Source organism: Phyllostomus hastatus, unplaced genomic scaffold (genome assembly GCF_019186645.2).
Source record: "Phyllostomus hastatus isolate PE091 unplaced genomic scaffold, TTU_PhHast_1.1 phas_contig_524, whole genome shotgun sequence".
Classification (NCBI taxonomy): Eukaryota; Metazoa; Chordata; class Mammalia; order Chiroptera; family Phyllostomidae; genus Phyllostomus; species Phyllostomus hastatus.
In genome coordinates, this window is record NW_025333900.1 from 3,162,186 (window position 1) to 3,234,274 (window position 72,089).

The 72,089-nt window shown below is 43.4% G+C and overlaps 1 protein-coding gene across 2 annotated transcripts; it reads left to right on the top strand.

Moving 5' to 3' along the window:
- The first annotated feature begins 24,906 nt into the window (after positions 1 to 24,906).
- On the top strand, positions 24,907 to 43,475 carry CD83 (CD83 molecule). Of its 2 annotated transcripts, none has more exons than XM_045847172.1 (5): positions 24,907 to 25,132; positions 25,223 to 25,338; positions 38,259 to 38,478; positions 40,933 to 41,039; positions 42,345 to 43,475. In XM_045847172.1, exons 1-5 carry the CDS (start codon positions 25,096 to 25,098, stop codon positions 42,465 to 42,467), a joined length of 603 nt encoding a protein of 200 aa, XP_045703128.1. In that variant the 5' UTR covers positions 24,907 to 25,095; the 3' UTR covers positions 42,468 to 43,475. The 2 variants fall into 2 exon arrangements, with proteins under 2 accessions (XP_045703128.1, XP_045703127.1); XM_045847171.1 differs by having other exon boundaries at positions 24,911 to 25,132; positions 42,342 to 43,475.
- The last annotated feature ends 28,614 nt before the right edge of the window (positions 43,476 to 72,089 follow it).

Sequence of the window (72,089 nt, forward strand, 5' to 3'; positions counted from 1 at the left end):
AATGCCCCAAACATCCTACAATGTAGAAAAAAATCAGATGATTTTTTTTCTTGTAAGAGTTCAGTACGTGTTTATATTGACATGGCTAGCCTCAGGCAGTGCTGCCTACTGCAGGTTGAGGCCCTTGTAAGAAGTTCCTCAGATGCTCCCAGCTAGGGAAGATGGTTTAAAAACCCTTACAAAGAAATGTTTATTGATAGGCAATATTATCTGGCTGTGGGCCCCACTGCAGATTGTAGTAGGTAGTTTTTGCAGGCCTCCCCTGTCCCCTTTGGTTTCCAGGTCCCCAGACACACCCTTGACCAAAATGGACCAGAACTTGCTCCAGGGCAAAGGCCGTGACTTATCCACTGTTCTGGGCTCCACAGTGTTAAGCATGATGAATTATAAGCTCTATGTACTCAGTTCATAAATGTTTGCTGAATAAATAAATACATCCAGAATCAACCTGTATCCTCAGTACATATCTACCTCCCACACCAGCTCAGGTGTCTCATTGATTTTTAGATAATGGGCATAAGATAGATGAATATACTTATAGTATGGGAGGTGTTCCATCTTATGAGAACTTCTTATCAGCTGAGTTTGAGAACCTGGACTTTGTGTTGAATGAGCTGTGTAATAAACAACAAGTGGCTGGCTCACCTGCCAGGGGACTCTGGTTGAAGTTTAATTAAGCTTTGGTAGATCTTTGACCAAATTTACTGGGAATTTCTATTTCCTCTGTTAAAGCATAAAACTAGATATAGGGGAACTTCTCCAGAAGTGTGTCTTTTGTGCGTTCCACATGAGAACCCAGTAGGATGCCACCCTTCTTTTATTTTTATTTTTGTCATTTTTAAATCATTTTTTATTTTTCAATTACAGTGACATACAACATTATATTAGTTTCAGGCATATACCCCAGAGATTAGACATTACATAACTTCAGTGGTCATCCTGATAAATCTAGTACCCATCTGACACCATACATAGTTACTAGAATATTATTGACTATATTCCCTGTGCTGTACTCTACATCCCCTTGACTGTTCTGTAACAACCAATTTGTATTTCTTAATTCTTTTTCTCCCATGATGCAAATGTTGGTATGCTTGAAGTTGTCCCAGAAGCTCCTTACACTATCTTCATTTCTTTAAAATTCATTGTTCTTTTTGCTTTTCTGATTGGGTGTTTTTTGTTTGTTTGTTTCCTTATATTCTAAATCATTGATTTGATTCTCAGCTTTATCTACTCTTATGATTCCCTGTAAATTATTCTCCATCTTAGTTAGTGTATCCTTTGTTTTCAACTGGTTCTTTTTTATGGTTTCCATGTCCTTTTTTTATGCTGTTGAAGTTCTCACTAAGTTCATGAAGCATCCTTATAACCAGTGTTCTGAACTCTGCCTCTAGCAGATTGCTAGTCTTCATTTTGTTTAGCTCTTTTTATGGAGTTTTGTTCTGCTTTTTCATGTGGGCCATGTTTATTTGTCTCCTCATTTTTGCAGCTTCCATGTATTAGGTAGAGCTGCTTGGTAGAGTGGCCTAATGTAGTAGGTGTTCTGTAGGGCCCAGTGGTGCAGCCTCCCCATCACCCGAGCTGTACATTCCAGGTTCATCCCCTCATGTGGGCTGTGTATACCTCATGTTGTAGTTGAGCCTTATTTTCTGTTGGCAGGTTAATGGGAGGGATTTACCCTCAGGCTGAACAGCTGAAAGGACTGGCTGCAACCACTGATCACTGACCTTCAACAACCCTGGAGGATCAGCTGCGTAGGCGCCTACCCCACAGAGCAGCATTTACTTCAGCAGGGCTCTGGTGCTTTCTGAGTCTGCCACTTGAGTGTGTTTCTTGTGGAGGAGGTTGGGAGGTGATGCTTTGATGTGGTCTGAAGCTGTCCACCTGTTGCACTGGCTCTGGGACTTGCCAGGAAGAGGAGGCCAAGGTCAGCTGCTGCCTGTGTTCTGCCTAGGGCCACCCCTCATGAACTTCAAAGTGATCTTGTCTATGGCTGTTACTTGTGCTGGTCTTGGAGGTGCCCAGGCAAGGCCACACTGCCCAAGGCTGTCTACTGCTCGTGTCAGAGCTCCAGCCACTTAGTAAGAGGTATAGGGCACACTGAGTCCAGATGCTACTTGTCTGAGAGATTTTAGCAAAGTCTGAAGCATGAGCCAGGACAGACCATTCATATAAAAATGCCACTGAAAACAGCTTGGGTGGCCTGCAAGCTGGTTTGGGTGAGGTCTCAGGGAATCACCAGGGTGGGGTGAACAGTGTGAGCTAGGTTGTTGGAGACTCAGATACGGTTCCTGCCTGCTGGCTCTGTGGGGATAGAAGTGTCTCAGAAAAGGAACAGTGACCTCTTACGTCTGGGAGCAGCACTTATGAGTGGGAGAAAGCTGCCCCCCAACTCTAGTCCTGATGCCAGACAGTTCAGTTTCTCCCTGTATGTCCCTGGTGCCTTTCAAGTTGCTTCCCCAGTGCTGCAGCTCGGAGGTGGTGAGTCAGAGTAAATCCATGCGAGGGACTTTAAGAGAAAGCTGCCTGAGACTTGAGAAGCCCTTTGTGTCCTCAGCCACAGTTCTCACTGGTTTTTACAGCTAGAAGTTATGGGGACTTCTCTTCCTGGCACTGGATCCCTGGGTTGGGGGGTCCTGGTGTGGGGCTGGGACCACTCACTCCTCAGGGGGGACCACTGTAGCCAAGATATCCATACCGATTTTTCTGTACCACATGTGGGTGTGAGACCAGCCCATTCTGTAATTCTGTTCCTCCCACCAGTCTCAATGGGGTTCCTTTTTATTATTTATTTACTTATTTCAATTTTCCACTTATTTTTAATTTTATTTTTAAATGTATTTTATTGATTATACTGTTACAGTTGTCACATTTTTTTCTCCCCTTTATTACCCTCTGCCCTGTACCCTGCCCCCCACCAGCATTCCCCCACCCCTTAGTTCATGTCCATGGGTTGTACATACAAGTTCTTTGGCTTCTCCATTTCCTATGCTATTCTTAACCTCCCCCTGTCTATCTTGTACCTACTATTTGTGCTTATTTCCTGTACCCTTTCCTCCATTCTCCCCTTCCCTCTCCCCGCTGATAACCCTCCATGTGATCTCCATTTCTCTGATTCTGTTCCTGTTCTAGTTGTTTCCTTAGTTTGTTTTTGTTTTTGTTTTTGTTTTTTTTAGGTTTGTTGTTGATAGTTGTGAGTTTGTAGTCATTTTACTGTTCATATTTTTTATCTTCTTTTTCTTAGATAAGCCCCTTTAACATTTCATATAATTAGGGCTTGGTGATGATGAATCCCTTTAACTTGATCTTATCTGGGAAGCACTTTATCTGCCCTTCCATTCTAGATGATAGCTTTGCTGGATAGAGTACTCTGGGATGTAAGTCCTTGCCTTTCATGACTTGGAATACTTCTTTCCAGCCCCTTCTTGCCTGCAAAGTTTCTTTTGAGAAATCACCTGATAATCTTATGGGAACTCCTTTGTAGGTAACTGTCTCCTTTTCTCTTGCTGCTTTTAAGATTCTCTTCTTACATTTAATCTTGGGTAACTTAATTATGATGCGCCTTGGTGTGTGCTTCCTTGGGTCCAATTTCTTTGGGACTCTGAGCTTCCTGGACTTCCTGGAAGCCTATTTCCTTTGCCAGATTAGAGAAGTTCTTCATCACGTTTTCCACTATGTTTTCAATTTCTTGCTCTTCCTCTTCTCCTTCTGGCACCCCTATGATTCAGATGTTGAAATATTTGAAGTTGTCCCAGAAGTTCTTAAGCCTTTTTTTTTTAATTCTTGTTTCTTCATTCTGTTCTGGTTGAATGTTTATTTCTTCCTTCTGATCCAAATCATTGATTTGAGTCCCAGTTTCCTTCTCTTCATTGTTGGTTCCCTGTATATATTTCACTTTTCATAGCTTTCATTTTTTCCATTTTGCAACCACAGTCAACCATTTCTGTGAGCATCCTGATTACCAGTGTTTTGAACTCCGCATCTGATAGGTTGGCTATCTCTTCATCACTTGTATTTTTTCTGGAGCTTTGATCTGTTCTTTCATTTGGGTCATATTTTTTGTCTCAGTGTACCTGTTGCATAGTAAGGGGCAGACCCTTAGGTATTTGACAGGGCAGGGCAACCCATGTGGCTGCATTGTGGTGCTGTATGTGGGGGAGGGGTCCAAGAGGGAACAATGCTGCTTGATCAGCTCTCAGCCAGCTTTTAGTCACTTCCTCTGCTACCCACAAGCAAATTGGGCCCTTCTGGTGCTGATTCCCTGGTGGGTGGGCTTCTGTACATTCTAGGATCCAGTGGGTCTCTCCAATTAACTCTTCTGTGAGGCTTCGAGTTTCTCCTGCCACCTCAACCCCCATAGGTTTTTTCAGCCAGGGGTTTTGAGGCCTTTCTGTGAGTTCTCTCTGCATCACCTGCCAGTCTCCACCCCTTCTACCGGTCTGGATGAATATTTCTTCTTTAACTCCTTAGTTGTTGGACTTCCATATGGTTTGATTTTCTGGTAGTTTTGGTTATTTTTTGTTTTTAAATTTGTCATTGTCTTTCTTTTGGTTGTGCAAGGAGACAAAGTGTATGCACCTATGCCTCCATGTTGCCCGGAAGTACCTCTTTTAAATCCTTAGTTGTAGAACTTCCATTGGGCCAGATTTCAGGTGGTTCTGAATGATGGCTGTTTTGTAATTCAGTTCCAATTTTGGTTGTAAGAAGTTGAGTGGTTGTGGGAGATGCAAGTACTGCATTTACCTATGCTGCCATCTTGACTGGGAGTAATCTCACCCAGCCTTTTAAAAGTTCTGTCTGGTTTTCTGTCCCTCTGCCAGGTGTGCCTGTTCACACTATCAGGAAACTGGGCCTTGACCTGGATTTAAGCCATCAGTGTTGCTACTTCTGCCAAGTACCCAGAGACTGGGTTTCTTGCCTCTGAACTCACTTCCCTCTGTCCTTTATCCTGCTCCTGCACTGACCTCCCAAGCTTACCACTAGTCTACCTCCTGATCACTTGCTTTCCCCCTATCTAGGTATTAGATATCCTAGATTTGGTATCTCAATCAACAGAACTTGAACTTGGGTCCTAATTCTCTTTTCCTCTCTTTAATCCATGAACTTTATGTAGCAATTTTCATTACAGTGGGCCTATAAACTCAGATGCCTCCCAGCAGGAAGCAGATCATGTCATGAGTGACACTGGTGGCATGGGAAGTGGGGGTGGAGAAACATGACCTCCCAGCTAACCTTTGCTTCCCCATATATATGCAGAGCCATAGATTTCTGCTATGAGATGAATAACAGTGTGAGATGCTAAGTAGCTACTGAAACTCACCCAAATGTTCAGTCGCAGTAGGTGGGTATGGGTAATGGGGAATTGGAAGGCCTGGACAAAAAGAGGCATATATGTTGCATTTTTTGGCCATTGTCCCCAAGTCTTATTTATTTATTTTCAAGAGAAAGCAAAATTGAGATTTTTATATGAAAAATCCTAATGTTTCAACACTAGTTAGCTTATTTATAAAATTCTACAAGGCCCAATTAAACAGCCTGTGCGCTGTGTTCAGGCCTCTGTGTACTGGTTGGAGGACTCTGGTTTAGGGCTGCCTCTCCTTAGTGCAAGTTATTTGTCTCCTTGGGAAGTTAGTATTATCTTTCTTTCCTTCCTTTTATATGCAGAAGCCCACACATCCACATGAGTGTGGAAAAGCCAGGATTGGAATCCACATTTTCCAGCTCCAAACCCATGGGTTTTGCTGCTACAGTGACTGATTTCCCAGTTGCTAAGTTTTCTCAGTACATATCCTGATGTGCTCACATGTGGGATAACAGACAATTCATTCTACTCTCATGAGCTATTAGACCCCCAAATTCCTTCAGGGCTAAGTGTTAGTGCTCTCCAGTGAGGCTCATTCCACAGCTGGAACCTTGAGTCGCTGAGCCACGGATGGTGGCTTCAGAACATCTGTCTCCACTTGAAGCTGTATGGTGGCCCCTGATTAAATCCACTGCCTATAAGCAGTTAGAGGCAGGTTGGCTTGTACTGTTTAAGGAGGTTCAGGGCACATTAGGCCCTGGAAGGAGGAAACTGAGCTTTCTTCCTCTTGCCTCCCCTTCTACCTTAGATGTAACCTCTTCCCCAGTTTCTCCTTCAGGTGAGCCTGGGGTGAAGTCCATCTACTGCACTGAGTCTGTATTTTTTCCTTTCTTCCTGATACAAAAGACAGCAGGCTCTATATGCTCTTTTGTACTTTGTTTTCTCACCTAACAGTACTTCCTGGAAATCATTCCATATCAAGTCATAGAGCTCTTCCTCCTATTTTTTTTATATCTCAATATGTCATTGTGTGTATGTACCACATTTTATGCAACCGGTCTTCTGTATGTAGGCATTTAAGTATTTCTAATACTTTGTAATGATAAGTATTGCTTCAGTGAATAACCTTGAGTATTTGTGTTTTATATTGTTAGAGGTATATATTTGGTGTAATTTCCTAGGAGTGGAATTGCTGGGTAGAAGGACAGATGCAAACGTAGTTTTGTTAGACGTTGCTGAGTTCCCCTTCACAGGGATGGTGCCATGTTATATCCCATCAGCAATGTACATGAGTCCTGTTTCTTTAGCCTCAACAACAGAGTATTGTTAAACTTTTGAATTTTGTTTTTTGCCAATCTGATGAGTAAACAAAATATAAAGCCATTCAATGTGGATTTAATTTGCATTTTTATTATGAGAAAAATTGATCATATTTTCATATGTTTAAAGACCAGTTTTATACCTCTTCTGATGATTTGTTTACATTATTGTCTATTTTTCAATTGGAGTTTGGTCTTTTTATTTTTAGAAGTTTAAAAAATATTAGATATTGATTCTTTATAATCTACACTGCAAATATTTTTCTGTCAGTTTTCTTTTGTGTTTTGATTATGCCAAAGCTTTTTTCAAAAATTACTTGTGTCAGATTACCAATCTCCTCATTGTAGCATCTGGATTTTAGTCATATTAAAAAACTGTGCCCTAGTTAGATTATGTAGACATTTATCCATGTTTTTTCTAGCTCTTGTGCAATTTCATTTTGCATCTGGGTCTCTAATTCATTTGGTAATTATTTTTTTCTATAGCGCAAGAAATAGATCTAATTTTATGTTTTAAAAATGGTTATCCAGTTATCCCAGTATCAGCCCCTGTGATTTTGAGATATCTTCTTTGTCATGATCTATATTTCTATAAGTAGTTGGGCTTATTTCCTGAATTTCTATTTTATTCCATTAGTCAGCTCGTCTTTTAGGTGTTGGCATTAGCCTGTTTTGATTATGGAGGCTTGATAGTGTGTATTATCAATAATATATTGTAGGATCACACCCTTTTCATGACGAGATGATGAGTCAGGAGAGAAAGGGGAAAATTGTGTTGTCCTTGAATAGGCAAACGAGAGAAGTCTACGAGGCGCCAGAGGACAGCGATTCAGGAAGTTGGTCGACTTGTTGGTTAAAAGAAGAATTCTCTTCTAATTTTGTTTTCAGTGAAATCAGCTGAGTTTGAGAAAAAGGGAAAAGCGATGGAGCCATTTTGCAGAGGATTGCAGAGAAAATGGGGAACGACTCAGACAACTGAGCTGAGGGCTCACTTGCAGTGTGTGGTCTTAAATACAAAGCAGGACTCATCAGCAGAGTTATGTGTTTTTCTCTAGTCTTATACAATGGGCTGGGTGAGCTGAGTGAGCAAGAAGTTGAGTTTAAACAGCATTGATATTTAGCCAAACAAAAAAGTTGAGTTTAAACAGAATTGATATTTAGCCAAACAGAATTGATATTTAAGTAGTAGAGGAAGAATGAATGCAAGGGAGCAGAATGATGGGCCAGGGATCTAAGTTGTGTAAGGATGGAAAATGAAGACAGTGGGTGTGAGGGATGGACGTAAGGAAGATGGTAGGGTAGTGCCAATGACTAGAGATCCTGGAAGGATCTAAGAAATGCTGGAAGAGGAAGTAATGATCCTGGGTGATGATTTAGGGTGTGATCTTGAGAGCGAGTAGATAAGGTGCGATAGAAGGAAAGATGTCAATTTGGATATGGAAAACTGAAAGGTCAGAATGTAGCATGGCTGGTCTTTGTGGTTGTGATGGTAGTGACAGAGAGACCATGAGCCAGATCCTAAAATCTGTATGAATTTGGGGCAGTGGCTGGGAGGTGGTAGATGACTGCAGTAGGAGGGGTTAGCAGGTGGCATCTCAATGACTCCTTTCCTGAGGTCTTGTATAATTCTACCACTAGGATGTGCCATTCTCCGTCACCTCTAGAAATCTCCTCACACCTCTCTACTTTGTTCTCCTGGTAATCTTCCAAAGTTGAATTTAGCTGTGAAGTCCAAGTCTAAGAGGCTTGCCTAAGAGATTTATCCTTAAGTTTTTTGGAGACTGACATTGTTTAAAACTCAGAGACAATCAGAAAGCCTTGAGACAGAGTATGGAGAGGCAAGTGGGACAGGTTCTTAAGGACTGGTGTGAGTTACACCATAGGAAATATCCTGGGATTCCTTTACAGTGTAGACCAGGTGACTGTAAAGGCTACTTGTGATACAGGGCCTCGGGGGTGAACTCAAACCCTCAAAATGTCAATTAGCCAAAATCCTATTAAAATCCCTGGGAGCTCTGCCTACTTGAGGAGGCACTGTACACCCTTAGGATAGCCTTCCCAGGCTCCAAAATCAAAGGCTTAGCTCTTCCTTCAAGGGCTCCCAAGTGCTGAAAAACACCCTCCTACTTCAAGCTTTCTTTTCCATCCAGACTTCCTGAGAATCCCCATCTGAAGTTAGATCCTGCAAAATGAGGTGTCCCAGTCAGGTGAACTGGACCTGGGCCACTCCTTTCAGGAGACCAGTGCTGTCACGAGCCCTGGCTGAACTAGTGATCCCAGCGTGTCTTTGGCCAGGCAGCTGAAGCTGATCATTCCTGAGGCCTGTCAACAGGAAGGGTCTCAGATCTCCATGAGGGGAGATCTTCACAGGGCCATTAACTTGAGGGAGCAGGAATAATTAACAGACTTATGATGGGGCCTGTATGTGAAGTGACAAATGGGACAAGTGAATGTAAAATCTCGGTCTTTGTTAAGAATTAAAGACCATGGTTTCTGACCAGTTGTCAGAAATAAAATTCAGATTAATTTTTTTTCAGTTGTAGCTGTATGGTAATTTTGAAGCTGGTGTGGAGGTAGAAGAAAAGTACATAGTGGACTTGGGGCCACTGACTCATATTCACATGGACTGGGGAGAACAGGTAAGAACACCCATCTCTGTTCCATGTAATGTCTGAGGAGTTCCTGGCAGGCTGGCCTCCTTGTACCGATGTACCTTCTGGACCCCTGTCCCCACACTGGACTCTTTGGAATAGCAGACAGTTGACTGCACTATCATGTTTAGATCTTTAGGATAAGGTCAATTCTATTACCTATGAGACATAATAAAGACAGTCTTTCATTTAGTGACATCACAGTATTTTGTTCTCATGTAAGCCACTGTTTATGTTTCCTTGAGGGGCTCCCTTTAGCTTGTTTGCTTTCTATTATGTCAGTGACTACAGACACATTTGAATTATCTCTATTCTTTGAGCTTGGTCCTTACTTGTGTTACCTAGAGGGCACATATAGAATAAATTTTTATTTTATTGTTGTTCCATTACAGTTGTCTCAATTTTTCCTGATCGCTCTCCCCTGTCCCCGACTCCCCACTCCCACGGTCAATCTCTACACAGTTGTCCATGGCTCATTTATACTTGTTATTTAACTGGACCCTTCCCCTTCTTTCCCCTCTTATGCCCCACACCCCTCCTCTCTGGTCCCTGTCAGTTTTTTCTGTGCTTCCATGCCTCTGGTTCTATTTTGCTCATTTGTTTGTTTTGTTGATTAGGTTCCTCTTATTGGTGAGATCATATGGTGTTTGTCTTTCACTGCCTGGCTTACTTCACTTAGTATAATACTCTCCAGTTCCATTCATGCTGTTGTGAATGGTTGGAGTTCCTTCCTTCTTTCTGCTGCATAGAATTCCATTGTGTAAGTGTACCACAGTTTTTGACTCACTCATTTACCAATGGGCACTTGGATTGTTTCTAGCACATGGTTATTATAAATTGTGCTGCTATGAACATTGGGGTGCCTAAGTTCTTTTGGATTGGTGTTTCAGGGTTCTTAGGATATAATCCCAGCAGTGGAATTGCTGGGTCAAAAAGCAGTTCCATTTTTAGTTTTCTGAGGGAATTCCATACTGTTTTCCACAGTGCCTGCACCAGTCTGCATTCCCACCAACACTGCACTAAGATTCCCTTTTCTCTTCATCTTCACCAGCACTTGTTTGTTGATTTGTTAATGATGGCCATTCTGACCAGTGTGAGGTGATATCGCATTGTAGTTTTAATTTGCATCCCTCTGATGGCTAGTACAGGATAACTTTTACAGGGCTCTAAAGAACAGCAGGGCTACAGGGCTCCTGTCTGGTCGAACAACAGAGTGAGCATGGATTCTGAAGTCCCAGCCAGGGAAGAAGGTTTAACTGTGGACTAGAGTGTTAAAACTCTGGAACGTTCTAGACATATAATTACTATATTTAACAGTGGCCATGTGGATTAGGTCTAGCTGGTCATCAGTTTTCTCTGGTATAAAAGTAGACATTCTAATACCACACACTGGAATTATCATAAGGATTGAACAGTGTGATGTGTGTGTGTGATGACTACCACTCAGTAGATGTTACTTTCTTTTCTTTTTCTTATCTTAGTGGAATGTGTTGATATATATCTTTGAAAATAAACCCCTTAAGAAACCTTAGATGCTTTTGTGCACGTTGCATTTAGAGATAATGCTCTGCTTTCTTGGCTCTTCCTCCAGCAGCTGCTCCCAGGTCTGCTGGGTGGGAGAGAACTTCCTGGCCTTCCTCAAAACCATCATTTGTGCAGCATCCCCAGGGCTATGAACAGCAAGGAAATTAGGGAAAGGAAGCAACATCTGGTGCTAAACAAATACCATCATCTTGCAAATGACTTGTCTCTGGGATAATGATACTTGCATATGTAGAGTGGAGGGAAGTCAACACCAGGACCCTATACTAGAGAATAAACACCTGAAAGGCTTCCTGACAGCTTCACTGTGTCTACAGCTACATTCCACTTTGGAGAAAAGAGCAGGTGATGATGTTCATAGCTTTCAGTCACACCACACAGAAAGCCCACCTCGGGTTCTCTGTTTTTCAGAGCGGAGTTCTGCAAGCAGATAAGAACAACAGTTCTCATGGTGGGTCAGTGTGGGGCAGAGCCTGGTGGAGGGTGAATTTGTGCAGGCCCTGGGAGTGTCTCCCACCTTGCTCCTGGCCAAGACTGCCCCTGTTGTGTGCTGCTGCTGGGGACTTGGGAATTCCTGAGATGTCCTCAGGCATCATATAATTACATATATAAGTGACTAATGAAGAGGCTTTATGCCTTGCCTGATTATTATGGGTATTATACCCCCAAAGAAGAAAAATGTTAATGAATCATTCTGTAACACTTAAGTGACTCCAATTAAGCTGTGATGGGAATGCTCTGAGCCAAATGGTGATGGAGAATTTGTCTTTGAAGTTCACTTGTCACATCTTCTCCTCTTAGCACGATTTCCTCCCTCAACTGGAATCAATCACCCAGCTCCATGTGAGGCATCTGGTCACCCCATGCTGATGCAGTTTATCAAGGATCATTTCTGTAAGGTCCCAGACAAGCCTGCTGCCACCAGATGTTGCATACCATGACATAAATGAGAGGTTGCACAGTGACAACCATAAACGTGTTTGGTTTGTCTTGCACCATGTTTTAAGCAAACAAAATCAATCACTTTCAGCATTTAGGAGATTTCATATAAATATTTAAATTCTCAGATTCTCTAAAAAAAAACCCTGAAAAATTTGGCAACACTGGGTAGACACTATCACATTAGCAATATTTGGCAGGAGCTGCTTCTTTTAGAAAAGCTGTTGTCCAGTTTGCCATCGTCCCCGCTACTCCCTATTGTCCCTTCCCACATAGGTCAAACTTATTTTCTGGCAATTGGCTCTTCGTATTCACTCATATTACCTTCCTGGCCCTGTAGGTACCTGTGTTCACAGTCTCTGCTTTAGACCTTCCAAGCTTCCTCCCTCCTCTCTGCTTCCATCCAAACCTTGTCACCTTGGGTCCATTTCCACAAGCAATCCTGTTTTTAATAACAACCAAAGGAGCTCTACTTGGATCAGCAAACGCACAGAAAAATATTGATGATTCTTAATAACTTGGTATTTTTATCAGTTAATTATGGCTATGACAATGCTGCTTAAAAGTGAATTCAAAACATCTTTGCAGGTATATAAAAGAAAGCATTTATTTACTTCAAGTAGTCTCCCATTTGATGAAGGTCAGCTGTTCCAGGCTGGGCTCAGCTGGAGGGGAAGTGGGGAATGGCTCTGCTCCACACATTTCTCATCCTCCTCCTGGGAATAGTGGGCTAGCCTGGTCACATTCTCATGGTGACGGAGAAGGAGCAAGAAAGTGGAATTAGCACTCCTTGATTCTGTCTAGTTCTCTTGGCCCACCAGTCACTTGACCAAACCCAGGTTGAGAGGTAGAGTACTATTCTGGCCCACAACTCAAGGGCATAGCAAAGTTTCAAGGCATGTGTATATTGAAGAGTTAATCTTACCCAAGGAGAGGTCTGGTCTTTGTCCTTGGCTACGAGGAAGCAATGGCTAAGCTCCTGGAATGTCTAGCCTGAGGAGTATCTTCATTTTCCTGGGGGCTGGCCACTGGACAGTCTAACAACATGATTTATTATGGAGGCTCTTGGTGGAGGCAGTGATATCAATTCTCCCTCTGGTATGACTGAAGACTAATGATCAGCCATGTGACTGTAGTATGTGATTGAGCCCTAAATGAATCTCTGGACACTAGGGCTTGAGTGACCTTCCCTGGGTGGCAATATTCATTTGTCACACAACATGGCAGGGAGGAGGTAACGTCGTCCCTAACTCCCGGGGAGGGGATGCCTGGAGGTTCACATTGGGACCCCTCCCGACTCTGCCCTATGCATCTCTTCCTTAGCTAATTGTAATCTGTATCCTTTCCCTGTAATAAAGCACAACTGTGAGTATAACAGTTGCCAGGGAGTTCTGTGAGTCCTTCTAATGAATTACTAAAATTGAAGTGGTTTTGCGACCCCCTGGACTTGAATCCCTGTCAGAGGTGAGTTGCAGCTGTCTTGTGTGGGCTGTTCCCTGATGCAGACACAAGCCGGTAGTGTCTGCAGTGTTATGGATGAGACAAGATACATTCATACAGACTACTGAGTCCTGTGGAGGAAAAGGGATGGCACGGCTACTCTCTCAAGGAGAGAGTGCCTCAGAGAGGCCTGGCTACTCTCTCAAGAGGAAAGTGAGCTGACCCTTGCCTTGACAGGTATTTATTGGCTTTCAATTTGCACAGGAATACAGGTAAAGCTCATTAATCATTGTCAGGTAGTAAGGATCAAACAATAGATACTATACAAAGAACTAGGAGGGCTTATTCTGAGTCAGGGTCTATTAGTGAAAGGGCTATAAAACTTTGGGAAACAAACTCATTTCCTGCTTGTACCCTTATCATTTAATTGAGAGCATTCTTAGCAAAGCAGGTTTCACAGGAGTTTGTGTATTCTTTCTTAGGCCTGATCACCAGGGGAACCCACCCTTTCCAGCACAAGGCTACACCACCCTCTATCATTGTTTCAGGCTTAAGTTAGGCAGTAGATGTAAGGCAGCCAAGAGATTAGGAGAATTCTCACAGAAAGAATGAGGATTCAGGCTATGTCAAAGCCTAGGGGTGAGGATCCCTCACCCCCTTTTGCTATAGCCCCCCAAGTCCTTCCCTGGGGCCTCCCCATGATCATGCCTGTCTTAGATTGTTCCCCCCTTGGGGAATCTTACCTGTCATTGGCTAAGTGACCAAGCATTGGGGGCCAGTTATGGATGAAGTAAAAGGAGCAGAAGCTGTGCCTCTGCCAGGGAGATAAGCTTTGTCTCCTTAGTGGCTTATGGTCTGAAGGTCATTCACTCAGCCTTAGCCATTGGGGCGGGGGGCGGGTTACAGCTTCTGAAACCAGGCAGGGTGGTTCCCAACATCTCCCTCTTTTTTGTTTGTAAAATCAATTGTAGTTGTTGAGGCTGCGAAACCTACTATTTGCTGTTTTTGAATGTGATCACGAGAAAACAACTTCCATATACATCATAAAGCACAAATAAGGATTCAGACAAGGATGAACCTGGGGGCTGCTATGACCCAAACTCGTAAATTCAGTCCATTGAAAAATGTTGCAAATGCAAGGGAATGATAAGAGTAACAGGTCTGGTTACACTTCAGTCCTTGGGAGAATTAGCCCAGACTTCAGGAAGTTACTTTAAAGATAATGCAGCAAGCACAAGTCACGAAGCAGCTTAGGTATAATGCAAGCCTGATTTCCCACGGGAGAACTTCTTCACAGGTGTGGTCTTGTGTGCTGCCACGCCCCCACCAGTTTTCCACATGGGTGCTGGGCCACATTTCCACCTCTCGTGAAGTGGTTCCCTACAGTTCCCTAACTTTGCAGTTGGCCTAAACTCGCACAGCACGGAAACAAAACGTGATGAAAATGGAAGCTAATAATACAAACTGCCAAAATATCCCTTTCAAGTACACCTGTATCTGTTTATTCATCTACTCAGCAAACATTTATTGAGCACCTACTATATGTCCAATGCTATTCTAGGGCCCGAGACTAAAAGAAGTAAATAAGACATAGCCTGAAATTCTAGAGGAGGACACAAAATATGAAAAAGCAAACAAATCTGTGAGATAGTGTCAGACTATGAGAAGTACTATGGAGAAAAATAAAGCAAGTCAAGTTGGTGGTAGAGGTTAGCTATTTCGTATGGGGTGGTTAAGAAAGACTCTTCCGGAAAAGTGACATTTGAATGGACTTGAATGAAGGAGAAAATTGGGGTATAATTCAGGGCAAAAAGATTCTAGAGGGATGAGCAAGATCAAAGACACAGGAGCAGCTGGTGCACAGGGCACTCCCGCATGGAGTAACCATAATACACAGAATTCATCCCCTGAAAGTTCCCTTCACATGGTCCTTGGGGACTGTGATGTGCCTATGAAGAATGCAGGCGAGGGCTTCTCTCCAACATGCCTCAAGGTGAGTCTGAGGCCAATTTCTCTGTTCTTTGTTTTTGTGCAGCTTGCTTAGGTTGTATCGTTTCTTTTTCACAGCCAACATGAGAATCATTTCACATACATTTTTCTCCCTCTCAGAGGATGATCCATTTCTCTAAATGCTTCTAGTTTCTCTTTGGGGTGGGGGGCAGTGAAGAGAAGTACAGGAACAAGAGTTATTTCTATTTATTTTATTCATCGAGAGAAGAAATGAGCACATAACTGGAAAGTACAGGGTGACTACTGAGTAGTCCGAAGGGAAAAACCTAATGGGGAAATTTTGTTGAAAAACAGAATTTACATAGCTATGCTCTGGGCTTCCCTCTCGGGCTTTCTGTGGTTCTCAAAGCCCCTGGGTGTGTGGGCGTGGATGCTGGGGGAAGCGGGAGTGGTGGAGGGCGCATGTGAAGATCCTACAGGGGTCTTTGAGGGGAGAGCTGTGGGGGTGGGAGACCAAGACTCTCGGCCAGCTAAGAGCTCTCCATGTCGGGCTGTTCTGGAGGCTGAGAATCAGAAGGTGCTTACCTCCAAGTTTGACTCTTGACCGGGGCTCAACAGTTCATTGCTGCTGTGGTAGATTTGTTGTCAGAAGTAGTTAAAGTGTATTCCTTTCTCTCAAAAACCCTTCTCTGAAAATAAATACATAAATAAATAAAATCTTTTAAAAAACCCCTTCTCTGGAGAGGAGGCCCAAAAGTCTCCTTTGGAGCAAAGGGGAGCCCCGCCTTCCCCTTTCGTAGGACTTCCTCATCTGTCAGGTCAGTCAACCCAAGAGAGTAGGGTAAAGAGCTGGGTGGGGGCACAGGGCAGTAAACAGGGGGTTTGCCTCCCATTGACCAGCAGCAGTCTCTAGTGAAGCTGTTCTCAGTCAAGCACAAGCATTTTTTGCCTAGCTGTGACATGCTCAGCATTTGATATGTGTCTAAAGACAGTGTCAAAATGTGTTCACTGGCCTTTCCTGTGTGACTTTTGCTTAAAGGGCATGCCTTACTCTCATTTCCCTTTTGTCTTATCCAATCTGCACCTTCCACCCCTATATGCCACTCCTGTCACCCCAGCCTCAGACCTTTAGGAGAGAAATGGTACAGAATCTAGAGACAAAGCAAGGTCCACTTCTTGAAATAATGTCTTCCCATGTACACTTCTTGAGAACAATCTTCCTATGCACAACTTACATGCTGCTTGGTGAATGCATAACATGCAGCGTGTCATCCATGCCCATGCCCCACATGCCCCTGTGCTGAGAGGGATAGGTGAGGAGAACTAATGTCATATCTGGTCATATTAGAAGAGCTTTCTCCTTCCCTGACTTCCAAACTCTGACCCGATTCTCAAATATCTGAGTTCCAAATGTTAGGACATGCTCTACTGGCATGCTCTCAGAAAGAACTAAAGAAACAAAGCCACAGTCCTGCCATAAATAATAACAAGAAGGCAGGGCCTGAGAGTCAGCAGAAGTGGTGCTGGTGCCAGCTAGCTTTGTTTCACACCCAAGGTTAATGAATGCCTGCCAATGGCAGTGAGAACGTATAACCACAGTGTTTTCTAATGAGTTAGGGATTTCCTTTTTTTAAATTAACAGTGCGGTACATGAAGGTGACAGCTAGTGGTTTCAGAAAGACAATAAGCACTTCATTTGTATCAATTTTTCCCTTTCCAAAGAAAATGAAGAGCCACCTCACTGTACACTATTCTCACTTGTGAAGAAAGAACCCAAGTTAGTGTTTGGGGCTGCTGCTTCTCCACACTACCACCACTTCAGATACATGCTGTGAGGTTTCTTCTCTTTATTCTTTTCTTTTCTTTTTATTTTTTAGATATCTTATTGATTATGCTATTACAGTTGTCCCATTTTCCCCCTTCACTCCCCTCCACCCTGCACACCCCCTCCCACACACATTCCCCTTCTTTAGTTCAAGTCCATATGTCATACTTATAAGTTCTTTGGCTTCTACATTTCCCACGCTATTCTTACCCTCCCCTGGTCTATTTTCTGCCTACCATCTATGCTATTCATTCTCTGTACCTTTTCCCCCTCTCTCCTCCTCCCACTCCCCTGTTGCTAACTCTCCATGTGATCTCCATTTCTGTGGTTCTGTTCCTGTTCTAGCTGTTTGTTTGGTTTGTTTTTGTTTTAGGTTTGGTTGTTAATAATTGTGAGTTTGCTGTCATTTTACTGTACCTGTTTTTATCTTCTTTTTCTTAGGTAAGCCCCTTTAATATTTCATATAATAAGGGCTTGGTGATGATGAACTATTTTAACTTGGCCTTATCTGAGAAGCACTTTATCTGCCCTTCCATTCTAAATGAGAGCTTTGCTGGATAGAGCAATCTGGGATGTAGGTCCTTGTCTTTCATGACTTGGAATATTTCTTTCCAGCCCCTTCTTGCCTGCAAGGTCTCTTTTGAGAAATCAGCTGACAGTCTTATGGGAACTCCTTTGTAGGTAACCCTCTCCTTTTGATTTGCTGCTTTTAAGATTCTCTCTTTATCTTTAATCTTGAGTAATGTAATCGTGATGTGCCTTGGTTTGTTCCTCCTCGGGTCCAACTTCTTTGGGACTCTCTGGGCTTCCTGGACTTCCTAGAAGTCTATTTCCTTTGCAAGATTAGGGAAGTTCTACTTTATTATTTGTTCAAATAACTTTTCCACTTGTTGCTCTTCCTCTTCTCCTTCTGGTACCTCTATAATTCGGATGTTGGAATGTTTAAAGATGTCCTGGAGGTTCCTAAGCCTCTCCTCATTTTTTTGAATTCTTGTTTCTTCATTCTTTTCTGGTCCACTCTGTTGATTTGAGTCCCAATTTCCTTCCCATCACTATTGATTCCCTGTACATTTTCCTTTATTTCACTTAGTGTAGCCTTCATTTTCTTCATCTAATTTGTGACCAAATTCAACCAATTCTGTGATCATCCTGATCACCAGTGTTTTGAACTGTTCATTTGATAGGTTGGCTACCTCTTTGTTGTGTAGTTGTATTCTTTTCTGGAGCTTTGATCTGTTCTTTCATTTGGGCCATTTTTTTTTGTCTCGATGTACTTGTTACACAGTAAGGGGCAGAGCCTTAGGTATTCACCCAGGGAGGGTAACCCAGTCACTGGGTTGTGACTCTGTATGTGGGGAAGGGGTCTGAGAGGGAACAATGGCGCTTGCTCTGCTCTCTGCCAGATTTCAGTTACTTCCCCCGTGTCCCATAGCTAAATTGGGCCCTTCTGGTGCTGATTCCTGTGTGTGTGTGGCGGGGGGGGGGGGGGTTGTGTACATTCTAGGACCCTGTGGGTCTCTCCAGTGAACTCTCCTGTGAGGCTGGGAGTTTCTCCTGGCACCGCAACCCCCACAGGTGTTTTTAATCAGTGATTTGAGGCTTTATTTCCCCGTGCTGGGACCCTAGGTTGCATGGTCTGTCTTGCTCCCCAGTTTCGCCCGGTCTGTGCACGAATGTGGGACTGCCCTGTCCTCCAGCTGCCTTGCATGCCAGGCCCTGCTCCACAATCTGCAGCCTTGCTGGGTCCTCCAGCCACTGCCTTGTGCGCCTGGGGTCTGCCAGCTGCAGCTTTGACACAAGCACTCTCAGCCCTGGCTGCCTATCTCCACCCCTCCTACCAGTGTGGGTGAATGTTTCTTCTTTAACTCCTTGGTTGTCAGACTTCCATACAGTTCTATTTTCTGTCAATTCTGGTTGTTTTTTGTTTTCAAATAGTTGTTGTTCTTATTTTGGTTCTGTCAGGAGGCACAGTGTGTCTACCTATGCCTCCATCTTGGCCTTCAGTCTCTCTTCTCTTCTTTCTTTTCTTTTCTTTCTTTTCTATTGTAATGTGGCCAGTGAGAATGTTTGTAAGGAATGGCCTTTTAAAAATATGTTTGTCCCTCAGTTTGAGGGACTGTATAGAAGATGATGAAGAGTATGGTGTGAAAACATACTTGGATATTTCAGTAGGTTAAGAGGGAGCTGCTGTGCCCTGGCTGGTGTGGCTCAGTAGGTTGGGTGTCATACTACTAAGTAAAAGGTTGCCAGTTTGATTCCCAGCCAGGGCACATGCCTGGGTTGAGGGCCTGGGTCTCCTCCTGGGAGGTATGTGAGAGGCAGCTGATCGATATTTGTCTCCATTTCCTTTCTTTTCCATTCCCTTCCCTCTAAATAAAATAAATAAAATCTTTTTTTTAAAGAGGGAGTTGCTGTGATGTCACATTTTAAGGTAATTAAATAATAGACTGGATGCTTTTATTTTCAATATGGTTTTCTGTGTAATACAAAAAATACTTTTTGCAAATTCCTAGAAATAATTAATAAAGCCTAACTAATATCTACCTGTACCTATAGGAGAGTAAGGGCAATCTGGAAGGTCAAATAAAAAAGAGCTATGACCCTGCATTAGCTGACCCTCAGGCTGCTGGGAGAGGCGGTGGGGAGGAGGGACTGGGGAGGAGCAGCTGTGTAGGCTTGGAAATCCCCTAAAGAATGAAGGAGCCACACCTGGTTGGTGTGGCTCGATGGATTGAGCTTGGGCCCATGAATCAAAAGGTTGCCAGTTCAATTACCAGTCAGGGCACATGCCTGGGTTGCAGGCCAAGTCCCCAGTAAGGGGCGTATGAGAGGCAACCACACATTGATGTTTCTCTCCCTCTCTTTCTCCCTTCCCCTCTGTCTCAAAATAAATGAATAAAATCTTTAAAAAAAGGTTTAAAGAAATAAAAATAAAAAAGAATGAAGGAGCTTATTAGGTTCTAATGACCAGCAACCTAGGAAAATGGAAAGTTGGAACTGAGGCCTTGTACCCCAGTGTAAGGACAAACCAAAAACAATTGCTTGCTCACACAGTGAGATGACAAAGAAGCCTGTTTGTCCTTAAAAAAAAAGCTTTTCCTTAAAACTCATAGAGGTGCCCTCACATGGATATGATTAAATTTATATAACTAGAGTGGTCTAGGACCCAACCTGCCAAGAAATTAATACAAAATACTGTCACATACTGGCAATACCGTTGGGGTACCTTGTTAAAACAAACATAAAAACTCTCTGGGAGGCCACCCCCCCTAGGATTCCCCTATGTGAAGTCCCAACTAAAGATTAACTTACAATAAAAAATTAGAAAACACAGAAAACAATCCACAGAAAGCAAGAGCCAGCAAACAAAACAAAAAATCAATATTAAAACCCCAAGAATTTTAGGTAATATACTTATCAGGTAGATTATAAAATAAATATTTTAAAGTTATAAAAGCCATAAAAGAATAAAAGACACAATGAAAGAATAAGACACCATCAAAAAAAAAAAAGAGAGACCAGGCTGAGTTAGATAAGAAATCAAAAATAACTTCAGAGCTTAATAAAAATTACAATAGAAAAATTAAACTTCAGTGTTAAACTGAAGATGGCATATCATTGAATAAATGACTAGTGACTGGAAAGAGAGGTCTGAGGACCATGCAGAGACCTGCACAGAGAAATGGAGAGAGACGGCATGGGGAGGGGGGCTGAAGGACAGGGGTGTGGAATCAGAGGGTCCAACACACACCTATCAGGTGTACCAGAAGGAAACAGAAAAATGGAGGTGAGGCCGTATGTCAAGATAATCAATGAGAATTTTCCAGAAGTAATAAAAGATACAAACCTTAGCATGTTAGTAATACTGAATTCTGTACTAGACACAACACAGTGTAGCTGAAACAACACCAAATAGAAAGGCAAGCGCCTAGAAGCACTGCTATGTTGGAGACCTGCTGCCTGCAGAGGAATGAGCATCAGATTGCCTAGAATCTTGCAAAGGCAACAACAGAAGCCAGGAGATAGTGGGGTGATATATTAAAAGTCCTAAGAAAAAATAACCATCAACTCCCATTCTAATTGAACCAGCATTTAAGAATATGGACAAAACAAACATCCCCAGGAAAATGAAAATGAAGCGTGTTTACCACTTACAGATCTTTGCTGAAAGAATTAATCAAGAATGTACTTCAGAAGCATTTGACCCTAAGAAGCAGTGAGATGTATGATATTAGATAGAGTTAAACAAATATTTTAATACATAAAAAGCCTAATTGGGGAGTTGAAAAAACAAGATGGAATGAAGGTACTGGTCACAGTAGTTTGTAAGTGGGTGGGAGGTTAGCAAAGGTCCAGCATTCAGGCATTTTGGGGAGAAAGGTGACAATGTTGCTTAACTTTAGACTATTAAATCAGTTATGTTTATTAAAAGATATGTAAAGGTAATCACTTAAGATGAGAAACTGTATGTATAATTTTTAAGCCAGTAGAGAGGACATCACTGTTTATAAAAAATTTGGTCAATAGTAACTAAATGCAAGAAAGGAAAAAAGAATCAGAAAAAATCAGGTTAAATATAAAGCATGAAACAAGTGACTGAAAGATTCCAATATAGCAGGACTCAGAACAATAGTAAAATAAACTCTCAACTGGAAATATTGTCAGTTGTATTGGAATTAAAAATGCAACTATAGCTTTAAAAAAGACAGAGTTAGAACTTAAGGACAAAAAAAAACTATTGAATAGAAAAGTGTAGAAAATACAAGCAAAATACTAGCCCCATTAAAGTGATGTGATTATAATTAGAGTAGACAAGGTTGTCCCTGAAGAAATAAAAAAGTCACTAAATAAAGACAAAAACAATTTACTCAGAAGAGATTATATAACTCGAAGGCAGCTAAAACATAGCATCAAGTGAAATGAGGCAAAAAGTTGATAAAATTTCAAAGATGAATGGACAATTGCATAGTCATAGGAAGATTCCGATGCCTCTCTTTCAGTAACTGATAGTTTAGAAAGACTGAAGTTAGTGAAGATGTAGAACTGAACGATGCAACCAGCCAGCCGGGTCAAAGCGACACGTGGAGAATGCTCATTCTTTCCAGGAACACATGACACATCCACCCAGAGATCTCATTAGGCCACAAAGCAGTTCGTGTGAAATAGCAGCGAATCATAGAGACCACATTCTTGAGAATACTCAATTGCTACACAACAAAAACAACAATGAAAACCACACCATATATTTGGATTTTTTGGTGGGGGGAACCCTCTATATAATTTATGACTATAAAAGTGTCTTAACGGAGGGCCTAAGAGCAAATTATTGACACTAATAAGAGAGGCCAGTGAGATCGCTGGCTGTATAGATTTTTATTTACTGGCAATGAGCAAGTAGAAAAATATAGTTTGGATAATATATAATATCTATGAAAAGAGCAATAAAAATGTAAAGGAACTAGGAATAAATTTACTAAAAGATGTAGAAAACATTTTTGTGTAAAATTTGAAAGATTCTTGAAGATCTAAATAAATGAAAAGATACCCTATATTGATGGATTTGTAGAATCAATTTCTAAAATGCTACATTTCTGCCATTTATAAGTTGAATGTGTTCCTATTAAAATTTAAATGTGTTTTTTGAGATTCACAAGTTGATTCAAATATGTAGAAGGTAGAGAAAAGAACAAAGAATGCCAGGACAGTTTTGAAGAGGAAGATCAACCTCTGAGGGCTCACTCACTCTGCCACTGTAGCAAGACTCAACCACAGTTTAGGTAATAATAAAATGTGGTATTAGCTTAGAGTGAGACAGAATAGAGTTTAGAAAGAGGCCCACATACATATGGAAATTTGTATATAGCAGAGATGCTATTTCAAATCAGTGGGGAAATCAGAACTTTTAGCAAACTGTGTTGGAAAAATTGCTTATCCATAAGGAAAAAATAAGTTAGATTTCCTACATCAAACTATATTTAAATGGATTAAAGACTTAATATGTGACAAAGTATGACTTAAAAAGTTTTGGAAGAAAATTAACAGAATGTTTTTGTGATCCCAGGGTAGGAAAAGATTTCTTAAACACCACACCACAAGCACAAACCAGAAATAAATAAATAAATAACTGTTAATAAACATGACATTACAATAGTTTAAGAAAACCCTTTGGACATTATAGATACTACAAACCATGTCTAAGGTTTGTGAAAAACCTGTGTTTTTCACAAACCTTAGACATGGAGAAGACATTTGACATGCACACAGCCAAGAAAGGATTTGGCTCAGAATTTATAAACAGCTTCAATGTAAAAGGCCAAATGACAAGAATGTGGAATCCTCAAAAGGACACCAACAGCCTCAAAACATAAAAGAAAACATGTTCCTCCCTCCTGGTAATTGACCAGTTCTTCTTTGTTTCATTTACATGAATGAAATGAAACAAAGAGGAACTGGTATTTCATAGTCATTACACTGGTAAAAGTGAAAAAAAAATCTGACAAAGGGTAAAAGAACACTCCTTTGAAGGGCCAGAGGCAACATCTAGTAACACGCCCAGATCTCAGGGCCAGAGGGTTTGAGCACCACCCCCCTCACTTCACACAGCAGTGTTTATGACAATGAAAAGTTGGAAGAAAGCTTAAACGCCCAGGTATGGGATCTAGCAAGGAACAGCTGTTTTATTAAACACATTGTATGCAGATGTGTTTGCTTCTTTTATTTTCTATAGTGATTTTTGTCTGCCTAAAAATTAGCCCTGTGAGGGTTACGGAGAAAAAGCACTTGCACAGAGCCAGTGTGACTGTCTATCTGTGTAACTACTTTCAAGGCTAAGAGATAATTTGACTGTAGCGTCATTCTTTTCAATTGCTTGAATGGACTAAGGTGGAAGTTTGGTTAACAATTATATTGACAAAAGTGCTGGGAAACAGACACTCTCACACACTGCAGGTGTGAATATAGTGGGAGCACACCTCAGTGTGCTTTATTATTAATTTCGGCATTAACAAAATTGTAAAATCCCTCTGGCCTAGCACAATTTTCCTCTAGGTACTTATTCTGAGAAAAATGATAACCCCTATGAAACCAAAGGTTTCTTTACATAAAAGTTCATCTTAATAACCGCAGCATTGTTGGTAATACTAATAATTAAACAGACAACTTAACACTAACACTATCTACACTAGTAACACTAGATTAATAATGTCTAATACTAATCAATTCTAACTTATGATACAACTGTAGGATGGACTATTATGCAGCCACCAAAATGATGCTGTTGAAACTCTTTAATGATGTAGAAACACTTGCAAAATATTAAGCTAAAATCAAGTAGGTTACAAAATAGTTTGTAAAACAGACCATTAAAAATAGCTGTCTTTTATTCATTGAGGCAAAGAAACAAAATGTTACCAATAGTTACTTCTGGATAGATTATACGTGATTTCTATTTTCGTCTAGATTTTTTTCTTGTCTTTCCCCCAAATTGTCTATGTGCAATTCTTATTTTAATAGGAGTCTCCTTTGTTGAAATATTGTAATTTAAACAGGCTGAATGATACCGACTAATAACCATGCCGCAAGGCTGGGAGCCAAGAACAACAGATTTGCCTGGTTCCTTGGCAAGTCTAGTGAGTTTCTGAATATTACAGAATCTACAAAGACTGAGGACCTGGGTTCGTCGGTGACGTCACCACGGACAAGCTGGGCGACTGGGGAAGCCGCTTGACCTCTCTGAATCTGGTTTCACCTCCATAAAAAGGACACAGAGCCTCGGCTGGCCTCGCTCCTGGCTTCGTTATGCGGGTCAGCGGCACGGTGTCACGCGTTGGAGCGCGGTTTGCAAAGCCCCAAGCGCCGGGCGTTACGCGGGGATTGCTGTAGCTGCTGCCGGCCGCAGGAGCAGCGACGCCAGTTGGGGGCGCGCGGGGGCGGGAACGCGCGCAGATCGCGGGCGCTGGGGCGGGCGTGGGGGCGCCCTGGCGGTTGCTGGCTGAGGAAAGGCACGCCTGCCGCTTCCGCCACTCGCTGGGGATTCCCCCTGAGCGGGCGCCGGGGGAAGTCCCTGTGGGCGCCGGTAAAAGGGCGCCGCGCGGCACCAGCGCGCCACAGACCCTCAATCTCCCAGCCATGTCGCGCGGCCTCCAGCTCCTGCTCCTGGGCTGTGGTAGGTCCCGGGACCGCCTGTCTCCCCCGTCCTCCCCTCGGCACCCCCTTTCCTCGCTTGCTCACGCCACTGTCTCTCTCTTTCTTGCAGCCTGCAGCCTGGCGGCAGCAGCGCAGGAACTAAAGGTGGCATGTTCCGAGAATGTGGACTTGCCTTGCACCGCCCCGCGGAACCCGTGGGTCCCCTACACGGTGTCCTGGACTAAGGTAAGAGCCGAGAGGCCCGCGGGCTGGGGTTAGGTCGGCTCCACTGGAGGCAGCGGAACGACCTCCCTAAGGTTGGCGACCTTCTGAGGCTGGGGATGGGGGCATCTCCCAAAGATATCTCCAATCTTTGACACGCCTCCCTGTCCTCGTCCCAACGCTTTTGGGCATCCAGGAACGCGGCATTCTTAGATTTTGTTCCTGAGGACCTGAATCCTTTCCTGCCCCTAAAAATGGCCCGAGATGAATGACCCACATAAGGCGTTTGGGGAGGGCAGATAACTGGTTGGATCAATTCTGAAAGGCCGCCTCGGTTGGGTCGGTAGGTCAGGGAGAAAACAGCGAGGGTAGACTTGGACATTGCACGGGAAGATTTCTGATTTCTGGTGTTTTGTGATGGTGATGCCCATCAGTTTGGGGGCACAGGGTGGACGATTGGACTAGAAGGCCTGAGAGAGAGACCAATTTAGGTTTGTTTCATAGGTGGTAGTTTTCTGTCAGTCATTCCTTTTCTGGAATACCCTTGGCCGCCTCTTTTATCCCTTGCTTCTCCATTCTCTGGCAGTTCTGAGAGGAGCATCGAGGAGGGCGTCTGTGAGGGTGGATGAGTGCTGTCCACGCGTGGAAGAACAAGCGTCATTGTCCCTTTTGTGAGAGGATTGAGTCGCACTGAGCCTTTTTTTTTTTTAAAGGTTTCCTTTGAATTGGATCATTTTCAGGTTCTAAGAGTGCGGTTCTGGTGGCATTGCAAAACCAAGCTGCCACTGTTTTCTGTCACTGGCTCTTTGCTCACCTCTTTTAATGAGGTTACTGCCACAACAGCACCTCCAGTTTAAGCCAAATGACTATGATATCCCAACCTTATTCTGCAGCTGTCACTCATAGGCAGTCTTACCTTGGAGCAAGTCCCTGTGCGTTTGTACCTCACTGCCAGAGCAGGATTCTCTGCTGCTGTGCGTAAAAGATGCTATAAGAACCTGAATGTGTGTGTCTGGCTATTTGACAAGGCTGCATAGGACATGTATATTGTGTGTGTGTCCTTGGAGACAGTGCCATGCAACTGCCTTTGTGCATTGTGGATGGCACTCAGAGTTTGCTCTGTTGGTTGGGAAGGTGGGTGCTGAGTGAGTTCAGACTGGCACCCAGTGAGTTGTGCACAGTGGAAATGGTGCTGCTATCTTGGCCTTGGGGCACTGTGTTGTGTGTGAAAGTAGGTTTGTTATTCCTACTTCATTTCCACCCCATTCTCTGTGGGATCAGAGAATAGGGATCACAGCTAATGGTAGGTAGAGATAGCCCAGGTCCTGTTAACCCAACTTTACTTTCCTTGTCTCTGGGTGTCTTTCTCTGGGATCCAACAGTGGGTCCTCCTCTCATCCCTTTCTATATTGTACATTTCCAAATTGTTCTCATTGTAAAAAAAATACTATTTCAACAAAAGTAGTTGAAAACCAGTATTATTTGAGTATTCATCATCTGCTAAGCTCTGAGGTAACTATTTAAATATTAGCTATTTCATTCCTTCCAAAAGATCTTCCAAGAGATCAGTCCTTTTTCTTTTTTTTCCTTAGAGATGAGGAAACAGCCTTAGGGAGTGAAGTAACCTTAGCACTGTTACGTGACTGGCTAATTGATGGAGTTGGGATCTGAACCAAGCAGGCTGACTCCACAGTCTGAGTTCTTAAAGGTCTATCTTGATGTTTGTTTTCTCCCTTAATTACTTAAGGTGGTGATTTTTAATTGGTGTGCTGCAAGAACTTTTAACACATGTAATAGCTCACTATTTAGTCAGGGGCACTGACCTCTTTTCCCTTACACTGTCAGAGGAAAGAATGACAACAGCCAACACAACAATAGTCATCCACTGTGAATGAATCAAAATTATACCTACTTTTTGTCAGATCAGCAAAAAATATATTTTTGGTGTGTCGCAGAACTTTAGTAATTAGTTTATGTGTGCCATGAGATGAAAAAGTTGAAAATTGCTGACTTATGGTAAAGAAAGTGAAAATGTTCCTGGGCTAGCCAGGCAGGGTTTTCATTATCTTAAAAAAGGGGGGAAACATGAAATCGCTATTCCTTCCAGAGAGTAATTAAAAAAAGAAAACAATGTTAATATCCCCAGGAGAGTAGTGAAAAACTACTCATGAAACAAGCAGATGAAATTTCAGAGTGTAAAGTTCAAACAGTTGTCAAGTTAAATTTTCTTGCATGAGGTCACTTGGAATATACAGTAAACCATAGCAATTAACCTTGGGCTTCCCCTTGGATGTCAGCTGATGATGTAACTCTGAAATGTATGTGCTTGTTTATTGAACATGGTTCTTGCATGATTTACCCTGAAGGTGTCTCAAAACTGTGTTTTAAAAAACAACAAAACAAAAGTCTCTTGGCACTCTCTTTCTCCTATTGGTCCATGGAATAGAATCATTGAAAAACCATACCATAGTTTTTTGTTTTTGTTTTCTTTTTAGAAGTAAACTGTGATTGAGTACTGGTGGATAGGAAAGCCATGCTCTGCCAATAATAAACTAAATCAGACACCTCAAAAATAATATGCGTTTTTCCTTCAAGAACTTTTTAACAGGTCTCAGAATATTCTGTAGATAGTTGTTCTTTTCCAACCCAGTAATTATACGTTTGCATTGATTGTTCTTGTACAACAAAAGCAGATAGTGTTCTGGAAATAAGGCTAGTGGTAAAATGTGCAAATACTTAATTTTATGGAGGATTAAGTATCTTGTCATTCTACCCCACTGCCCCCTCCCAACTTTCTTATAAAACATTTCAGTCAAGCAGAGATAGCTGTAAAGTGAGGACTTTAAACCTGGTGGCTCTGGCCAGCCTAGCTCCTGCCACCTCCTTGCACTAAGCTCCCTTAGAGCGTGGGGTTTCCACTGTCCACCAGACTGAATCACATTCTTGCAGGCCTTCTGCATATCACAATTATGGTTATAATGACTCACAATTAGAAAGTCCATGTACCACTGCTGGTTCTCCAGCAGTAGAGAGCATCCTGCCACTGTCCAGTTGGCACTGATCACTTGTGATTAACAGAAGACCTCTGTAAACCATGTTCTCTTCATGTGCCTTTTACCGACTCAAAGCAGACGGTTTCTGGGTGGTGCCTGTAACATTAGGGTGAATGGGGAAGGAACAGTGGCTACTTTATTCTCTCTGTTACAAAGGAACAGTGAAAGGGGGCCAGAAGGGGCTTAATATAGACATGCACAGGGAGGTCAAAGGTGGAGCCATTGGTAGGTAGAGATAGCCCAGGTCTTGTTGACCCAACTTTACTTTCCTTGTCTCTGGGTGTATTCCTCTCTGGGATCCAACAATGGGTCCTCCTCTCATCCCTTCCTATATTGTACCTTTTAAGGCCGCATGTGTGATTGAGAAGAAATACAAAAGTGAATACAGTACCTCCATTAAATTTAGCTTTGAAAGCTAATGTGAGTAGATTGTGGTTGTTTGGAGAGGTATTTTGAGAAAATCTGTGAATCAACTTTGGTCCAGCACTCTTCCTCCACTGGCTGAGACCCTGGGTTGGACTGTAGCAGAAGAGGGCACAGCACAGTCCTCTGTCTGCCAGGAGTAAGAACACCCCTTCAGGGGCTACATCTGTGCTCCGTACTGAGCGTCATTTGTCCATGCTCTCTTTAATAAAGCTGCATGGGTTTGGAAGGAGAGGATGAGGTTGGGTGGAGTGTTTGGGCTTGGTTGATGTTTGCTGCTACTACCGAGGAGTGCTTCTTAGTCAGGAACGTGCAGTACCGTCTTTTCTCATGCCAGGAGCTCTGACAGCCTATGTTGATGCATAACGAAAGAGGATATATAGTTCATTTCTGGGTGACATTGTGGGGGACAGACATGCGTCACAAGACAAGTGCTCTTTTTAGATGATTTCCAAAGGAAGGGAGAAAGGGGAAGTAAGACTCTGGTTTCAGACAATCAACCCAACTTGAAGTTTATAATATTTAGAAGAACCTTAGCTGTGGAAGATCCTGGGATGTCCTGTGGACTACAGGATCTGTGGGAGAGTGAGTTAATGGCTTGCATAAGGCTACTTCACCACACGGATGTTTCTTATTCTTCATTATGAAGCTGTCTGCCATGGACATTGCTAACCTCCTCTTCAGTGGAGTTATGTTTTTTGTCTCCACCATCTTGTGTAATAATGAGCCACACAGCAGGAGGCACTGAGGAGAGCATAGTGTTTTGGGAAGGGCTGAAGTGGATGAATGGCCCAGGCAGATGTAATTGGTGCAGCCAAGGACCCCAAAGGACCCATGAAGGAGCCAATGCATGCCACTCACTGTACTGCCTTGATTTTAGAATGCCATCTGCTGTAAGAGAGATTTAAGAACAAGTCTTTAGGAGAAAAAGGAAACACTTGTACATTAAATATAGTGGCACTAAAACATTGAAAGGTGAAAACAATGTGTGTATTGCCTTCAAAGAAAAATCATACTTTCCCCATTGGCACCTGTACTGCTTGATCTGTTTGAACCACTTTTATGCGTTCCACATGAGTTCAGATTATGAAAGACATAAAGTTGGTTTTCAGGTGTCTGTCATATTTATACTTCCATTATTTAGTAAATACTTCTAAGTCCCAAATATGCGCTAAGTCCTGGGCCTGGAAATGGCCATCTGAAGATCAACACAGACCTTTTGCCAGAGGACCATCTGGAGCAAAGGCATGGACATAGGAATCCGCAAGCATTTTGGGGAATCGATAGACAACCTGTGGTTCAGAGTGGGGGGATTATACAGAAGAGGCTGAGAGATAATGTTAAAAAGTAGGCTGGAAACAGATTGTAAAGAACCTTGAACGCCAAACTTTAAGGCCTTGAACTTTATCCTTTCAACAGCAAGGAGCCATTTGAAGTTTTTAAGGAAAGAGGATGACATAGTGAAAAATGCCATATTTCTTGTGAAGGACAGAATATGATTCATCCTGAAAGATGAATCTTAGAGGATGGCTTTACTCTTTCACTATGGTAACACTTCCAGTAGGTTAACTCGGTAAGATTGAACACACGCATGGGATATCTTTCCTTCCCTCTTGGTCACCAGTTCTGTCCACGTGGTTCCGTGGAAGAGTGGGCAAGGCAGAATGTGGCTGCCTCGGGGGGGTGGGCAATAGAAGAAGTCTACACCAGACCAAGAATGGTGGATTCACTGAGAATTTTGGACACTGATGAGTCGGAATGGAGCAAAGTTGTTGAAGTCTTTTAGCTTGAAGAGGGTGGAGAGGAAGAAAGCAGCTGAGACTTAAATAGAAAAAACAAACCTAAGCACTTGTTTTCCATGAATAAAAGGGGGAACCTGAATCACATGAGGACTGGATTCTCTTTGTTCTGTACTTGGTTTTGTCACTACACAAAGAAGAAGTGAAAAGAAAGTCTCCGTGATGTAAGGGAAGGTTTGATGTAGGGAAGAACCAAGAAGAGATTTGCTTACCTAAAAATAAGCATTGCTCCACTTAAAACTGTTTCCAGGATCCCTCTTGGTTACTCCTGCTGTGACGCCACATTTTCTACCAGCGGTCCTTAGCTCAAACCAGACCTAGACTAAAGTACTCCCCTAAGACCCTTTTACACCCGTAAGCATATTTTTGATTTCTGTTTTTGCACTGGAGATACTTGGTTAAAATTCCTGTGTGTCACGTGGTGCTGATACAGGCATAAGAGCATAAGGCTTGTTAGTATCACTTGTAGTTTTCTGGGTATCAACTAGCCTACTCTTGTTCTTGTACCAATTCTGCAGGAGAGGATCGATTCCAGAAGAGCTGGTGGCTGTCTGGGATTATGGGTCCAGCTGGGAAAATTTATGGGAAAATAAGGATGCTAGTTGTCATAAATAATTTATATTTACCTTGGACCAGACTCACTGGGACAGTTCTGGAGAGCAGAGGTCCCAAATCAAACCAGGCCCTGGTGTCCCATTCCCTGAGGAGTGGGAGACATGTGAGTCCGAGGCAAAAAGCAGGATGGGCCTGGAGGCTGGAGCCCTGTGGGATAGCCCCCATGTGCCACATTTATTTATGCCATGGTGCAAGGTGTCCCTATCAGTTAGGATGCTTTCATTTGTGAAGGATTACAATTCGATCAAAACTAGCTTAAAGAAAAGGGAATATATTGGTTTCTAGAATTGAAATAAAAGAAATTTAAAAATCAAAGTTTTGGTTTACGTTTCAGTTATAGGTGGTGTTGTGGACTGAATGGTGTCCCACAAAAAGATATGTCTCCGTCCTAATCTCTGGTGTGTGTGAATGGGACCTTATTTGGAAGTAGGGTTTTTTCCAGATGTAATCAAGTTAAAGTGAGGTCATACTCGATTAGACTGGGTCCTAGTCCAGTGACTGGTGCTTTTAAAAGAAGAGCAAACAGAGACAGAGACACAGACACACAGGGAAAATACTATGCAAGACGGAGGCAGAGACTGGAGTGATTTGTCCACAAACCGAGGAATGCCCAGAATTTCCAGCAAACCAGAAGCCAGGAGTGAGGCACGCCACAGATTCTCGCCGAGAGCCGTCAGACACAGCAGGGCCCTGCCAACACCTTGATTTTTGACTTTTGGCCTCTGAAACGGCAAGAGAATTAACTTCTGGTGTTTTAAGCCATTCAGTGTGTGGTGCTTGGTGATAGCAACCCTAGGAAACAAACACAGCCCTATTCAGAGGTTTGTGAGTGTCCTCAGGGCTTCATGTCTTTCAGACTCTCCACTCCTCCTTCCTTCATGTTGGCTTTATTCTCAGCTTCCACATGACAGTTAGACAGGAGCTGATAACCTCAGACTTGTATATCCTCCCAGGATCAAGTGCAAAGCAAAAGATTTTGCTTTTCTTTTAATATTTCAGTGAATGTCTCATTATACTTAAGTGGCTTTCATTGGGTCATGCGTCCTTCACAACCGGTTTATCTGGTCACAGGTGTCAGGCTTGAGGGAGGTGTGCCTCCTCTAGAGCCAGACGTAGTGCACTGTGAAGGGCATGACCTGGGCTGGCAATGGTGTGCCTCCCAGGCCCAGCAGGACCCACAAGATGGAAGAAGGATGGTTGGCATGAACAATGAGTGGTCTGACGTTACCTTCAAAGGGTTTTTGACACATTATGATGGTGCTTTAGAAAATTCAGAGGGTTTTGCATATTTTAGAAACATTGTGAGTAGGAAAGTAATTTCTTCCTAGAGCAGAGATTGAGCCTTTCAGGAAACTTTGCCAGAGAGGAGACTGGAAGTATCAACAATAAGGAGTCAGTGAATGAAGTGGATGGAGTGGAGAGCTACCAGAGATAATTCCTATTAGCAACATTATCAATTATAAAGCACTTTTATGTGCTTTCCGGCTTAATTCTTAAAATAACCCCATGAGGTAAGGAAGGTAGTTCCAGATGAGGAAATGAGACTCAGAGGAGAAGGGATTTACCAAAGTTGACTGGAAAAGCTGGGGCATGACGTCAGGCCTTCTGACTCCAAGGCCAGTGCATTTGTATTGATAACTTTCTCATTGTATTGAAACTTCACTCATTTATTTAGCAAATACCTTTTGAGTATTTCCTATGTGCCAGGACATGTTTCGAATGCTGAGTGAAACTTTGGCTATGAAAAGAAAAGAGAGTAGTAACATTTTTAGGACTTTCTGTGTGGCTGACACCATGCTACATGTCCACCTCCATCAGCACAAGTATCTTGACCACAACAAGGTGAGACAGACTTACTGCTGAACCCCCATCTCTGTGGAGCAGACGAGTCCCGAGAGCTGTTCGGTCAGTTGGCAGTCAGCTGGCGAGAGCAGAACTCGCCACGCTGGGGTGGGGGTTTGGTTCCAGGTCCAGCGTCTGTGTTCGTAATGATGTTGCCTCTGCCACGTTCATGGCTCTGTGAACAGCCATAAATCCAACCCTGTCTGTTGGATCCAGTAAATTTCAAAGTGGAAAATCATTTCTCCAATAAAACTACACTTAGAAAAAAATGATGTTAACGTGCATACATTCTACCCTCATTAGGACATCAGCCTCCAAGCCAAACTGTTTTGCACGTTATAAAGAGCTGTTTTTATGATGGATGGTGATTATATTGGCACTTTAATTGAGTTAGAAACCAAGGTACGTGAATGCTGGTGCTTGAGAAATGCAATTAAAAAAAAGCTGTTCAATGTTATTGGAATGTATCAGAACTCAATATCACCTTTAAATACTACAAGAATATATATTTAAAAAGTTTAATCAAATTTTTGAATTAAATATTTATGTGCATATGTATGTATACACACATTGCCCCTCAAAAAAATCTTTTCTAGTAGTTAGTTTCCTATCACATTCTTAACAGATCTCATTTATACTGTAATTGATCTAGATTTCAGGTTTATGATCAAAATTCTTTCTTTGTCATAGAACTGGAAGTATAGCCTTCTTATAGTCAAATATAGTATTACAGGAGATTAGCATGTAGTTGGATAAAATGATGTAAACTTAGAAAAACACTTTATACAGTAGAGTTTTTGACTAAAATATTCATTCATTTTCAGCCATATTTAACTATTTATTTGATTTCTTTTATTCTAGTTCAAATTTGTCCATCATTTAAAAAAATCTTAATCCATGTGCCTTTAAACTTATTGCTTGCATTTCATTGGTTTAGCATTCAGAAAATTAAAGAGAATTTATTTTATTTAGGGCTGTGATTTCCTTAAGGTCAAACTGCAATTTTAGAGAAAGAATATAGTGTTTAAATTATTCAGTCAAACTCATTGCCTTGAGATGAGCCAGAAGTCCATAGATTTTCTGAAAATGAGATGTCCTATATGTTATTTTTTTCCAGTCCAATCAAAAAAGTAGAATGGTCAGCATGAGAGTTAATGCAGGGAGTGTGGATTTTTAAGACATAATTGGGATGAGTGTTTTGAGGAGTTAATTTGCCCAAATCATGTTGTGGTTTAGCATACGACAACATCAGCACTATGAAGCGTGCACGAACCATTCCTGTCAATTATACTGGGCTGTGAATGGATCCGAGGGTTCCTTTGTTATAAATTACTATTTCCTATAATGCTTTTGCAGAGAGGCAGTGAAACGCTTTTAGATTTTGAATGTTAAAGAGCTGTTCTTGCCAGTTAATTTTGAGCCAGCTCAAATGTTTATAAGAACTCATAAAAACAGAGCAAAATTGAGGATGGCCCATTTACTGTTACTCTGCCTTCCTCCCACTGAACTTCCCCTTCGGTTCTCAGACGCTGCTGCCACCGCCATGGGGAACTTTTCCACGCAGTCTCATGGTGCTGCTAGTGCCCACTCTCATTTTCAGCATGAGCCATTAACATAAAAACTACCACTATTTTTGTGACTAGGCAGATCCCAGATTCCCCAGGTGGTCACATGAGAAGGTGTTGATGCAAGAAATGTCCAAAGCTGTAGAGAATTTTTATGAGGTTGTTTGAGCCAAACTGACAATTGCTAAGGAGTAAGATCTCAATAGGTTGAGAAAGTGCTCTGGAGAATGGCAGTTTTGCAGCTTATTTTATATATTATAATCAAAGGAGGAGACGTAAGAAGGGTTATATAAAATCAATTGGTGGTATATTAGGGGGGTGAGAGAAAGCAGAGTGGGGGAGTATATGGGATTGGATAAAAGGACAATATGGAAAAATACATACTTCTTTGGCTCGCATCCCGAGCTCAATCCACTGAGCTACGCCAGTCAGGGCTCGAAAATACATACTTCGTTTACATTGCTGGGCACAGGAGAGTTAACAATGAACACTTACAGCACATTGAGATGGTATGAAGGGAACAAGATAGCAAGAGAATGAGGGATTCTGTTGTCTCCTGCTCTGGTGCAGCGGGTTGTGCCCTGAGGGCCTGACAAAGAAGATTGCTCTGACATTTCAAAGGCCTGTTATCTTAGATGCAAAAAGGCAATAATAGATGGGCTCACTTAAGGTAAAGACTGACTTTTGTCAAGGAAGCTACTGGCCTAGGATGTGAGTACCCACCATGACCCGCTTTTTGCTGGCTTTTCGTTAGGAATTTTTTTGTTCAGACCATCCTGTGTGGTTGCTTTTGAGTTTGTGAGGCCGCTGTGCAGGCCTCCCCCGAGCTTGTCAGGTTTAGTACTTGTCCCCTTTTTTAGCTACAAAAGTTGATCTTAACAAAGAGAAGGAGAATAGGCATTGTCTGTCCTCACAGCTTGAAGCTAGAGGGAGGGTTATGAAATATTTCCAGGCACATTGTGTGGATGTACAGGTTCCTTTTGCTGGAGTGAGTTATCAGGCAAAGAGAGTTGTTTGTTACTGGCTGGAGTGCTAGGGGAAGCCTGTAGTTTGCCTTGTTCTCTGGGTCCTTCAGGAAGACCCTGGAAGGGACCATTGGAAGATGGCCCCATGAGAGTGAGATACTTTGCTGTGATCCCCCTGATGGCTGGAGTGACTCAGGACATCAAAATTCTGCAGGTTGCCTTGGGGTCTTGTGTTCTGTCTTTCCCTGGCTTCTTTCTGTTCTCATCACCTCACCCCGCCTTTGTTTTACTATTTCAAAATAACTTAGAGGCCTGCTGGAAGTTTTGCTGGAGGCTCATGGAAATCTGACCTTTTTTTTTGTTGTTACTGCTGGTGTTCAAAATGAATCCTTTTCTGCATATAGGCAGAAGGCCATTGCCAGCCAGTTCCGCGATCAGTTGGGTGTACTTGGGAGGCTCCCAGCAGCCAGCATAATAATACGGCCCTCTTAATGTAAATAACTGCAGCAGTTTTTGTTTCCACCAGCTCTAGAGGGGTTGGAAGGTTTGATCTTGACTTTCAGATGGGTCTTTCTGAGCTGAGGGAGGGAGGCACTGGATGGGAGAGGAGACCCCCAGGAGAAAACCAGAGGCATATCAATATAAAGCGATTGTTGCAGCGAGTTTCCATCTCTTCAGATGCAGAGATTTCTAGCAAAACAGAGTTCCAGTGAGGTCTGTTAGAAAGAGATCTGAGTTGAATGCATCTGGAGGTTTAAGTTTGAAGAGACATCACCATGGAGATTGGAGAGACTAGGCTGAGTTGATTAGTTCAAACTGCAAGTGGGGAGTGGGGAGTCTCGGAACAGGTGGCCCTGGATGGTCCCGGGCACCTGGCCCATCTGAAGCTCTGGTAGGAGGAAGCACCTCTGCAGGCAGCGAGGTGGGGACAGGTGTGAGCACACGATGAGGCTTTAGTTTGTGGTTTAATTAGTCTTGAAAAGCGAAAAATTGAGTTATATTGTATGTGTTCTAGAATCTGTTGGATGCCTTAGTTTTTTCTAAGGTTCCTTTGCCACACCTCCTTCTTTTCCCCTTTAATTTTGAACACCTAAAGGCCTCAGTCTGTAGATCCTTGATTATTTAGGAAGGAACCTTCCAACACAAGGAGAACTGTCAAGAAATGGGATTTATGTTCATAGACTCAGCCTGAGAAAAGTCATTAGTCTTAGCAGCCCCTTGCTAGGAGTGAATGGAGCAGGGCTCTTTGCAGGAGCGATAAATCTGCCACCAGATGTCTCTGTAGCCCACTCCACAGGAATGCTAACTGTACCTGAAGACTGGAAGCTGGAATCTGAGCTTTCTGGTGATCTCCTAGCGTTCCCTTACTTAATAAATTAGTCAGAAGCCAACCACTGAGGGTGTGTGTGTGTGTATGTGTGTGTTTGTGATTTTCTCTCCTGAGCTCTTGCTGCTTCACTGGGTGTTTCCTTGACCCCTTGTGATTTATTTCCCTGATCCCCTTTTGAGAAGGAGAGGAATTGCAAGTGCCCCCAGAATAGGAGATGAGATGTTGGCAGGTGCTGGCACAGACTGTGGCAGTGAAGCCTGCTCATGCTGTCTTACCCTAAGGTGGCTCTCTGGTGCTGTTACAATGCCAGGGACAGGGAAGAACTGCCACTGGACCCCAGGTTCCCTGCTGCTGCTCATGGGCTAGGGGCTGCCCATGAGCACCAAAACAGTGATTGACTTTACTGTTTGTTTAAATCCACTTTAGAAGCTTTACAACATTTCATTGGAAGATGGATGGGCAAATTAATTAAGCAAATTAAAGACATATGTGGGGGGAAAGAGAGTTGATGGTGAGTGCAGTATGTGCCTAATCTTTGAAGTAGAAGATGATGAAAAGACCCCAGCAATTAATTGCAAAGACAGTTCAGGGAAATAAAACCAGTCAGATTAGTTTGGCTAAATTTGGCATCTACCTCAGTCAAGCCTAGGTCTGTCCTGGGCCTTGTGATTTAAGCTGTAACTGCCCTGGGTATGGCCACCAAACGATCTGGCACGAAGTCCCTGCATGGCACTGCTGTCCCGTGTTCCTAATTTAGGAGAGGAGTAAGTGTGCTTCCTCCTGCAACATCATGGAAGACCACACAGCTACACAGCCTGTGGAGGACGAGGTGGCTTCTCACGGGAGGCACTGCCCTTCTGCATCTCTGCTTTCCGTTGAGTTGTCTGGCAATGATCTTAACAGATTTAGAAATGTTTCCAAATAAAAGGCTAGGATACGGAAATAAGAATCAGTCAATGAGTGAGTTGGTATCTGAAGAAAACAAGAGAACATTCAATGCAGAACAGCCAGCAACAACATTTGATTCAGAGTGACTCACCCACTTTATCAGATCACCTCCAAGACATCACTGGTGTCAGCGGCAACACCCTCTTTTGTGTTGGGTAGGAGATGGGAAAGGAAGGATCATAAAATGCAGTCCCTATCTAATCCCAAAACAGATAGAGCCTTAAAGAATTGCCAGAGATTCTCTCCTCCTCCCTCCAAGGTCACACATCCACATGATATCTTGTTTTGAAAAACAAGGTGGGGATGGGTTTTGTGAAAATACGAGGTGGCACCTTTGCGTGGAGGCTCAGTGCTTGCAGGCCTGTCAGTGGAGCACAATTCAATAGAATTCTTCTTTTTAACAGCTTACGGAGGGCGGGGAAGAGACGATAGAGGTGCCCCAGGAAGACCTGCAGACCTATCACCAGACGGAGCAGAAGGGCCCCCTTGAGGCCCCCAGCCAAGGGCCGTATTCCCTGAAGATCCGAAATGCCACCAGCTGCAGCTCGGGGACATACAGATGCACTCTAGAGGGGCCAGGAGGGCAGAGAAACCAAAGTGGCACAGTGACCTTGAGAGTGACAGGTGAGGTGACCTTTGCTTGCTTCTTGCAGAATGCGTGTGCACTTTCTGTACATCCTAAAATTGCCCCTCGGTCAGAGCCTAAGTTGGAAGCTTTGGATCATGTCTGTGGCTCACAGCTAAATTCTACTGCAGGAATGTCCTGACATTTTTTGCTTTAAATAAGCACACATCTACCCAGCCTGACTGGGGTAGGTGACAGATGTGGTCAGACCATTCATCTGGCTGTTGTTTAGTCCTGTAAGAAGAGTCCTTTGAAGCAAATAGAAAGTGTGTAAGTCTAATTTTTGGAAGATGGGGAAATTTTGTGGTCCCCTACACCAGGTAACTAATAATCTTCTCCTTTGGGGCCTTATAACCTGGCCTAAGGTAGCTGCTTCATATTTCCACCTTGATAACATGAGAACAGCACTTCGCTCCCACTTGATGGTGGTGGACTTGCCCATTACCTCAGCTCGGGCCAAAGAAAGAGTACAGCAAAGGAAGGATGTTCAGTGACAGCATACCATTTAGCTCCAGGGATTGATTGTCAAGGCAAGGGTTGTCTCTTTGGATTTTTTTCATAACTTATTTATGTAGTTTAAAAATGCCTTGCATTCAAGTTTTGCCCAATTCTTATTAGTGGCTAAGGCTTGAAATGATAAACATGTTATCATAAAGCCCCAGATTTTTAATTTTTAAAATTTTATTTAGGTGTGTGTGTGTGTGTGTGTGTGTGTGTGTGTGTTTAGAGAGAGGGAAGGGAGAGAGAGAGATAGAAAGGGAGAGAAACACTAATCACTTGCCTTCTGTACATGCCCCAGTCTGGGACTGAACCTGCAACCTAGGCATGTGCCCCTACCGTGAATCGAACCAGTAACCTTTCGGTTTGCAGGGAAACAAGATGATGCTCAAACAGCTGAGCTGCACTGGCTGAGGCCCTTGATGTTTTAGAATAGCTGTTTTTCCTGTTGGGTACTTGAAGGGAGTCTGATTTAAGATCATACTCTGATGCTCCCAAGGATACGATCACTGTTCATTGGTCGGAGTTTGGATTTGGTTCACTGTTGCACACACATGCACGTGCACCCCCCCACTCCCATAATGCTTCAGTTTTGTTTGCCTCTGTAGAACTTGACTGTGTCAGGTCACGCTGCATTCTCTGCTTTGTCTTCTGCCGTGTCCTGGTGCACAGTGGGCTGCCACGAATATTATTACATGAATGAGAAATGAGAGTGACTTGGCAGGAAGAGCAGAGATGAAAGAGAAACCTGAGTTCCTTTCCTTTCCTCTTCAAAGGCCTGCAAGTTGCCTGGCTCAGTGGCCAGACTCTAGAGTCTCGTAGACCTGGTGCAGATATTAGCTGTGTTGTTCTTTAGCATGTGATCTCGGGCAAATCTCTGTTCAATTCTAAGCCTCAGTTCACTCATCTCTAAAATGGGGATGATAACTTCTACAGCATAGGCTCGTAACAAAGGTTAAATGAGACTTTGTACTACAGTGCCTGGGGTAGACTGAGTGCTCAGTATATGTCAGGAACCATTAGGACAATGGCTCTCAACCTTGAAGTCTCAGATTCCTGTGAGTCTCCATCCCTAGACTATTGCACTAAGTTTTAAATCCAGTCTCAGGGGCCGACAGTTTTCTTGAGGCCCATCCGTGGTCCCTGGGGAGAACCCTGACCATCTGCACTCCGCTTGCTCCTGCCTGGCCTTTAGGTCGGCTCCGCAGGCAACCTTGCATCTCCAAACAGCGCGTCGGGTGTCGTGCCTGAGTGGGGAGACCGGTCTCTACCACGTCCCCTCCTGGGCTGAACACCTCACCCGCCCTCCCGGAGCGCTGCCACCACAGCCTGTAACAGCCCCTTGGGGAGCTGCTCCGTAGGCCGCCCTTGCCATCGGCCTTGGCAGAGGAGCTGTAATGATCCTGCAAAAGCGATAGCTGGGCGGCTCCCCTGCCTCGTTTCCCAGCCCTGAACTCCTCCCGATGTCAGGACACCTGGCAGTCTGCACAAGGCCAGTGAATTCAGATTATGTTCAGATCAGCAAACGGTGGTTTCTCTGCCATTTAGTCTAAATAAAAGCCAGGAAACACTGCACGTTTGAAATGGAGGCAGATGGGCAGCAGGACAAGTCTGGGCCAGACTCCTGCTCCTCCCACCTGCCTTCATCCCTCAGTCTGTCTGAGCCTCAGCTCCTTCCTCTGTGAAATAGGGAACCTCAGACCTCCTCAGGGGGCTCAGTGAGATGCTGTACCTCGGTCCCCTTGCACTCAGCTGGAGGCAGAGTGGGAGTGTACACTGGCTTCTGCCACCACTGTCACTGCTGTTGTTGCTGCTGTTCTTCCTACGGCGCAGATGTGAGGGCAGGGATGGCCAACAGGGACTTAAAAAGCAGGAACAAAGCATCTTTGCTTTTTAGTCTGGTAGAACAGAAAAGTCCTGTTAAATGGCTTCATGTTTCACTTATTTCTTTTAAGGATGCCATAAGGAGCGCAAAGAAGAGACTTTTAAGAAGTACAGAGCTGAGATTGTACTGCTGTTGGCTTTGGTGGTTTTTTACATAACACTCATCGTTTTCACTTGTGTAAGTATTTTCTTAAAAGACTGGTTATTATTACAAGATCACGTGGGGAACCAATTCGAATGTTTTGTAGATAGTGTGAATCATTTAACAGCAGGGAGAGAGTGTCTCTGTGCCCTGGGCTTATTGAGGCCCCAGACTGTGAGACTCTTTACAGCAAGTGCCCTGCTCATTTCTTGTCCCGTGGCTCTGCACAGAGCGCCGAGATGGCACACAAAGTAAGATACGTGACGGCAGTTTGAGAAACGCCAGAGGATCCCGCCGAGGCACCGGAGGGCCTGGTTGTTACAGTGGCAGAGAGTGAAACACCACCTACCTGCCCTCGGGACAGAGCCAGGGTTCTTGTGGGCAAGTGAGCAGCAGTGCCAGACCAGTGTCCTTCACCTGCCCTCGAGCTGCCTCCTCTTTCGGGTTCTCTCCTTGTATTTTGTTACTTCCACCCACTTCTTGAGAAGTAACCCCGAGAAGCCAGAGCAGTGGGGCGCACAGAGAGCGTCCTGTGCTAGAGGGTGGCTGGCCAGTGTGTAGGCGTCGTCGACATGGCTTTGAGCTATCGGCAGCAGCCTCCAGCTTAAAGACCCTGAGCCCCTGTCCGCCTAGCTGCTCACCTGTGTTGCCGGAGTTGTAGGGGCGCAGGGTCAGCTCTGGGCCTGAACCACCAGGAAGAGATCTTTCCCATATGTCTCGATACCAGCAGGAAGGGCTGGCTGCTTACGGATGGGGACAGATCTCACCCCAGAGCCGTGCCAGGGCTTCTTTCTTTTTTTATCCCTGGTTGAGTCCCTTTATTCACTTACTACCTGCCTCCCTGGCCATGTGCTCATCACTCTGGTTGCTATTATAGCCATTAGTTACTTAAAAGACTCCTGTGAGCACCTACTGTGTACAAGGCACTAAACTAGGCACTGCAGGGGATATAAAGAGGTGTAGGATATAGTTCTTCCTCTCAAGGAGCTTGTAATTTGGTCCTTAGAGTTATTTTCACATATGATAATTAGACTTACTGGACAGCAAATTTAAAGAGTAAAAGACTTTAGTTTCTTGCTGCAAATGCCTGTTTCTATGGGCACTGATTTTTCCATGCAGATGATTAACAGCTGGGGCTTCAAATGACCCCCATCCGTGATCGGTGAGTGTCCTGGCCGGAGTTTACAGGTAGCAGTGAAATAGTCCGAGTCCACTGTGGAGTGAGTGAGGTGGCCATTAGAGGCCATAGTGGGGCTCCCAGAATGGAGTTTAAATTGAGGTGACAACTGATGTCTTTTTCCAGTTGTTCAGTTCTCATTTATCTCTTTTATTTTTCAGAAGTTTGCACGACAGACTGTTTTTCCAGAGTTTTCTAAACCTGGCATGGAACGAGTTTTTCTCCCAGTCGTCTCCCCAAGCAAGCCTGTGGAGCTGGTGACTCTTCCCAAGACAGAGCTGGTGTGAGCAGGATTTCTGCAGGTCGTTTTCCCTACAGTCGAAGGCTCAGTGGTGTGCCTTCACGTCACACAGGACACAGGAAGCGTGTGCCCTTACCAAAGATGGCAGCCTTCCTGTGAAGTCCCCCACCTGACTGAAACATCTGAAGGGGATCCCACTGTACTCTTTGTGACCAGGGTGTGGAAAACCATCACGTGGCCGCACAGCGTGGGGCCGCCGTGCGGGGTGCTCTCCAGTGCTGCTCCTTCACCGCCACCTGCTCAGCGTTCTGCTCAGCTGTCTGGTCAACCTCTTTGACATTTTTTTCAGTTATATGAAAGCTATGGTGAGATGCAGTTGGAAAAGGGTCTTGGGAAGTATGAATCTCCAGAGCTGGCCCTGTGACAGACTCCTCAGGACAGCTGCACATCTGGGAAATGTCTCTTTGAATTTTCTGTGTTTTCTTGGACTAGCCCAGATGCTTTATGTCTGGGAGAAATGGACAGGCCATGCTGAGAGACAGTGGGAAATATTTGGCAAATAATTTTCTGCTGTGAAGGCTCTGCTATTACTAAGGAGTATTATGTGTGCGTAGCAATAACAGGTCAGTGACCTGTTCCTCAACAGGGCCTTTTCATCTGGGAAAGGCATCTACAAAGAAGCAATAAAGAAGAACGATACTTTTATTTTTATATCTCCATATATGCTTTTCAAAGAAGGACATGTGTTTTTTCTCCTTTGGAAACTGTATCCGCAGTCAGATACTGTTGCTGACTGATGAGAAGCGCGACCGTGGCGAGTGAGAGGCACCAGGGAGGTGACCGTGGGACGGGATCTGCTTCCTGCCCCGGGGAAGTCGGGGGCAGCCATGCCGTGGGGCGCAAGCCCCAGCAGCCCCACTGCCTGTATGACCGTGGGCCAGGTCCTGTGGTTTCTGCTCTCTCGGTTGTAAGCCAGAAGGCTGTTGTATGAGTTGACTGAAATAATGTGTGTGAAGATGCCCTGAAAAAGTATAAAGCACTATACAAATTGGAAGCTTTGTTGAGTCATTATCCTTACTATCGCAGTACTGTTCTGGGCAGGGGAGAATGACTGTCACTTTTTATGTTTCGCATTGTTCCAAACAAAAAGTCTGCAAAGGAGACTTTCCTTTGGGGACCTGAGGGGCCGGTCCAGTGGCCCGTTTCCGAAGCACCAGCCAAAAGCACTCCACGAGCCACTGTAACTGGGGAGAAGGGAATTCACTGAAGTTACATTGCTATTTTGGCAGCTGTGTTTTTCTTATCAGATTTGGCCTCTTCCCTCCATGTTTTCCAAAGAGATTGTGTCCCTTCAGTAGTGTGTGCATTGCCCACACTATTATAGAGTAAAAGGGGTGCCGAGTTGATTTAGGGTTTTTGCCTCTGTGTCTCAGCTTTCGTGTTATTAAATATATCCATGTGACTAGGGAACATTTTTCTTTTTATATTTAAAACTATTTCTAAGGCTTTGGCATGTGTGCTAGGAAGTCTGTAAACTGGTCAGAGAACCCAAAGCCCAGGTGTAATTCTAGAAATGAAAGGTTGGCTGAGTCCTTCCTCTGAGGGGGAGGACAGTCATGCCAGGCAGACCGTTGTTACGCGGCATCCTCTTCCTCCCAGAGGTGCCCTGAATCCAGCCTGGCGTTGCATTGCCCCCAGGTAGTACATGATCAATTTGACCACGTGCATGATGCAGGTAGGAGGAATGGAGAGAAGGAGGGGGTCTACTTCAGAAGGGTATGCCAGTCCAGGGCTCTGTACCTGGGATTCAAGGGGTTTAAGTCAAGAGTCTCAGACAGGTCCACTACCCCCAATGGTCAGAACAACTAGTGTGAGTGATTATAGTAGTTATAAAAGCATCATAGGTGAGTCCACTTTGGGAAATGGCTCTTTATAAAGATGAATGTCCATAGAATGTTTGTAAAAGTTACAGACTCCCTTTCATTGGAATCTGTTCACCGAAAGTGCTGGAAGGCTTGCAGAGGGCATCATACTGCCTTCAGAGGACTCATCGAAATGCTTTGCAGCCATTAGAATCATGCACCTGAAAAGCTAGGGAGGGGGAAGCCCTTCAGCCGTTCAGACTGACTGAGGCTGGAAACTTGATGGGAATTTGAGATTGGGTGGACTCAGCATTTTATTCCTAATATTTGGTATAAAAATATCTATGTGCTTGCATGTGTACGTGAGAGAGAGAGGGGAGAGAGATGAGGAGAGCCGGCTTTATCAAGGAGAGAATGTTTTCCACTTCAATTAAGGCCTGTGAGGTATTTCATAGGAAGGTAAATGAAACCATATTTAATTTTTTGTCTCCACTGGCAGAGAAATCTTTGTCCTTAGAACTACAGTTATAATAACTTAACCTTGTCATGTTTTAAAACATAAATACACGAATGTCAGCTGCACATTCTTCCAAAAGAAGGCCTGTGGTTTGTTTTCATAGTAACCCTGAACTGGGTCCACCGTAGAAAACACGGAGCTGCACTCACATAACCCAGCAGGGCCCGATTATGTGCTGGTTCGCAGATGAGATGTGACAGCAGCCTGTGGACGCAGAGAAAGCGCATGAGGCTTGTGTGTGACCCCCGGCACAGCCGAGCTGGGAACCTCAGGGTAATTCTGTCTGACTCCCCAGCTCCTTCCTCATCAGCAACTTAATTTGGCTGCATTACCTCACTATTGTTCAGTTCTCCATCTTTCCCATGTGAAAATAGCCCAAGGCCCACAAATCTTAGGATAGAATCTGTTTGCTTAGTTCAACAACAGTTATTCCTCATAATTTTGTCACTGTTCATTTGCAGAGCCAGGTTTTATCTAAGTGGTTGGTAAGATACAATCAATCAGTTCTTTGGTCAGAGTCTATTGTTACTATTTATTGTCTTCTTGAGACTAGATATGTTTGTTCTCGAATTTTCACCTTTGAAATTCTACCACCTGCCTTTTTGTAGCACATGTGTTAAGTGGGTAAAATGAAACATAAGTATATTTGCTGAACATATACTCAGAAGGGAATACTGTTGCAGGCACTTTACGTAGCACTCAAAACATACACAGACACACACACACACACACACACACACCATCATTCCTGTCAAGGAGCTGACAATCTAGTGGAAAGACAAAGAGGACCAGAGCCATCTGTCCAGCTACTTGTTTTACTTAGCATTAGGGAAGTACACAAGGAATGGACCAAACACACAAAAAGCCACTGTGGGTCCAAATTCACGTGGGAGCACTTAGAAGGCTTTAAAGAACTGGATCCCTGGATCCATTTGAACTTGGACTTGAAAGATCAGCAGGATTTTGAATGGTAGTAACAGCAAAGGGCCGTGGGAATGGCTGGGGCCGTCTCTGAGGCAAAAAGGTAGCGAGCATGTGCGAACAGAGAATTACATGAGAATTTTGTAGGCACAGGGCACCCACAGTCCAGGCCAAGTAGGAAGGAGGCAATAAGGGAAGGCAGACAAGTTTTAGAGAATTTGCACAGTGGGGCAGTGTTGAAGGGTTCTGGGTTAAGGAGCCATATAATTAGATTCATTTCTAGGACAATAACCAGAAAAACAAAGTGTAAGATGAAACGAAAAGGCCGCAGGAAATGGGAAGCAGGGGACCGTCTAGGAAGCAGATGGACGCCTGGGGCAGCACATCGACGGCGGAGAAGGGGAGACTGGAAACGACCTGGCTCCTGCACGATGTCTTTCCAACCCTTAGTTCTCAGTTTCCTTATGATCTGAGCTGCTGTATATACGTCTTATTTTTTACTTAGGTCTCTTTTCCTTTTTAAAAAATAACAGGACAGAAAGAAAAACTATTCCTTCTGTCTTGACCTCTACATAATAGGCAGGACTTAATCATCCAAGACCGCAGAAGTCCCCGGTGTCACAGCCACAGAGAAGACACACGGCTCCTCAGTCACAGGTGGCCCCGGGTGAGAGCCGGTTTCACCATCTGTTTCCACTCCTGCCTCAACTGTCCTGTCCGTCCGGGCAGAATACTCCTGGGTTTCGCTCTGTGATTTGATACCTGATCACCGATTGGTTGATTTGGGAAACATGGAATGCATCACCCTCGCTCTTTAGGTTTGTTTTTCTGTGTTTACAGCCATATAGCTAACATTTGCTTCTTTTGTTGGTTCTGTGCCTATGTACTTTTGTTCAAATGATTACATGCTACATAATTGCTCCTTAGCAATTTTTAAAAATGAAATCTTCCAGCAGTTGGCTGACAAACAGACCCTGCTAACAAAACATTAAGATAAATCGAAAGATACTTTCAAGGGGGCCTAATGGGTTGTGTGCGGGTAACATGAGATGGGTATGAATCTGTTGCAGAGAAAAGAAAAATGGTGCCATCTAACGTTAGTTGCCCCAGCGACAGAAGTTAGGCATGTGCCCCATCCTCTCCTTCAAAGAGAAGCCATCTCACTTGCAGATGTATCTTTTTTCTTTTCTACTTCATTCCTTTCTCCACATGGATTCCCAGGCAAGCACACAGGTAACCAAGAACTATCAGGAAAACACCATCTAGGTGGGGTGTGTTTGTTTCCATGGCTCCTGAGAAGTTCGGGTGAAGGGGGGTGGTGAAATTTGGGCACTGAAAGCAAATCTCTTCTCCTTTCGATGCATAAACACGTGCAGAATCCCTCGGGGCAAGGGAGACAGACCTCACTTAGTGGTTCATTTAGATTCTCCATGAGGAGGAGATATTATATTATTCTTTATTATAAGGGGCCATTTCTTCAAATTGGCCATTTCCCCCTCTCACTCTTTTTCCAAAGTAGCCTGTTTACAATCTATTCTTGTAGATTACAGTACTTAGTAGACAAGTGGAGAGAAATTCAGACATTGAAATGCTTTAAGACATCCCGCCGAGTTGGAACGCTTTTTTCAAAGGGAAAGAAATCTGCCAATGTGCATGTACATGCCTAGGTCCCCACAAGAGCCAGCTGGACAGCCCCTAAGCGGCTCCCATTCAGGAACAACAAAAGCCATGTCGGAAGCCAAGGGACAGGAGGCTGGGAACTAATAATAATTTTGCACTTACACAGCAGTTTTCGTCCAAAGACCTCAGAGTGCTTTATAAACATTAATTAAATTGCCCCACAGCTCTGTGAGATGTCTGTGTATCACTATTTCCAGTTTGCAGGGGGTGGAGGGAGGAGAAATGTATGCATGGCTGAAGCTGGAACCAGGCCATGCTGCAATGCCTGTGGATTGTGCACTCAGAAAAAGCAGCGGGACCTTTTTCCCTGTGATCCAAGGCTGTGATCATGTTCCTGCTGGGCCAAGGGGAGACGGTCTGGTGATAGAGTTGTCCAGGACAACTCCCCAGCAGGACCCCTCTTAAGCATAAAGGGAATAGAAGATCACCTGCACCAGGCTGGAAGGGTGCTGGCACTATCTTTCCCATCAGTGCATCACCACGGGCCAGATCCATCACTACAGACTCATTCCTTTAGTGGGACTTGTGAGGGAAAACAGGTCTCACCTGAGGTGCTGGCTCTGTGTGCTTGGAAGCATAGCCAGGACAGCTCGGAAGCACGACCAGGACAGCTGTGCGGGGAAGGGTCCTGATGTCTGGTCCGCTTCATAGAAAAATCCCATGATTGGTCATTGATGTCTGCCCTGCATGTGAGGAAAGATGGTTTGAGTTGAACTGTGTCCTCCAAAAAGACACGTTGAAGTCTGAACACCCAGTACCTGTGATCTTAGTTACAAATAGGTTCTCTGGAGATGCAATCAAGTTAAGATGAGGTCATAGTGAGTTAGAGCAGGCCCTAAATCCAATGGCTGGTTCCTTGAGAAGAAAGGAGAAATTTGCACACAGACACACAGAGAAGAGAATGCCACATGAAGATGGAGGCAGACATTGGGGTCCTGTGTCTACAAGCCAAGGGATGACTGGAAACCAGGAGGGGCAATGAAAGAGTCTTTGAAGGGAGTACAACCCTGCTCACACCTTGATCCTATATAACTGAGTCTGCCACTGAGCTGTGGTTTGAGAAGTTGCTGTCTTTTCTACTTTGCCTCAGGTTAGTCCTGTTCTCAAGATTCTCCTTTCTGTCTTGTCTAGCGAGTGGACCTGCCACGGGCAATGGCTCTGCCGCTTCTCCTCCTGTGCTCTCGGATGCTGGGCCTTAATCCTGGGAACTGGAGTAGGGGAGCCACTGGAGGCAGGTCCAGCTGTCACGGGAATCCTTTCCCACGGCCTGGGGGACCAAGCAGTGCAAAGGAAGGAGGCAGAGTTGCTCTTATCAGACTGGGCCAAAGAAGAAGTCAGCGACTTTACCTTCTGTGAAAGTGATTTCTGAATCTCAGTTAAATGATAACTCTACCTAAATAGAAGCAATCTTTGCCAAATGGCTCCTCATCTTTTCAAAGGAGTTCTGGGTATAGAATCTTCTTTCCCTAGGCTCTACATAACCAAGGGCATAAGTAAAAGCCTTGATAAAAATAAAAGTGTCTTTAGTGTTGAGTTCCATTACCAAATATGGCTGGTTCCCAAACGCAGGCCCGATGCCTTGTGGGCATCGTAACTCACCAGGCCTGAGTGACTCACCATGGATTGCCCCAGGCCAACCAACCTTCATGCTTTCCCCTTAGGAAGGCTGTACTGCTATCACTCTGCCACCTGGTGGACTGATTCAGCAACTGCGTCATGCATGCCCACTGCTTAGGTCTCCTGAGGCTGTACTTGAAATTTGTTGCTATTTCTGTAGAAGCTGCTGGGCCCTGAGAAGTTGGAAGGGCCTCTCTTACCTATAAAAGCTTCCTAAATAAAAGACGAACTTCTTAACATTTCTTTCAGTTCTTGGAATCAAGGCATATTCCACCACCACAGTGCTGCATTCGAAAACATCTTGTTCCTCTACCATCAGTCAAGACACACAGTAGGGCCCAGGCACTTGCCAAAGACTCTGTGACCAAGCTTTAACTGGGATCCTCAGAGCCCTCTGCTGGACTGGGCCCCACTTCGGGCTTTCTCTTGAGCAAGAATTCTTCTGAGTCAGTTTAGGGAGAATTCCCCACCCTTGGTATCTGACCACCTTTTATATATTATCACCGTGGCCTGCCTTCAGCAAGAATTCTATGGAGTCTGTCTAGAAGAATCCCTCTCACTCCTGGTATCTCTGTTAGTGACTGCCATCCACTGAGCCGCACCTGCTCCTGCACTGTAGTTGGCCTGCATCGGTCCACTTATACTTGCATTTTCTCAAATAATACCTTTCCCCTCCTTCTTGTGATTTTGTTAGTAACACTTTCATTTCTGGAGCTTACTTTATTGTAAGCATATGGTGGATAGTACATATAACATACAAAATGTGTGTTCATCAATTGTATTATCAGTAAGGTTTCTGGTCAACAGTAGGCTATTAGCAGTTAAGTTTGGGGGATTCAAAAGCCATACGTGGGTTTTTGACTGCATAGGACTCGGCACCCCTAACCCCTGCATTGTTCACGGGTCAGGCACGTAACCCTGCTGTCCTTGTTGGAGTGTGAGTCGAGCCCAGTCTCTCACCCACCACAAACCCCTTTGTAGTGGCCCTCATTGAATAAATGTACCTTACCGTCTAGTCTTTAACAAGTCTCATGAATAATTTTCTCTTTACCACACTTCAGCTGTCCCTGTGCCTGGCCCTGCCCACACAGGGCCTCACAGGTTGGAATCTTTGAGACTCGTAATCCCAGGAAGGCCCTGACCCATTAGATTTAAAGTCTCTCAATAATCTCTCCCCTGAGGCATATTGAGGTTGGCAGCCATATATTTTAAATTTGGGAGAACATTCGTAATTTTAAATCATCTTTCTTAATGCTAGCAAGTGAGTCATGAATTTTTTGAAAAAATAAAAGAAAACATTTCTATATTTTCTGCTCAGGTATACCAGAGCTCCTGATCACCCACGGGTGCTGTTCACATGCCCTCCCTTTGGACACCTCATCCTGCCTTTCCCAGAGGCTGTGAGGCCAAGCGCCCAGGGTCTGCATCTCCTTCGTGATGCTCCCCACAGTTTAGCTCAGAGTCACGACTGGCTGACGGGGATGCCACTGTCTAGGCCTGCTTTCGTGGTTTCCCAGGCCCTGGGGACTAGCGAGGAGGGAGCTCGGGAGGAGAGGGGAGGAAGCAAAGCACCTTTGTTCTCTGTTCTCCTCACTGCCTCCCTGCCTAACATCATGCTGGCGGGGAACACGATGTGCTAATCTGCCTGTTTTTTCCTCATGAAAGTCCAATCTCATTGTCCCCAGTGCTAACGCTTGGTAAACAGAGGGCCGGACCAAACCTTGACCACAGTAACGGGAAGCAAAAGTGGCCTGGGGATTCTGGACACATAAAAAGACCAGTTAAGAGATGGTGTGAAAGAGGACCTGCGGGCAGTTCTTTGCGGGGAACGTGGGCTGGAGTAGACACAGGAGGAGCACAGGCTTTGTGCCAGGCACTTCACGTCCCTTACTCTGTCCTCACTTTATAGATTAGGTAATGGATCCTCAGGGAGGTTAAGTAATGTCCCAGTTCCCATAGCTCATGAGTGGAGCCAGGATTCAGTCTTAGTTCTGCAGATCTCTTTGACTTCCATGCTCCGGCTCTTGCCACGAAACCCTATTCCTCCTGTGGGGGGAAATGCGTGTGCTCCTGCTAACAGCTATGTAGTCCCCACCCGCCTTCCACAGAAGTCTGGCTGTCTCTGGTTTACTGCCCGTCCGTGGCTCAGACCTTGCTACCATTCATGTGGTTTCCAATAAAATATTCTTAATAACCTCTGAGGTGACAGAAACAGCACCAGTCTACTGACATCTGGAAGGGCTCAGGGCTGTTGTGACCACGGTGCAGACTTCAGGCTCAGCCCTTATATCCCCTGTAGACCGCAGATGGTCTGCATCAGATAGCTGGGCAGAGAAGGGCGCGAGCAAAACGGCAACCAGGCCTGCAGGATCCCGCGAGACTGAGCGCTGAGTTACGTCCAGTTGGTAAGGCCGATCTGTGCAGCACGTCCTTGGGGAGTAGTGACTGGTCTGGCTAGTGACCTTGACAGAATTACAGCAATCCTACTTTCAGTTGGTTGAGCCAGTCTCTCCCAATTTCTCTAGAGTGAGAGGTGCAAACATAAGTCTGTGGATCCACGTTGCACATGCCCGTGTCTGCCTCTTCCCCTTCTCTGTTTAATGTATTTATCCTGTGGCTTGTACAGCCGACACCTTTCTCTTCCCTGGCGAGAATGAGAGTCTCCAGGCTTCCCCCGTCTCTCCGCTGGATGTGCAGCGAAGCAGTGCGGACAAGGATCTTGTTCCAAGCCCGTCGAACAGTGCTAGCATTTAGTGTGACCTTCTGCACCAGTAATTCCATCCTTTGGGGATTGAAATTGATTTTCCTCCTTTCCGTGTGTGAGCACAGCCCGAGGGTAGAGTTCTGTTACAAACGCTGATCTCAGGTGTGTATTTAGAGGGGAACAGCAGCACTCTTGAAAAGATAAATGAGTAAAGTTGTTTTAAGAATGCCCTCTGTAACCTCTACAAATGAGCGGGAGGTGTGCTTCCACTTCCAAGGAGTAGCCTTTACTTTCTCCATGCCGTTGGTGTTGTGTGTGAAAGAGTGAGTGTGTGAGGTGGGATGGGGTTGTGGTGTCTGAAGCTGTGAGAGGCTGTGTCAAACTGTCCAGGTTCTTGCCCAGACAACTGGCTGGCTGGGAGGAGAGCTAGGCAAGTAAGGCACTTACCTTTGACAACGAGCTTTAAGGAGGTGAGTCCAAAAAGTGAGTACTCAAGATAACATGTTGAATGACATATATTTTAATGCAAAAAACCAACAATGAGCAAAATATCAAAATTTTAATCTCCACCCAAGGATATATTTATTGATTTTAGATAGAGGAATGGAGAGAGAGACACACACAGGGAGAGGGAGAGGGAGAGGGGGAGAGAGAGAAAGAGAGAAAGAGAGAGAGAGAGAGAGAGAGAGAGAGATCAATGTGAGAAATATCGATCGGTTGCCTCCCACATGTGCCCCAACCAGGGATAGAACCCACAGTCCAGGCATGTGCTCTGACTGGGAATTGAACCCCTGATGTTTTGGTGTATGGGACAATGCTCCAACCAACTGAGCAATGCAGCCAGGGCAAAAATGTCAAAATTTTAAATAAACAATTGACATGACATCTGGAAGGGCTGTTTTTTTTTTTTTTTCCTCAGACTCCAGTATGTTTTGGTGTTTCACTGCTTTATAAACTTTTGATACTTTGTTTATGATATATGTTTACATTAATTTTACTTTTAAACTATTGCATAAAATATTATTTATTTAGATTTCTGAGTTTTCTGGTGTCGCCTTAGGCCTTGCAGGTGAATCCCCACTCCTTGGCCCCACCCCAGTCAGGCGCGGCCTGAGTCAGGGACTGGGCTGGCTTTGAGAAAGGCTGACGAGTCCAGCTGACATTTATTTTCAGCCTCCAAACTGGAAAATGAATTGTTGAACTATTTCTTTAGGTGACAATGGTTTAAGACAGAATGGCATTCAGATTTTGTCATTCTCTTGGTCATAGCTAACATCATCTTGAGTGTCACACAGGCACAAATTTGAGTTGAATAGTGTCATTTCTTGAGGATAGTATCAATTCTGTATATTCTACGGGTGGTTCAAAAACAGTCCAGTCCATGGGAGGATACCATGAGGGTCTCGGTAGATGCTCAAGGTGAATGACGATGCCCAGTCCTTGCTGACGGTGTTTGTAGAGGAGCCTCAACCTCCTCTCCTAAGCCGCTCAGCTCATTGCTCGTGCTCAGCTGCGAGCCCAGAAGCACTTCTTACACACATGACATTGCCTCTTGTGGCAACTGGCTGTGCAGGCATCATCTCAGTAGCTGCCCTGTAAGGGTATGGCCTGATGGCTTCTGTTGCTCCCGAAAGAGATAGCAATTTTGTAATTGTAAAATTGACTTCTGTGCCCCAGCTCCACTACACACTGGAGTGTTTCCTGGCAAAGCCATCTAACCCAAAATTAAATGACATTTCTTGGCAAGACATGGGCAAGTGTTTGAAAATATCTCAGCAACTACTTTGCTCCACTTATAATATTCCTTTACATCCAATTTCCCAAGTATTTCATGGGCTTATTAACTAGCAAGGTTAAACGGTGATATAGAGAGCTTGGGGTCCGGCTGTTTAAAATAAGAGGTGAGGCGTCTGGCCAAGATGGAGGCGTAGGTAGATAGATACACTGTGCCTCCTTGCACAACCAAAAGAAGGACAATAACAAATTTAAAAACAAAAAATAACCAGAACTGCCAGAAAACTGAACTGTATGGAAGTCTGACAACCAAGGAGTTAAAGAACAAACATTCATTCAGACCAGAAGGAGGGGTGGAGCTGGGCAGCTGCAGTTGAGAGGACGTGACACAAGGCAGTGGCTGGCAGACCTGGAGGTCCTGCATTTGCATGTGGATAACCAGGAAGAACAACTGGGGAGTGAGACAGACTGTGCAACCCAGTGTTGTTTTATTTCCCCAGCATGGGGAAATAAAGCTTCAAAACTTCTGACTGTAAAAACCTGTGAGGGTTGAGGTAGCATGAGGAACTCTCAGCTCACAGGAGAGTTCATTGGAGAGACTCACAGGGCCTTAGAATGCACACAAAAGTACTCACCACGGAATCAGCCCCAGAAGGGCCCAATTTGCTTGTGGGTAGTGGGGGAAGTGACTGAAAGCTAGCAGAGAGCTGTGCAAGCAGCATTGTCACCCCCCAACATGTAGCGTCACAACTCAGCAAATACCTAAGGCTCTGCCCCTCACAACATAACAGCTGCGCTAAGACAAAAAGATATGGCCCAAATGAAAGAACCAACCAAAGCTCCAAAATAGAACTAAACAATGAAGAGACAGCCAACCTATCAGATGCAGAGTTCAAAACAATGGTAATCAGGATGCTCACAGAATTGGTTGAGTATGGTCGAAAAATGGAGGAAAAAGTGAAGACTATGCAAAGTAAAATAAAGGAAAATGTACAGGAAACCAACAGTGGTGGGAAGGCAACTAGGACTGAAATCAACTATTTGGAGCAGAAGGAAGAAATAAACATTCAACCAGAACAGAATGAAGAAACAAGAATTCAAAAAAATGAGGAGAGGCTTAAGAACCTCTAGGACAACTTTAAACATTCCAACACCTGAGTCATAGGGGTTCCAGAAGGAGAAGAGGAAGAGCAAGAAATTGAAAACTTATTTGAAAACATAATGAAGGAGAACTTCCCTAATCCGGCAAAGGAAAGAGACTTCCAGGAAGCCCAGAGAATCTCAAAGAAATTGGACCCAAGGAGGAACACACCAAGGCACATCACAATTACATTACCCAAGATTAAAGATCAGGAGAGAATCTTAAAAGTGGCAAGAGAAAAGGAGACAGTTACCTACAAAGGAGTTCCCATAAGACTATCAGGTGATTTTCTCAAAAGAAACCTTGCAGGCAAGAAGGAACTGGAAAGAAGTATTCAAAATCATGAAAGGCAAGGACTTACATCCAAGATGACTCTATCCAGCAAAGCTATCATTTAGAATGGAAGGGCAGCTAAAGTGCTTCCCAGATAAGGTCAAGTTAAAGGAGTTCATCATCACCAAGCTCGTATTATATGAAATGTTAAAGGGGCTTATCTAAGAAAAAGAAGAAGATAAAAAATATGAACAGTGAAATGACCCAAAGCTAATAACTATCAACAACTGAACCTAAAAGAAAAGAAAACAAAACAACAACAAAAAACTAAGCAAACAACTAGATTAGGAACAGAATCACAGAAATGGAGATCACCTGTAGGGTTATCAGTGGGGAAGGGAAGGGGGTGAATGGGGGAAAAGGTGCAGGGAATAAGAAGCATAAATGGTAGGTACAAAATAGACAGGGGGAGGTTAAGAATAGTATAAGAAATGTAGAAGCCAAAGAACTTATATGTAGAACCCATGGACATAAACTAAGAGGGGGAAATTTGGGTAGGAGGGAGGGTGCAGGGCAGAGGGGAGTAAAGGGGGGAAAAAGGGACGACTGTAATAGCATAATCAATAAAATATATATTTTTAAAAAGAGGCTAGTGAGAGGCTGCCTGGCTCTGGTTTTCAGTTTCAACTTTTCCAGGGTATTTTCCCACCTCAGACCTGCTCTTCCTTCTCCAGTGTGCTCTCTTTCAAGGGTTGGCATTATCACCTATACCCACCAAAAGTTCCTGATTTTACCTCCTTAATTATTTAGATCCCTTCCTGCTGCCAGAGTGGTCTTGTTAGAATGCTAATGTGATCATGTCATCGTACTTTTTATTTTATTTTTTAAAAAGATTTACTTAATCTTTTTTGGAGAGAGGGGAAGGGAGGAGGAAGGAGCAGGGGAGAAACATCAATGTGTGAGAAAAACATCCATCGATTGTCTCTCACAGGCCCCCAGCTGGGAACCTGGCCTGCATGTGCCTTGACTGGGAATTGAACCGGCAAACTTTTGGTTTATGGGAGGATGTCCAACCCACTGAGACACATGGGTCAGGGCTGCTGTACTGTTTACAGCCCTCTGCAATCCCTTCTAGCCTAGAAGGTGAGGCTAAGGTCCCTGTTTTGGCTCTATCCACGTCACTGCACTCATGGCTCGCTGCTCTCCCCCAGGCCACCTGCAGCACTGTCTCAGCCCCTGGGCCTTTGCACATATCCCTCCTCTGTCACACTCCAGTGTCCTCTGGGAGGGTGGCTGCATGGCTGCCAGCCTTCTTAAGCTGAATAGCCGAAGAGGCCAGGCGGCAATGGGGGCTCAGCGTTCATGTGGACTTCAACTCACTGCCCTGATGTCAGCAGTGTGGCACTCCCCTGCCCCACAACATACCTTGTGGTCTCAATTCTGGAGCCTCTTAAGTTCATTTTACCCCCCAAATAAAACTCCTTTATCTCCTGGTAGGTAGAGATGGGGACCCACTACCGGGCTGGACAAACCGATGAAGCAGTGGGAGCTCTTGATAACTTCCAATCAATTCTCCTCCTTTTAGTCTCCTGCCTGCCTCCCACCTTCAGTGACTCTGGGGTCTCTAATTTCTGAATCTTTCCAGAGTTCTAGAGAGCAGGTCATTACTTATCACTGGCATCCCTTTCAGGAGGCCCTGAAGATACAGCTTTCCCAGGCTTGCTAACATCCTTGGACTGACTGCATTTTACTTATCTGTAAAATGATAAAAATTTCACATCATTTTCAATTCCAGTTAAGGAGTTGAATGAGCTAATAATTCCTCAGGCGACTGCTAAGCCAGGACCATCTCATGATTGGTCAAGGGGCCTGGGGCCGCAGAAGAGTTGTGTAACATTTCCTTTTATTCTGCAGCTGACTGCGGCCAGAGGGAAATCACCCATGCTGGCTCGGGGATAAACCAGCACATCATCATGTATCTGTTTTTAGGTTAAAGTGAAAGGTTGATTGTGTGTATGAAGTATGTATAAATCTCATTTTTGGAACTTTCCATTTTAGTAGACTTTTTTGATTAATCGGCTGACAATGACAGTGTGCATTGATCATGTGTTGGATGAGAGAGTTAGTGAAAGGAAACGCCCAGGGATTCGTGCTGGGGAAAAGCTGAAGGACCTACCGAGACAGGCGTGAGTGAGGTCACCCTCTGGCTGTGGAAATAGCCATATTACCAGTGTCCCCTCTGTGACTTAGTGGGTGATGGCACTGGGTTCAGGGGCAGACATTCTTGGACCAATTAAATAGTTCAGAGCCCTTAAAAAAGACCAAGTTTTCATTACGCTTTCCAAGAGTGGGCCATAATTTTTATTTAAGTACACACAAACCACAGAAGTCTGAAATCCATTACAACTGAACGTATGTAACTGTTGTTTGGCGTACGGGAGATCACCCTGAATTGCTACTTAGGGAGCCATGTGCGGTCACTGCTGGCACCAGCTGGTCACCAGGGCAGTGCTTTCCTGGCAAGTGTGGACAGGATCGCAGGGCTGCGATTACTTTGGAAAGGGGAATGAGCAGATGTGCCCTGAGCCTGACCCGGTGGCTGCCCAGGGACTCATTTGCACGTTCTGTGGGGCTCGGATACCCTAAGGCATGTAGTTGCCTTTGGTTAATTGTTATTACCACAGGTACGAAGAACTCAGGGTGCAATTGCCAAGTCTTTTGCTAGAGCCAAAAATGGAAAAATCTTTCAAATAGAAAATGAAGTTTGGTTTGGCACTGTAATAGACCATTAGTCTGAAAATGTGCACTTGGCCTGGCTGGAAGTTTTGAGGAAAGGAACAGGAACTATGCAGGGTTTATGCTGTCTCTCCAGTGCGGCCGGCCTCCTGTCCCATGGGCCCCACAGAGCCCGAGTCTGGCCGGATCTCCGCTGCAGGCCCGGGGCTCCTGCCCTGTGTCCTTGCTGTCAGGGGAAAGGTCGGTCCACCCCAGAGTTTCATTTACCTGGCACAAACATCTGGCTCTGCTGGGTGTCACCTGGACTTTTCAAGTCTCGCTACTTTCCATGGCGATGCCAGCTCCATCTCACTGCCCCTGCCCCTACATGCCTGGGGCTCGCTTCCATCCCCTGCCCCCCTGCACAGCACACACAGGGCCGGCAGAGCGGACGCTGCTGTGATTTCTCCTCGGTCTGAGCCCCTTCCTCACATGCCTGTGACCCTGGAGGATCTTGTTTGGATCACACATATGCAGTCCACCCAATTTCCAATGCAGTTAAATGTCACCCCAGTGGAAACAAACAGACTGATCTTCGGACAGTCACAGCTGGGTGTGAAAGCAAAGCTGATGCCCCTGATGATGTGTGGGTTCCACAGGTCTACGTGACAAACTTGTCTGGTAAGCCACACTGTCAGGGCCACAAAACCCCGTCATTTCCAAACTGTAACCCAAACTTATGTGCCTCTCGGAGTGACTCAGGTGAGGGCTGGTGTCAAAGTGGAGACAAAATCCTTCGGTGTTGAGTTGACTCTGTACATGAGCGAGGCTGAGGGGCAGCCGGGAGGGTGGAGGGTGAGGTGTTAAGGTCTTGCGGATAGAGCAGATGGGGTTTGACAACTTCAGTCATGAAAAAGGAAGAATTCTTAGGAGACAAAAAAGCTTATTCTGAAATTGATTTCCGGGACTTTGTGTTAGCTTAGCTCACAGAAGAACTGAAAAAGATGGACTGGGACTGAACACATCGCTAGGGTGCAATGGGTAGAGTCTGCCCCGACCGTGCTAGTCACTCACTTCAGGCTTGACTCTGTGTCTCAGTTTTCTCGGTTGTTGGAGTCATGAAAACTAAAAAATCAACCCTCATGCTTGCTCACTGGAATTTTTAGGAGTCTGTTTCAAAATGTGGATTGAGGCATAATTGCATGATCATCAAGACCAGAGCCGTATCCTGGATTTGATGAGCTCTACAAGACAGCTGGAAGTCAGGTGACAGAACTCGGCCAGGTGTGGGAGGAAGGGGATCATTTTTCATGGACCCCAACAGGGCATGGTTGAGCAATATCAGAGAAAATGCATTAGGAAGGGATTCAAATCAAAGCCTGGCAGGCCATCCCAAGGGGCAGAGCATGTTGTGTGTACTATACCCTTCCAAATGCAGCCCCAGAGACCCAGTGGATATACAACACCAAAAGTGAACAGCGATGTGAACTGTGGAGTTTGGTGATACTGACACATCAGTGCAAGTTCACTAATTGTAACAAATGTATCTCTGCAGAGGGTGGTGTTGGTCATGGGGAATGCTGCACATGTGTGAACAGGGAATGTATGGGAAATCTCTGTATCTTTCTTCAGTTTTGCTGCAAACCTAAAACTGTTCTAAAAAAGTAAAATCTTAATGAAAATTAAAAATATATATATGGTCCCATATATATTATATGGGTCCATAGCAAGTGGATGCTATGTGCAGACACTGTCTGACCAGTGAAGAGTGGACCATTGGACTTGGATCTGGGCATAGGCCTTTATTAATACATGTTCTTTGTTTTTGTTTTTTGGCAATTGTCTTATACTGGTAGCTCAGATTGGTTAGAGATTATTTGAGGCTATATACGATGTTGTAATTGTATGTTTGATTTTAATAATTTCAAATATAACATTTTATATTCAGTCCCACCAAATTTCATCATCTTTGATTTGGATTATTACTCCAAATTCCCAAGATCTTTTTGAGACTGAGGTCTACCTTCTAATATGTTGTATGTTTTCTTCAGCTTTCTGATAAGTGCAAACATATTTGATATGCTTTTATTGACAAAACAATTGAAAAGATAAAGTGAGGAACAATTTCTGCAGAATTCTATTAGAAATTTCCGTCCAGCTTAATATCAATCTATCAATCCAATCTCTTTGCATAATTTCAATCAGCCAGCTATTGATCATTCAAGCCAATAAGCCCAGTACAGAATCTACTCCTCCTTAATGGCTAAAGGCCATGCTGCCTAGTCCGAGTCCTTACCGTCCATTCTGTCTACCCCACAGCCCTTCCGAGGGGAGCTCTGTCACCTAATGTGGGTCGTCTTGCTTTCTATCTTGCCATCATTGCCCCTGCTAGTTCATCCTGACTCAAGAACAGCAATCCTACTAACCACCTTTGGCCATGCCCCCCAAAACAGAAAAGCAACAAAAACTAGGCCAATCATATTCTCTTATTTTGAGATCTAAACTAACAAAAATGAAAGGAACTTCATAGTTTGCAATAGATCTGTAAGTAAAAGGATCTCATGAGGTTGAGCTGGGGCTGGGGAGAGCCAAAGCTTGCGTCCCTCTAGGGAGAGTTGATGATGAAGTCTGAAAGCTTCTTTTGTATCTTAGATCACTCTGAGAACATGTGAAAGCTACAGACTCTGTCCCCAGAGAAATGTACAAAATGAATATATATAACATTTTGCTTGCAGTTTCAGAATGTTTATAAACCTCTGTATCCTAAAGTAGTTAATTTTAGAAAAGAGGTGATAAATCTGGTTGGTACTAAGACCGTGAAGAGGATGTGCAGAAAGAAATAGGAGTGAAATGAGACAAAGACCCCTGAGACCTGCCTCATTTTCTGAAGTCTGTAGGTCTGATTCCTGTCCTCCTGACCTTTCTAATAAGCCCCACTCTTACTGAGAAAAATTGAGTGAGTTTCTGTTCCTGCAACTGAAGGTGCTTGGCTTAAATAATCAGGTCATCATCCACCGAGTCATGCAAGCCGTAAACCCTAGAGTTGCATCTTTGACTTCAGACACCACTTTCTAAGGGCTTCATGCTTGATCCATTGTCATTCTTACTGTGCTGACATTCCAGGGGCAAGCCCACCTCTTCTCTAGCACTTATTTGCCTATAACCTAGTGATTTCTATGTCTCTTACCCAGCTTGTTTTCCAAACTGTAGATTAGGTATCCAACTGCCTGCTCTCTACCTGGTTTTCCCATAAGTACTGCAAATGCAAGAATATTGCATCTTCAAACTGAATTCATAATTTCCATACCACCAAAAAAAACAACAACCCAGAAAGCAAAATTTAAAAACCGACATGTAAATTTGGCCTTTTCTAAACATGACTCCCCCCCCCCCCCACCAACAATATCCATCCTAAGAAGCCTGGGAAGCATCTCTGACACCCATCTCTCACCTGACCTCAACTGAATCACTCACTGTGTCTTGCTGATTCTGATGAGTTTTCAATCCTGTCTGTTTTTTTCCTCCAGCCGCTACGATCCTTATTCTGTCATCCTCATCCATCACCTGTTTGAGGTTTGTTGTAAAATAAAACTAATCCATCTCCCTGTCTCTAGTCTTGACCACTCCAATCTGTCCTCTAGTTGTAGCCACATGTTCAATCTAAGGCATTTTCACTTAAAATACTTTGGTGTTTCCACATAATCTACGAGATAAAGTCCTACAAATCTACAAGATAATGACCTACAAGACAGAGGGGCCTCCACAATGTCTCCTGCTTATTGCCTTATAGCCCCATCTCTGCCCCTCCCTGCCCATCACTTCATGCTCCAGCCAACTGACCTTCTTACACTTCCCACCCAGACCACCCAACTTCCCGTCCTGCCTTCTGCTGGGGATGCTTTTCTCAAGCTGGAGGGTTAGCCCTCTTCAGCTAAATTCCCTTTTGGGGTCTGGAAAAATACTGTGTATATATACAAAATTACTGATGTTTTCATAACGAAATCCATAGGAATCTAGAAAGATTGTACATCACATACCACAGAGTCAAACATCATAAAATTCTATTTAAGGTTATTCAACATATTGCCTCTATCTGATGTTGACTATCTAAGGTCTTCATTGTTCCTCTTTGGAGGATCTCTTCAAGGTTCCTTTCTGCCCCAGTGACATTTACCTCTCCAGCTACACTCACTTCAGCCTTTGCCTCCTGTTATATTTCTACACAACCACCCTTGTTTCCTTTTGAATGAAGGTGATCATCATTCTCATTTAGATCTTCCAACTAGTATCCTTCAGTCTAGCACTCCATCAGTGAGGCAACATTTTTCTAAGGCTTTGTAACCCAGAAGGCAGGTTTGGCTGCCTGAGGCAAGGAGAGCCAAACTTGTGAGACAGGTGTTTGTGAAAAAGGAGAGAGGTTCATTCAGGTGTCCCCACCTGAGAGAAAGGTGGACTCTGGTCTCAAAGACCATCTTCCCTTCCTGCTCAAGCCCACGGTTCTCATAGGGATAAGGAGGGGAGGGATTTTGTCTTCTATCCAATTATGTTGCTAGCTTTGGGCATGCTGGGGACCCGTCCTTTCATCTTTCTAGCCTTTGACAGACTCAGTGTAAGAACCTTGCCCTGCGCCACCTTGGCCAGTGGGGGAGACACTCCCCACGCTCATTGTCTGGGTTATTAGGGTAAGTGGGATGAGGGAGCTGAAGAACCCACTGTCGGGAAGCCTGGAAATCCCCCAGCCCTCAGCCCACCTCCCCACGCTACGCTGGACACGGTGCCTGCACAACTGCAGAGCCATTGGAGTGCCCAGGGCACCCCTGGATCCCGCCGGCCCGGCCCAGGTCCTCTGTGCAGCCCCGCGGGCCCACTGCGCTGAAGTGACCGGGTGAGCCTGCGCTCTGACCTTCGCTGGAAGGCAGGGTGGAGCTGAAATATGTGAATTTTAACTCATATGTAAATTTTAAAATGACACATTTCTTTTTCTGGTTACAAGAATAACTTCTGCTCTCAAGGAAACATTAAGTTACAAAGAAATGAAGAGGGCCATAAGAGCAGCATATTGCTAACTACCTCAGATGTAACATACTTTCCCCCTTTCTCTTGGGTTTGGCTAGGATTCCCATCAGAAAGTAGGAAGAATCTCTCCTAGTACTTCTTAGAAGGCCCAACTTGCACAAAATTCTGGAAGAAGTTGAATTTTTCTTCTTTAATGAAAACAAACTGTTGTAACTTGGAAACCCATAGACACTCACTCTCTTTAAAAATGGTGGTTTTATTTAATATTTGAGTAGGGTGTTCATTCACATGATTCAGAATTCTAGGGGAAAAGAAAAGCTTAGTGTGATTTTTAAATCTGTCTGCAAATTCTTTGCCCCTCCCCACATTAAAATAGAGTCTAATTCTTCTCCCTTGTGTATAAACTGGCCTTCGTGAGTCAATACCTGGTTATCCATCCAGAGATTTTTACGCACTTAAAAAAATGTGTTTCCCTTCTTTTCACACATTGTTTTATACTTTGATTTTTTTCTTTCTGTATTTTTTTAACCTATCAGTACATATTGGAGATGGGTCATTCTTTTTTACAGCTGAATAATATTGCCTTGTCTGGATCCCTTTTCAGTGGACATTTATGTCACTTCCAGTCTTTTGCTTTTACAATGTTGCAGCAAATAATCTTGTGTGTACATCACTTTGCATATTTGTGGGTATGACTGTAGGAGAAAGGCCTTGAAATGGAATTGCTGGGTCAAAGGGCAGGCGCATTTGTAATTTTAATAAACATTGTCACATTGACCTCCACAGCCCTCCAATTTACCCCTCCGCGAGTGATAAATGTGTTCCCTGTACTTCAAGCCTCACCAACCCAGCACATTATTGGACTTTTGGATCTTTGCCAACTTAAGTAGTAAGAAAATAGTGTCTCAGTGCAGTTTTAATTTGTATTTTTTTATTAAGTGATTTTGAACACATGAGTGTTTCATATTTTTGAGAGCTTTTTTATATTTACTTTTCTATGAACTGTTTATATCTTTTGTCCATTTTTTAAATAGTTGATGGTCTTTTAAAAATTAATTGGAACATACATATTAGGGAAGTTAAGCCTTTGTTGGTGATGGAAGAAGTAAATATTTTCCTGATTTTGTTGCTTGTCATTTTGACTTTGTTTATAGTATTTCTTTTAGGAAGAACTTTATTTTAATTTCCTAGGATAGAATCGTCTTTCCTTTGATGGCTTCTGGTGGTTATGTCAGTTGGATAAGTCTTCCCTGTCTAAAGTCACTAAATAATTCTCTTATGCTTTCTTTTGCTATATTGGGGTCTTATAAGTTTTTACATTTGGAATTTATCCAGGTATGACATTTACATCCAACTTTATATTTGTAAGATGGTTTCTATGTTGATCCAACACCAACGATGAAATAATCCACTTTCTCTTTACTCATTTAAGATGTCACTTATAGAGTAAAAAATATTTCTAGGCTCTCTATTTTGTTTCATTGTCTATTCTGAAGCAATATCACACTTTTTAGTTTTAGAATATTTTTTAATATCTGGTGTAAGTATTCACCTTCATTTTTCTTTTTATTCATAGTTTTGCAGGTAAATCTTATTTGTCCACATGGAATTTGGAATCACTGTGTCTGTACTTTTATAGTGCGTGTCTGTAGTATCTTTAAAACTTTGATGATAAAGTCACTTTTTTCAAGACTCTTACCTTTTTCACCCTCAGTCTTAAATGGTTCTCACCTTTTGGTCAGAGGCAATGCTAAGGGACAGAACTACCACTACTTTCTGAAAATAAAATTACTAGCGAGATAAGTCAAAGAAACCATGCATTTAGTGTACTCAGTCTTTAGCACATGTCGGGAGAGCTTAAATCCATCACTAGCAGTGGGCAGATCTTAGAAAAGCATTGGTGATGCCCTCTATCTGCCAAGGCAGTCAGAGCATGTGCTCAGGGTCTCCACTCACACACTCTCCACTGATTTTTTTCCCCTTTCATATGCAAGGATTTCCGTACTCATTTATTCATCAGCTATTTGAAGGGAACCCATTATGTGCCAGGCACTGTTCTAGATAAGGGTAATGTAGTAATGTACAAAAAAGATTTTTTAAAATCTCTGCTCTTGTGGCTTTTGTTCTCTAGAAAGCTGATGGGACTCATGAGACTCAAGATGGTGAAGGAGTGAGTGGAAGCTCCACTAACCTCCTCCCAGGACCAATCTGGAATTACAAATGAATTGTAGATGTATCATCCTGAATAACCAACTGAATACTAGCTGGATAGAAGCCTTATAACCATGGACAGACAGAAGAAACCACTTCACCACAATGTGACTGGTAGAGAGTACAGAGGAGAAGCAAGAGGGCTGGCTGGGCTCCCATGGGGAGCAGCTGAAGTTCTGGAGGGATATTTAAGTGGCTGGGGGGTTGCCCCTGAGAAGTATGGGGTCTAAACCCCAATATGGGCTTCCCAGCCTGTAGTAGCAGAGGCATAAAAGGAACCCAGATAACATCCAGCAGTGAAAAGCAGCAGGGTTTCTATCTTCCAGGGAGAGATGGCTGTAGACACAGAGAGCATCTTAAAGGGGCAAGGCACAAAATTTTGCTTGCAGCCACTTACCCTGGGCTCTGGCAGAGGGAAGGCAGAGTGGATTTGAGATGTATGTGGCAAGTTTGGGGCTGGTGGCTCTGGTGAGAGAACTGAAGAAACAGCTGCCAGGATCTCTGTACTGAGAGTCTTTCCCCATACTGCAGAGGCCATCTTGCTTGGGCAGAGCAATCTACTCCAACAGGACGCAGCCTGGAGGGAAGCAAGAGCCCCACCCACAGAAATCACTCTGTCCAACCCTGTGGAGCTTAAGCCTGGCTGCTGAGTACAGCTTGAGGTTATATTAATGATTCAATTGAACAAATAAGACAGATCTCTGGGACCTCTGGGACTTTAGCTGACCCTCCCCAGGCCTCGTGTTGGTAAAAGCTGGTATTGGTGCACAGCCTGGTTCTTTCTGTGCACAAATAGACCCAGCAAAGTGAGCCACATGCTGTGGATTGCTGATAGTTCCAAATGGGTTGTGAAGGGCCAGTCACAAGCAGCATCTGACAAAGGTCTGTACCAGAGTCTTTGTAGATCTACCTAATACATAGAAACAAATACAAAGAAGCAGCCAAAATAAGAAGACAAAGAAACAGACCCTAAATGAAAGAATAAGAGAATTATTCAGAAGAACAACTAGATGAAACAGAGGCCAGCAATTTATCAGATAGTTTAGAGTAATGATTATAAGGGTTACTCAACAGCATGAAAAAAGATATAAAAACCATAAAAAAGGAGCAATCAGAAATAAAGAATGCAATATCTGAAATAAATAATGCACTAGAAAGAATAAACAATGGGTTAGATGAAGCAGAGGATTGAATCAGTGATTTGGAAGACAAGGTAGAATAAAATACCCATGTAGAGCAGCAAAATGAACAAGGAATGTTAAAAATGAGGAGAGCTCAAGAAGCATTTTGGACAACATGAAGCATAACAACATCTGCATCGTGGGAACACCAAAAGGAGAAGAGAGTGAGCAAGGGATTGAGAACTTATTTGAAGAAATAATGACTGAAACTTCCCTAATCTGGTGAGGGAGAAAGATACACAAGTCCAGGAAGCTCAGAGAGTCCCAAACAAGTTAGACCTAAAGAGACCTACATTGAGACACATCATAGTTAAAGTAGAAAAGCTTAAAGACAATGAGAGAATCCTTAAAGGTACAAGAGAAAAAGCAGGTAGTTACATACAAGGGAGCATCTATTAGACTGTCATCTGATTTTTTAACAGAATCATTTCAGGCCTGAAGGGAGTGGCATGAAGCATTTAAGGTGATGAAAAGTAAGGACCTACAACCAAAGCTACTTTATCCAGCAAGGCTATCACAATCAAAGGAGAAATAAGGATCTTTCCAGACAAGAAAAAGCTGAAGGAGTTTCGTAACACCAAACCAGTACTGCAATAAATGTTAAAGGGCTTGCTTTCAGAAGAAGAAGAAGAAAAAGAGAAAGAAAAAAGCAGAGGAAAAGAGTTTAACAATAAAATGGCACTATATCTATCAATACTCACCTTAAAGGTAAATGGCTTAAATGCTCCAACCAAAACACATAGAATACCTGAATGGATAAGAAAAGAAGACCTGCACATATATTGCCTCCAAGAGATCCACTTCAGATGGAAAGATACATACAGACCAAAAGTAAAGGGATGGAAAAAGATATCTAGTGCAAATGGAAAGGAACAAAGAGCTGGGGTAGCAATACTTATATTTGACATAACAGACTTTAAAACCAAGGCTATGGTAAAAGTCACAGAAAAACACTACATAATGATGAAAGGAACAATCCAAAAAGAGGACATAACCCTAGTAAATATTTATATACCCAATATAGGAGCACCTAAATATGTGAAACAAATATTGATGGATATAAAGAGATAGGTCAATGGAAATACAGTCATAGTTGGGGATTTTAACACCCCATTGACTTCAATGGATAGATCTTCCAGACAGAAAATCAACTAGAAAGCAGCAGACTTAAATGACACACTTGATCAAATGGATTTAATTGGTATCTCCAGAACATTTCACCCCAAAGTAGCAGGCTATACATGCTTTTCAAGTGCACACAGAACATTTTCTAGGATAGACCACATGCTAGGACACAAAACAAGTCTTGGTAAATTTAAGAATATTGAAATCCTATCAGGCATCTTCTCTGACTACAATGCTATGAACTAGAAATCAATCACAAGAAGAACACTGAAAAACACACAAAGATATGGAAGCTAAATAACATGTTATTAAACAATGAACAGATCAACAACAAGATCAAGGAAGAAATCAAAAGATACCTTGGTACAAATGAAATTGATGACACAGCAACCCAAAATCTGTGGAGCACTGGGAAAGCAATCTTAAGAGGGAAAACATAGCATTACAGGCCTATCTCAAAACAAAACAAAACAAAACAAAACAAAAACAAAAACAAAAACAAACAAGAAAAATCTTAAATAAACTTTACTAGCTTTACACTTAAAGAATTTGAAAAAGAACAACAAACAAAGCCCAAAGTGAGTAGAAAAAAGAAAATAATAAAGATCAGAGTAGAAATAAAATAGAATCTGAAAAAAAGGATAAAAAAGATGAATGAATCAAAGAGCTGGTTCTTTGAAAAGATAAACAAGATTGACAGACCTTTAACCACACTCATCAAGGAAAAAAGAGAAAGGACCCAAATAAATAAAATCAGAAATGAAAGAGGAGAAATACCAACTGACACCAAAGAAATACAAAGGATTGTAAGAAAATATTCTAAACAACTATATGCCAACAAACTGGACAAACTGGATGGAATGGATAAATTCCTAGAAACATACAATCTTCCAAAACTAAATCAAGAAGAATCAGATAATCTGAATAGACAGATTACACATAGTGAACTTGGAGGAGTAACCAAAAAACTCTCAACAAATAAAAACCCTGGACCAGATGGCTTCACTGTGAATTTTATCAAACATTCTGAGAATAACTAATACCTTGCCTTCTCAGACTGTTTCAAAAAACTCAAGAGGAAGGAAGGCTTCCAAACTCATTTTATGAGGCCAGCATTATCCTAATTCCAAAATCAGATAAACACACTACAAAAAAAGAAAGTTATGGGCCAATATCCCTGATGAACCTAGATGCTAAAATCCTCATCAAAATATTAGCAAACTGAGTACAGCTATTCATTAAAAAGATCATACATTGTGTTTAAGTGGAATTTATTCTGGGAATGCAAAGTTGGCACAACATTCTCAAATCAATAAATGTGATTTGCCACATTAACAAAACAAAGGATAAAAAGCACATGATCATGCTAATAGATGCAGAAAAAGCATTTAATAAAATCCAGCATCCATTTATGATAAAAACTCTCAGCAAATTTGGAATAGAGAAAATATACCTCTATTGACAATGAAAAACATGCTAAAGGCCATATATGACAAACCCACTGTCAGCATCACACTCAATGGGCAAAAACTACGAGTGTTCCCCTTCAGATCAAAAACAAGGCAGGGACGTCCACTTTCACCTCACTTATCCAACATAGCACTGAAAATCCTAGCCATAGCAATCAGGCAAGACAAAGAAATAAGAGGCATCCAAATTGGCAAGGAAGAAGTAAAACTGTCTTTATTAGGAGATGACATAATACTGTACGTAGGGAACCCCAAAGATTCCACCAAGAAACTACTACAACTAATAAATGAATTCAGTAAAGTAGCAGGAGACAAAATTAATATCCAGAATCAGTTGCATTTTTATATACCAATAAGGAACTAACACAAGGGAAAATTAAGAAAACAATTCCATTCACAATTGCTTCAAAAGAATAAAATTAGGAATAAACCAAAGCAGGATATAAAAGACTTGTCCTCAGACACTGAAGAAAGAAATTGAAGAAGATACAAATAAGTGGAAGCACATACCATCTTCATGGATAGGAAGAATCAACATCACTAAAATATCCACACTACCCGAAGCAATCCATAGATTCAATGCAATTCCTACCAAGAGTCCAATGAAGTACTTCACAGAACTAGAACAAATATTTAAAAAATTTATATGGAACCATGGAAGGACCCACATAGCAACAGCGAACCTGAGAAAGAAGAACAAAGTTGGAGGAATCACACTACCTAATATCAAACTGTACTACAAGGTCATAGTAATCAAAACAGCCTGGTACTGGCATAAAAACAGACACAGAGATCAAAGGACTGTATACAGAGCTCAGAAGTTAACCCACACCTTTATAGTCAATTAATATTTGACAGAGGAAGCAAGCACATACAATGGGCTAAAGATAATTTATTCAATAAATGGTGTTGGGAAAATTGGACAGATACGTGCAGAAAAGTAAAACTAGACCACCTTCTTATACCACGCACAAGAATAAATTCCAAACAGATCAAAGACTTAAATGTTAGATCCCAAACCATAAAAATCCTAGAAGAAAACATAGGCAGCAAAATCTTGGACAGCGCTTGTAGATATTTTTTATCGGATATACCTCTCCTGGCGAGGGAAACAAAAGAAAAAATAAATGGGACTACATCAAACTAAAAGTTTTTGCACAGAAAGGAAATCATCAACAAAATAAAAAGACAATCCACAGAGTGGAAGAACATATTCCCCAATACATCTGAGAAAGGATTAATATCCAAAATTTATAAAGTACTTACAAAATTCAACACCAAAAATCAAATAATGAAATTAAAAAAATGGGCAAAGGACTTGAATAGACACTTCTCCAAAGAGGACATAGAGATGGCAAATAGACATATGAAAAACTGCTCAATGTCACTAATCCTCAGAGAAATGCAAATTAAAACCACAATGAGATATCATATCACATCTGTCAGGATGTATATTACCAATAAATCAACAAACAACAAGTGTTGATGAGGATGTGGAGAAAGGGGAACCCTTTTGCACTGTTGGCGGGAATGCAGATTGGTGCAGCCATTGTGGAAAGCAGTATGGAGATACCTCAAAAAGTTAAAAATAGATCTGTTTTTTGATCCAACAATCCCACTTCTGGGAATATATCTGAAGGAACCCAAAACATTAATTTGAAAAAATATAAGCACCCCTATATTCATTTCAGCATTGTTTACAATCACTAAGATAGGGAAGCAGCCCAAAGGCCCATCAGTAGATGAGTGGATACAACAACTATGGGACATTTACACAATGGAATTCTACTTCTCCATAAAAAAGGAGAAAATTTTATCCTTTCCAACAGTACGGGTAGACCTGGAGGACATTATACTAAGTGAAGTAAGGCAGTCAGAAAAAGACAATACCGTATGATTTCTCTCATATGTGGAATCTAATGAACAAATGGAACTAACAAGGAGAATGGGGACAGACTCATAGATGGAGAGCAGATGGCAGCTAAGGTTGGGGGAGGTTGGGGGAGGAGGGATTGAGCAAAAAGGAGAAAGGACTCTTGGACATTGACAACAGTGTGGTGATTGGGAGGGGAGGAAGGGGGTGTAATGGGACTAAATGATAATGGAAAAAAAATACAGTAATGTTTTCTTAAAAAAGTAGGCAGCTAATGGTCTTTCCCTCCCTCCCCTCTTTCTCTCACTCTAAAACTTCTCCTGTGTTGCAAAGTCCAGTCAAGAGCTTCTGACCAATGTTGTAGACATCTGTTCTTGGTTACTCACTACCTGACCTCTTCTTTGGACAGTGGCACTCTGGCTTTCTTTCTCTCTTTTTTTTTAAAACAATCCTCACCCGAGGATACATCTACTGATTGATTTGAGAGAGAGGAAAGTGAGGGGAAGGTGGGAGAGAGACCCACCAATTGGGTGCCTCCAACACCCCACCCCCACTGGGGATTGAATCCCACACTTTTTGTGCAAGGGGAGACTACAGCTGAGCGACTGGGCCATGGCAACACTCTGGCTTTCTTTTGGGGGAAACATCCTTCACACTTCTGGCCCTGCCTGAACTAACATCAGCATTTCATACACCTTCCCTTTGTGATTGGTTCAGGGACATGTAACATATTAAATCAAAAGAATAAGAGCCCAGTACTGTTTCTGAAACAACTGAGGAATGGTAGTTGTTTACATTGAGTTTGATAATAGCAGGTAAACAGTACTTTCCTTGGCTATTTTAATCATCCTTCAAGTGTGGAAAGCTTTTAAACAAGGAGAACACAGAAGACAGAAAAAGCAAAATATTTTACTGGCATTGTTTGAGCTCCTTGATCCACCCACACTTAAAACTAGATCTGCCCTTAAACTTTTTAGTTCATTAGCCGCCAATTCTCAGTTGAGCCCATGAGACCACATTTATTTTCTATTCTTAGACTTCAACTTCATTACTCATGCTCTGAGAACTTGCGTATGAACTGTGAAGCTATAAACATTGTTTAAACCTTTTCTCCATTGTTCTTTCCTGAGAGTGACTAGCTACCTTGCTACTGTCAGTTCAGTTTCTGTTTTTGCTGTGACACTGAAGCTGAGCCAGGATTGGGGAAGAGCGGCCTGGAAGGACTCTACCTGAGTGTGGGCACTTCCAGGGCTAAAGTGGGCAAAGGGCCTTTACAAAATGATCTGAGTTGCCATGTTGAAGGAAGAGCACAAAACAGTAGCCAAGAAACCATGGCATGGTTGGGAGCTGGAAGTTAGCTGATCAGTGGGTGAAAGCACAAGAGCCAGCCAGAGGGAGAAATTAACAGGCACGGCAAAAAATGAGGCAGTCAAGGCCTGACGTAGGGCATCAGCGAATGCCACCGATAGGTCTTGGGACTTAGGTCTGTGAATTCTGACTGACCAGTAGGTGTTCTGTAATGGACTGAACATATGAAAGGGGCCAGCTGGGTTAGGCACTGACATAGTACCTGCTGAGTTTCTCTTTATTTTATACTCAAATACCATTTTAAAGTTGTCTTGAACATAA

Coding starts and splice junctions, on each gene's coding strand:
- CD83 (XM_045847171.1), top strand. CDS start 25,096: ATGTCGCGCGGCCTCCAGCTCCTGCTCCTGGGCTGTG. Junction 25,339..38,258: donor ACACGGTGTCCTGGACTAAG/GTAAGAGCCGAG, acceptor TCTTTTTAACAG/CTTACGGAGGGCGGGGAAGA. Junction 38,479..40,932: donor AGTGACCTTGAGAGTGACAG/GTGAGGTGACCT, acceptor ATTTCTTTTAAG/GATGCCATAAGGAGCGCAAA.